This window comes from Bos grunniens, chromosome 13 (genome assembly GCF_055505025.1).
Source record: "Bos grunniens cultivar Pamir isolate PY7600 chromosome 13, Bosgru_T2T1.0, whole genome shotgun sequence".
NCBI lineage: Eukaryota > Metazoa > Chordata > Mammalia > Artiodactyla > Bovidae > Bos > Bos grunniens.
The window spans coordinates 14,429,613-14,501,701 of record NC_141177.1 but is presented as its reverse complement, the minus strand read 5'-3'; the positions used below and the strand labels follow the sequence as shown (position 1 = coordinate 14,501,701).

General features: G+C 41.7%; 1 non-coding gene across 1 annotated transcript; it reads left to right on the top strand.

Moving 5' to 3' along the window:
* The first annotated feature begins 55,107 nt into the window (after nt 1-55,107).
* Nucleotides 55,108-55,214, top strand: LOC147360238 (U6 spliceosomal RNA). Its single transcript, XR_015140093.1, has one exon. It is a non-coding gene; the product is annotated as a U6 spliceosomal RNA (small nuclear RNA).
* The last annotated feature ends 16,875 nt before the right edge of the window (nt 55,215-72,089 follow it).

Here is a 72,089-nt window from a genome sequence, read left to right as displayed (position 1 = left end):
CACTGAGTAGAACAGTCTCTAGAAAAAAATATATTGGAAACCAGCCAGGAAAACCAAAGGCAAGATTTGAGATTTTGTGTAAAGGGGTTGCAAAGGGTAAAGTGGAAAGTTGGTCCTGGGGTCTGCTGAGATATAAGCTAAGTTCTCATGAGACCAATTCTTTCCTAAAGAGCCCATGTGTCCTCCATTCCTTGCACTATCAGACAAGTCCCCATAAAAGCTCCCACAAAAGATGGCTTGGTCTATTTAAAAGCAGGAACTATTCTTTCCTTTAATTTTCACATATCCAGATCCCAAAAACAGAGACCTAAAGACCTTCCAGTGAGTCCAGGACTTACCCCTCAGAGCAGGAGCTTTCACCACTACCCTGAATCTCCTGCAAGCTCCCCATCCTGGTGTGCACCTGGAGAGCCTAAAGTCACGTGTACTTGAGTCCTTGAGTCATGGGTTTGGACAGCTTCCAAGTGGATCCCAGATGCTGGGTTCAGAACAGGGAATTTTGAAGTCTGATGGAAGTAAGGTCTGAGATACAGTTCAGGGACCTTTGCAAAGGAACTCTTTGGAAGAAGATGCAAATCATGGCAACCGGATCTGAGGCCTCCACTCTGTCTTCTCACCCATCTTCAGTAGGCTTTGAGACCAGACATATTAACTGACTGTAAATATCAAGTGATCTTCAAAGAGCATTTTTTTAAAATGACTATTGACTTTAATTTCTTTTGACAATATAAGATTATCGCAATTTTTTTCATGTAATACATAAAAGTAATTTTTAAAGTTACCAAAAATCCCCCCCAAAAAACTCCACAATTGAAAAATGAACATTGAACAATCATTTTCCTACATCTGTATTTATATATAAAAGTAGATGAAGGAAGGGACTGAGAGAGACTAGAGGAGTGGAAGACGAAAGGAAAAGACTCCTGGTGGCTCAGTCCGCAAAGAATGTGCCTGCAATGCAGGAGACCTCTGTTTGATCCCTGGGTCCGGAAGACTTCTTGGACAAGGCAATGGCAACCCACTCCAGTATTCTTGCCTGGGAAATCCCATGGGGAGAGGACAGAGGACAGAAGAGCCTGGCAGGCTACAGTCCATGGGTTCACAAGACTTGGACACAATTTAGCAACCAAACCAGCACCACCACAATAGACTGTATTTCTTCCCGGTGTGGTACTTTCATACTTAAAACATACATTTATTGACTAGTCAAAAAATGCTAATTCAACCTCAAAGAAACCGTCCTCCTTGTGTTAATAAGAACTCCTTCACTTAAGAATTCTTATATCTGCCACTGGAGCCAGTATGCCACTCATCAATCTTCAGTCCTTCTTAATATATTCATTGAGCAAATAGTTCTTGAGGACTTACTATGAGGCAGGCATTAGGCTAGTGCAGGGAATAAATAGTAAGCAAGAACAACACAGTCCACATTCTCAAAGAACTTATGGGCAGAAGAGTATTTCCTGGAGAAAAGTTCAAGGGAGAAAGTACCTTTGCAGGTAATGGACTTTGACGGATGTTTACAGCAAGTTTCATCCTTAGGGAAATCTGGTGGATAAACTTCCAAGAGTTTTGATGCAGAAATGTAACCCCAATTTTTATGACTATCTGCCAGCAGGGACTTCTTTGTGCCCTGACAAGTGTCATGAGGACTTAGATTCTTTAGCACAAAGATTCTCAGACGAATAAACAGTGAAGTGCTAAGGATTAGAGTCAACACTCCACTAGAAGCTAAGTGTTCTCCTTGCAATATGTAGTTTTAAAAAAATGTATTTTTCCTTTTCCATTGGTCAAAACGTTGAAATCTAAAATAAATGTGCAGGATAGGTTAAGATCCAGTGTTTATCCTGGGACATCCAAAGAAAGATCTAGGTGAGAAGGGAATGGTGCTTTCACATTTAAACAACACTGCTTAACATGGGAGGCTTCCCTGGTGACTCAGATGGTAAAGAATCCGCCTGCAATGCAGGAGACCAGATTTGATCCTTGGGTTGGGAAGATGCCCTGGAGGGAACATGAGACCAGGTGGGAATTCACCTACAGGACCCATGCAATTGCGTAAATTGAATGAATACACCATTTGGAGACGACATAATATTCAGATGGAAACACTCAACTTAAAATCACCCTCGAACCATTTAAAGATGCATGTTTCTAAAGATTAATTCTAAATGTTATGTCTTAAATGTTGAAGCTTAGAGGTCTATATAAACCTCTTTTCGATAATAATATTTGTTATTGTAATAAGTGAGTGAACACATGTTTGGGAAAAGTAAAATTAAAAGGCCAGAAATTCGTTTCTTAAAATCTCTGAAATGTTAAATATTTATCATGAGCTCAATAACCTTTTCATGCATGCTCAGTCGCTTAGGTTGTGCCCAACTCTTTGTGACCTCATGGACTGGAGCCTGCCAGGCTCCTCTGTCCATGGAATTCTCCAGGCGAGAATACTGGAGTAGGTTGCCATTTCCTCCTCTAGAGAATCTTCCCGGCCCAGTGATCAAATCTGGATCTCCTGCATCTCCTGCACTGGCAGGTGAATTCTTTACCAGTGAGCCACTTGGGAAGCCCTGTACCTTTTCATACTAGACCTTAATTCTTGTTTACACACACTGCTAGCAAGAATTAGTGCTATCTCATTTTTTACTGACATCAGGCTAGGCAGAAGAAAAGTTAAGTGTTTCTAGACTCTGCGAAAATAATTTTTGATGGACACAGGGGATTTAATTGATAATTTAATAATGATGGGGGTGGAGAAAAAGTGATTAAAAAAGCATTTAAAATTCTAAAGTCACAGATGTCTGGTAGCATTCAATATAAAGACAAGCAGCCTGAATATCCTCTAGTAAATTTGACTACATCACACACTGCAATAATTAATATTCACACCAATGACATTAGGTCATCAAGAAAGTTTTGTGATGTATCCATATATTCTAATTCAAAAGACTGGGAGATATATAAGGCAATTAACATTTCCCTCATGATTATTTTTGAAAGTTTTCATATTTTATGGGTTTGGCTTCCTTCATGGGTAAAATTCACTTGGCCAGAAAGCCTCTTTCTCCAATGACTAGGGCTGCCAGGTTTAGCAATAAAAGTACGGGACATGTCATTAAATTTGAATTTCAACTAAATGAATTACTTTTTTGTATAAATAAATAGCAACTAATATTTGGGATATAATACTTATGTAACATGCAATATTTGGGACACACTTATATTTTTTAAAATTGTTGTTTATTTGAAATTTATTGTCATTGAGTGTCCTGTATTTTATCTGGCAACCTCATCAATGACTCAAAAGGAACCAAGCGTTGCATCTCCGGGTTAGTACATTCTGGAATTGTTATACTGGAGAAAGCCTGGCTGATTCTATGAGTCAGCTCCACAGAGCTTTTCAAAAGAAGTCTGTAAACTCTAAGACAGAATAAACTCCTGAAACTTTAACCTCCCTCCGAAAGGCTCAAGTCAAGTTAGATCAAAACTTGAAATAGACCTGCAAGTAAGCTAATAGATATGATAAGCTCTAGGCGGGGGATGTTTATAAGCAGGAAATTAACTCAATAAAGCCCCTTGCAAGATCACTTTTTTTGAACTGATTTCTATGGTGAAGACTTCAGTCTTTTTTTTTTAAGATTTCTTTTTTGGTGTGGACCAGTTTTAAAGTCTTTATTGAATTTGTTACAATGTTGTTTCTGCTTTATGTTTTGGTTTTTTGGTCTAGAGCCACCCGGGATCATAGCTCCCAGACCAGGGATCGAACCTGCAACCCCTGCAACAGAAGGCAAAGTCTTAACCACTGGACCACCATGGAAGTCCCAAGACTGGTTTTTACTGAAGGAAGCCATAGGAAAGAGCACCATGGCTGCCATTACTACAGTTATTTATGTATCTAACCTCTGGGAAGTCTTGTCTAAATTTCCTGAGCTATTCTCTTTTCTAGAAGCCTCCCTCCCTTTCAGCCCTAATCCAATGTTTCTGTAATTGTTTGTGTTGTTCTCTCACTAGATTCTTTAAAGGACCTGGAATGTATTTTTTAACTTTATTTTCCCAGTGGTAGAAAAATACATTACCTGGCCTGCAGTACGTACACTCTGTGTTTGAAAGAATGGCAAGAAGGAGAGCTGGTGTAGGGTGGGGAGGGACAAATCGGAAGCTTGGAATGAACACACACTAGTGTATATAAAACAGGTAACTAGCAAGGTCCTACTGTGTAGCACAGGAAACTCTACTCAATTTTCTGTGATAACCTATCTGAGAAGAGCATCTGAGAAAGAATGACTATATGTAAAACGGAATCACTTTGCTGTACATCTGAAACTAACGCAACATTGCAAATCAACTATACTCCAATAAAATTAAAACTTTTTTTAAAAAAGAGAAAAGATAGCTGGATGGATAGATGGATGGATGGATGATTGAATGAATGGTTGGATGAGTGGATGGATGGATTATACAGCTGGAAATATTGCATGGTATATATATGGAGAGGAAAATCTTAAGTCTTCCACTTGTACAAGAACATTTATATTGACTTTATTCATATTCGGTAAAACTGAAAAGTCCAATGTGTCCAAATAAGAGAATAGGTAAACATTCAATGTGTCCAAATAGGAGACTAGATAAGCAAACTGTGTTATCTTTTACCCAGTGGAATTCTACTTAGCGTTAAAAAAGGAAGAACTGCTAATACACAACAGGGATAAATTTCAAAACTGTCATGCTAAGTAGCAGAAGACATACAAAAGAATATGTACTATATGACTCCTTTTTTGTGAAGCTCTAAACAGGCAAAACTAATTTAGGGTGGAAAAACATACAAAAAGGGGATTGCCTGGGAAGGGACATGAGGAAACTTTCTAAGTGATGATCTTGTTCAGTATTTTGATATTTGGGTTATTTGGGTTGCCTAGGCATATGTATTTGCCAAATTGCAGCAAACATACACTTGAGATTACTGTGTTTCACTGCAGCAGGTTTTACCTCGTAAGAAGAAAATCTGTAAACAAATACTGAACTCTGGTTACATTCAGAAGTATTTAGGAGAAGTATTGAGATATTTCCAATTTACTTTGAAATGTACCAAAAAAGAGAGAGAGAAAGAAAATGGATTGATGACTAGAAAGAATATTTCAGTTTTTTAAGGAATCTCCACACTGTTCTCCATAGTGGCTGTACTAGTTTGCAACCCTGTGTACGAGACAGCAAAAGAGACACTGATGTATGAAACAGTCTTATGGACTCTGTGGGAGAGGGAGAGGGTGGGAAGATTTGGGAGAATGGCATTGAAACATGTAAAATATCATGTATGAAACGAGATGCCAGTCCAGGTTCAATGCATGATACTGGATGCTTGGGGCTGGTGTACTGGGACGACCCAGAGGGATGGTATGGGGAGGGAGGAGGGAGGAGGGTTCAGGTTGGGGAGCACATGTATACCTGTGGCAGATTCATTTTGATATTTGGCAAAACTAATACAATTATGTAAAGTTTAAAAATAAAATAAAATTTAAAAAAAAAGAATATTTCAATATAAACTATGGCAAGTACAACACAATGTTAATGGTGGAATGTAGGTAATGAGTATACAGGTGACCATTGTAAAATGCTTTCAGTTTTTTAAAAACTAATATTTATTTTCATTATATATATTAAAGTTTTGTTTTGTTTTTACTTTTTGGGCATGTGGGATCTTATTTCCTCCACCAGGGATCGAATCCACAACCTCCACAGTGCAAGTGCAGAGTTTTAACCACTGGACTGCCAGGGAAGTCCCCATGCTTTCAGTTTTGCTATGTTTGAAATTTTTCATAATAAAATGCTGGGATAAAAAGAAATTTCTGGTTCACCTGTCAGGAGGCTTCACTTAGAAAGAACCCTGATGCCCTCTGAAGATGTTTGAGAACATTTCTCAGGGTGAGCAAATTATATCTGAGACTTTCTGGGGTATGGTCCCTGTCTCATAAGAATCCCAAATACCATTTGACCAAATAGATTACAATTGGTGAAAATTCTAATTATTTTTTTTTATCAACCTCAACAGTTCCAGCACATTCCTCCCCTGAAAACACAGCCCATCAACTTAGAAGTAGGAAGAACCCCGGACTTTCCTAGTGACTCAGACAATAAAGAGTCTGCCTGCAATATAGGACACCTGGCTTGATCCCTGGGTTGAGAAGATCAGCTGGAGAAAGGATACTCACTCCAGTATTCCATGGACAGAGGAGCCTGGTGGGCTACAGTCCATGGGGTCGCAAAGAGTCAGACACGACTGAGCAACTAACACATGCACATACAGCAAGAACCCCATCCCCAGGGCTCCATCTCTCCTCCTACGTCCATAGGTTTGCATCCTTTAGTGTCAGCTAAGGAAGGCTGTGTCAGCACTGATTAGAGATGACTGATCCCTGGGGTTGGTGCCAGTCAGAGCTGCTCCCTCCTGCAGAGGTGGTGCATCTGAAAATCACTCTCGCTGACACGTTCCTGCAGCTGCTGAAGGAGAGGATTTACTTGGGGGAAATTTCAGCCCCAGGGGAATTTGAACACCATGCCCACAATTAGAAGTGACATGTGACCCAGGATGAAAAGCTGGCTACTGGAGAAAGGAGTAAGCTGATTCTTTTGAACTGGTCCATTTCAGGAAAACTGTCTTTGTAATCCCATCTGTGAAAGGTCCGGAAAGTTTTCAGGGTGATCAGTTTAAAAAAAGAGAGAGAGAGAGAATTGAAGGTAAGGAATCCCTTCTAAAAACAAAACAAACAAAATGTCACAGGCTCTCTGTAAAGGGAAGAAAGAAGGGTAAAGAGCTCAACCACATGGAAATTACCCATGCCTCTGTGTCCTGCCATGGCTGCAGGATGCAGAAGGTAAGTCACAGTTGGACACTTCGCTCTCCGATTGCAGAGTCAAGGGAGTTGCAGAATCAAGATGCCAAGTATTCCAACACTCTCCTCAGGAAGTCTGGGTCCTCTGACCTTCTCTCTAGGGACAGATTTAAACTCTATCCCCTGATGACCTTGGGGAGTATGGCTGTCTCCTTGGAGATATTCAAACTGACCCTGCACAGGATATAAGGCATCACAAAAGACAATTAAAGGACAGAGTAGTGTTATGAGCTGAGGTGTGTTTTTATGAGCTTAGAAACGAATCGCCAGTCTAGGTTCAATGCAGGATACAGGAAGCTTGGGGCTGGTGCACTGGGATGACCCAGAGGGATGGTATGGGGAGGGAGGTGGGAGGGGGGTTCAGGATGGAGAACACGTGTACACCCATGGCGGATGCATGTTGATGTATGGCAAAACCAATACAATATTGTAAAGTAAAATAAATAAATAAATAAATTTCTTTTTTTTTAAAGAAGAGTTTTGGCATGTTGAAGACTCAAACCCAAATATCTCAAAATATAACCATATTTGGAGATGAGGTCTTTAAAAAGGTGATTTAGTTAAAATGGTGTCAGGGGCATGGAACTCTGGTCTGATATGACCGGTGTCCTTACAAGAAGAGTGAGAGATGGGGGCACTGGGCACAGAGAGCTGATCAGTGTGAAGAACCAGCAGGAGGTCCGCCATCTGCAAGCCACGGAGAGAATCCTCAGAGAAAACCAGCACTGGCGGCACCTTGATCTTGGACTTCCAGCCTCCAGAACTGTGAGAAAATAAATATCAGTTTTCTAAGCCACGTGCCCAGTGTGTGGTATTTTTTGTGGAAGCCCTAGCAAAATAATCCAAATGGGACGTGCAATTCATGGTTTTCCAAATTTCATCTTTGAGTATAAGCTGCAGAGATTCAAGATCTTTGGCTTGTTTCCAAAACATCTCCAGTACTCCTTGACTGATTTGTTGTTCAGTTCTTCAGTCCTGTCCAACTCTTCACAACCTCATGGACTGCAGCACACCGGGTTTCCCTGTCCTTCACCATCTCCCAGAGTTTGCTCAAACTCATATGCATTCTGTTGATGATGCCATCCAACCATCTTATCCTCTGTCACCCCCTTCTCCTCCTGCCCTCAATCTTTCCCAGCATCAGGGTCTTTTCCAATGAGTTGGCTCTTCATATCAGGTGGCCAAAGTATTGGAGCTTCAGCTATAAATAATGAGTAAACTGTATTAGATTTTCCAGGGAACTTTATATTATTGAAAGTTCACTACCAAGCACAGAATCTTTTAAAGTTACAGACTGGTCCTTGATGTAGTTCTGTTACATTTATTACAGCACGCATCTTAGTTCTGGTTTGATTTTAGAAAATATAAAAATATTGGCCTTAAGAAAGAAAACAAAGTCTTCTAAAATTCCAATCCTAAGATATAGCTATTATGAATATTTTTGGTTCGTTTTCTTAATTCTTAAAAATATATAATTGGTAAGTTTAAGACACACTGTAAATGCAGTATTTTTTCTTCTTTTTTTCACAGATTACAGTATATTACATATTTTCTCAAGGACCTTTAATATATGCATATTATTCCTTCATAAGGATGAAATATTATTCAATCATCTAAATGTTGATGTATACATAAGAGAAAAAAGAAATGAATCTATGCCCAAAATAACTTCAAATTTTGAAATTTCATTTCAGAGACTAAATATTTTCCTGTGTTTTAATTGGCTATTTGACTATTTCTTTTTTCTTTTATGTTGTCCTAATGTTTTATGTTTGGGAAAAATTTCCTCATACCCAGCTTTCCCTATAACAGCTAATTAATCCCTTCTATATTCTTTGAAGTATTTCCATTATCAAAACAATATATGTTCATGATACAAATTTTGGAAATATTTGAAAGCTGAAAGAATAAAAAAGGTCATCTTTAGTATTTCGATGTTTTACTGTTTTCCTTCCCATCAATTTGCAGCTTATATTTTTACAATATTTGCTATCATATAGTATCTATAAAATTTTATATTCTAATTTAAATTTTATCTATATGATTATAAAATGAACAACTAATCACTGTATAAAATCTGGAGACTGCTCAGTGCTACTTGGAAAAAGTAAAAACAACTAAATCCAACCCCCCAGGCAGAGCCTCTGTTAACATTTATTGTATAAGATTTCCTTCCAGGTTTTTGTTGTATAGATTTTTACATAATTGCAGATGGGCAATATGTACAAAATTGTGTTGGTTTTAATCACTTTTCACCTAATATTAATGCATACTCATGGTAGAAAATTGTGTATCTGAACCTATAAAATGAACAATAAAATCACTAACAAGAATACCAGTTCAAAGAAAATCACTATTAATAACTTGGCATAATATCTTATAGAGTAATAGTCACATGTCTTCTTTGAAAGGTAACAAGAGAATGTACAAATAAATCATGTGAAAAGAAAGTATTAGTCACTCAGTTGTATCCAACTCTTTGTGACCCCATTGACTATAGCCATCCAGGCTCCTCTGTCCATGGGATTTTCCAGGCAAGAATACTGGAGTGGGTTGCCATTTCCTTCTCCAGGGGATCTTCCCGACCCAGGGATCAAACCTGGGTCTGCTGCATTGCAGGCAGATTCTTCACCATCTGAGCCACCAGGGAAGCCCATATTTATATGCATAAAATACATATAAAGCAATATTCACAGGTTTTCTATGTAAGGAAATATAAACAGAAGTTTCATGATTGATTTAAACTAATAAAGTCATTTAATGTTTGTTCTTTTCTTCTGTATTTGAGTTTATCAACTTTGCCCTCCAAGTTAGTGACTTGATTTACTGAAGAGCAGTTCTACCCTCTACACCCTCCAATGATGAGTTTAGCTGTCTTTTTAGGCCAACAGCTTTTTGCATCTTTGCAATGTTTCTCTCCATTTATTTTTGTTGTATGGTTTTATGCTCACCATGCAGGGCTCACACTGGGCTTTCTGTTTTTTTTTTTTTTTCTCTGCTTTATTTGTTGTAGTTTATTAATTAAACCTTTCATTTTTGATAATTGTGGTTCATTGAAGTTTTAAGAAATAATACAGAGAAACACCATGCACTATGGCCAGTTTCCCCTCAATGTTAACATCTTGCAAAACCATATGTAATATCTTAACCGAGATTTTGACATTGACAGTCACAACACAGAACAGTTCTGTACCATTCCTGTTCCTTTTATACGCACACCAACCTTTACTGCTTTCTCTCTGCCTTCCTTTACTGCTGAACCCTGGCCACCATTAACTTATTCTTCATTTCTATAATTCTGTCACTATAAGAATATTTTATAAGTGGCAGCAGAAGATGAGATGGTTAGATAGCATTACCAACTCAATGGGCATGAATCTGAGCAAACTCCAGGAGACAGTGAAGGACAGGGAAGCCTGCCAGGCTGCAGTCCGTGGAGCCTCGGAGTCAGACACGACTTAGCAACTGAGAAACAACAGCAAATAAATTATGCAATCTTTGAAGGATGGCTCTTTTCACGCATCATAATTTCCTGGAGATTCAAGAAAGTTGCTGTGTGCGCTTTGAAATATTTACATAAATGATACAAAATTGTGGGAAACAAAGTTTAAGGTGGTTCCCATAATCAGCACTTTCCACTATTCAGATGTTTGTATTATTCCCTCCCCTTGAGCGTGAATAGGACCTGCAACTTGCTTCTAACCCATGAAATGCGGCAAAGGTGATGCGAAGTATGTGATTTTGTTACTGCCATTACACGGGACGGGGGAGCCTGGTGGGCTGCCGTCTATGGGGTCACACAGAGTTGGACATGACTGAAGTGACTTAGCAGCAGCAGCAGCAGCAGCAACACCATCTTGCTACAGTCTTTTTATCCCTTGCTGGCTTTAAAGAAGCATCTGCCATGAAGAAGTGGCTGTATTTAAGAAGCACACATGACAAAGAAATTTGTTGTAAAACCAATACAATAATCTATCACAACTCCTTTTCTCCTCAACGTTGTTTTGAGATTTGAAAAGTCAGATTATTTAATGGCTTTGCAGAATTTCAGGTGGTACTAGTGGTATAGAATCTGCCTGCCAACGTAGGAGATGCAAGAGATGCAGGTTTGACCCCTGGATCAGGAAGATCCCCTGGAGCAGGAAACGGCAATCCGCTCCAGTATTACTTGGAAAATTCCAAGGACAGTAGAGCCTTTTGGGTTACAGCCCATGGGTCCACAAAGAGTTGGACACAACTGAGAATACACAAACACACACAGAATTTCAGTATGTATACAAACCACAACTTCTGCATTACACCCTTCCAAAAGGGTATATTTTCACATTAAAACAAATGCTATAGAGACTATACTTCCTCAGTACATATATAATAGCTCTTCTAGAAAATGTATCTTGAAATAACATTGCTGGGTCATAATATATGTGCAACTTCAAAATTACTACCTATCGTCAACTTGCTCTCAAAAGTGGTTTGGTTGCAAATATTTTTTGTAGGTGACAGATCTTGATTCCCTATATCTTCACTGGTAATCAGACTAAGTACTTTTTACTGCTGTAATCCTTACAAAATGACAGTGCCTTGTTCCATATCTTTGATTACAATGCGGCTGAGCTTTTCATGTGTTGTTTGAGTTTCCTTTTATTTGTAAATTAACTATTCACATCTTTGGCCCATTTTTCTACTTACAAGATTTGTTTATCTTATTGACTTGTAGGAAGCTCTGTCGTGTTCTACATTTTTATCCTTTGCTGATTTTGAGTTAATAGTTTGTGAATGATCTTTATATGTTGGCTTATGACAGTATGTCAATGTATTTTTTTTTTATTTTGAGATAAAATATATCCATATTTTTCTCTATACTCTGTACATTTTGAATCCTGTTAAGAAAATTTTCCTTCTTCAAAATCATAAAGATATTCTAAATATTTTGCTTTCATAATTGGGTCATTATGCATTTAGAATTTATAGTTTCATAGGAAAGGAAGAATTTTATTTTGCCTCACGGTTAGCCAATTGTTCGAACTTTATGGATTCTTTATCACTGACATAAATGCTATCTCTGTCAAAGTCCAATTTCATTTTTATATACGTGAACCTATTTTGATATTCTTTGTTACATCTGTCCAATATGTCTATCTGTAAGGTAATATGACACTATTTTCATTACTAATATCTTAAGTCTTGAATCCTGGTCAGTTTAGTTCCAAGCTTTGGTTTGCTATGTTGTTTTCGACTCTTTACTCACCTATATAAACTTAAAGATCAATTTATCAAGTTCAATAACTAGTAAACAAACAAAATTCCCATTGGAATTGTCACTGAAATTGCATTTAACCAAAAAAATTAATTTGTGGAGGATCTCCAGCATTATGTTGAGTTTCCTCTCATTTATACATGGGGTTAGTTGTAGAAAGAATAGTGACCCTCCAAAGATGCCGACTTCCTCTGAATATGTTAGGTTGCATGGCAAAAGGGGATTAAATTTATAGTGACAATAAGGTTGCAAATCAGCTGACCCAGAGATGGGAAGATAATTCTATATTATCTGGGTGGGTCCAAAGCAAACACAAAGGTTCTTAAACATGAAGGAAAGAAGTAGAAGAGTCAGTGTAGAAATGATGCAAAGTCAGAAAGACTCTATCAGCTGTTGCTGCTTTGAAGATGTAAGAGGCCATGAGCCAAGAAATGCAGGCAGTACCTAGTAACTGGAAAAAGCAAGAAAATGAATTCCAAGAGCTTCCAGAAGGGAAGGCTCTGACATCTTGATTTAGCCCAGTAAGGTCCATTTTTAGCCTTCTGATCTGAAGAAGATAAATGACAAATTTTGTCATTTCAAGCCCCTATATTTGTGAAAATTTGCTAAAGCAGCAATGAAAAGTCAATATAGTGAGATATGTAGGTAGGTAGATCTGTAGATAGATTAAAGATCAGCAATAGGAGATGAATTGAATGTATGTATTTAAATTTATGGTAATAGTTGACTATTTGTATTTTGATTGAAAACTATTCTCTTTATGAAAGTGAAAGTGAAAGTAAAAGTCATTCACTCATGTCCAACTCTTTGCTACCCCATGGACTGTATAGTCCAGGGAATTCTCCAGGCCAGAACACCAGGGTAGGTAGCCTTTCCCTTCTCCAGCAGATCTTCCCAAGCCAGGGATCAAACCAGGGTCTCCTGCATTGCAGGCGGATTCTTTACCAACTGAGCTATGATATTCTCTTTATAATATAACTTTATTCAAGACTAGTTTTCAGGTCAAATGCATGGCCGTGATTTTTGTCATGGTAATCTGCCATTTGGGTTTAAGGAGGGTCCACCACTACGTGATGTGATGCGTGCGTAAATTTGCTTGACTGTGGTAATCATTTCACAATATATACGTGTATCAAATCATCACTTTGTACACCTTGCTGCTGCTTCTGCTGCTAAGTTGCTTCAGTCATGTCCTACTCTGTGTGACCCCATAGACGGCAGCCCACCAGGCTCCCCCATCCCTGGGATTCTCCAGGCAAGAACACTGGACTGGGTTGCCATGTCCTTCTCCAATGCAGGAAAGTGAAAAGTGAAAGTGGGGCTGCTCAGAGAAGTGAAGTCACTTAGTCGTGTCCGACTCTTAGCGACCCCATGGACAGAAGCCTACCAGGCTGCTCCGTCCGTGGGATTTTCCAGGCAAGAGTACAGGAGTAGGGTGCCATTGCCTTCTCCATTGTACACCTTAAATATATACAACTCTTATTTGTCACTCTTACATCCATAAAGCTGGAAAATAATGCCATTTATACCAGACACATTCCTTCGATATCTGGCATAAGGCCATGTTGTTTGTGCATGAAAATAAGATTTACTAAAAATATGTTGACAAATCTGGAGAATCCAGTGGAGTATTATACTCAGTGAACTGTTTTATATACCACACCATTGACTACTCAACTTATTCTAAAAAACAGAATACAAAGTTTCGTCACCATTGTATAGATGGTAAAACAAACGAGGCATGTCTATATAAGTGAAAGATATTTCAAAGGCCATTTCCTTTACTCCTTGACCATACTGGTTCATTCGGCTTGATTTTTTTCAAGTCTATTTTTCCCATGAACATGCTGAATTTTCTGATGACAGGGTAAAGCTGCCAAGTTGGCAACATGAGGAAATTTTAAAACATGCATTCTAATAATGGGAGCCATTTGCCTTTGAAACTATAACTAATTCAAAAACAGTTGCAATCTGCCAAAGAAAGCATGTTTTAGTGGGAAGCAATCCCTCAGGTCCCCATAGTGAGGCAATGAGTCAGGCTGAGTCCGTCAGGTGGGCAGGCAGGCAGAAAGACTCCTGAAAGAGAGAGAGACCAAAATAGAATGGGGATAGAGTTGATCATCCCATAGTCAGGCTTCGTGACTGATTCCCTGAAAAGTCCTTGTTCCCACAAAACAAGCCAACCTTGAGGCATGGCACTGCTTGTGAAAGGGGCTCATTCATTGGTGCATACTTTCGTCAATAAACAAATACTGTTTAAGTGCAGGGCATCCATTATGTACTGGAGAACACTGGAGACTGTATATATATATATATATATATATATATATATAAAACTGTTCTATGTAGTTTCAAGCAGCCCACATGGTTTCTTTAAAGATTTGCTGAGTGACTTCAATGTCTTTGCTACACTGCTATGTAGGTTTCTCCTACCAATCTTGAAACTTCATGAAGATATGGAAAATAATAATTACGTAAGTGTCCTTAACAAAATATACAGAAAAGAATGGGGAAAAAATTACTCCACCAGAGTAAATGTGTGACAACTTACAGAAACAAATAAAGATCCTATCTGAATGAGATAATTCCCTAAGCTATGAAACATAGTTAAATATCAACTGATTTAGAGATTTAGTTTCTTTGCAGCCCTTCAGATTATCCATATGGCTGGCTTACTGCTACCAAGAAAGGGAAAACAGTGTTCATTGCTCAGCCTCAAATTTTAATCCAGACATATAAGTCCATAGCAAATAGTCTTAACACATTATTGACTGGGGGATTTTTGCAGAAACTAACACCTGTGGCTGACGATTTTTATTTTGACTGGCCAGGAATTAATTCTATTATTTCACTAACACTTTTCTGGGTTATTATATCCAATAGCTACCTCTAACACACCTGTAAAATCTTCTAATTTTCATGAAATGTTGTCTTCAATCCACTCTTCTGCAGAAGCAAAGTAACGTTTGCCAGCCTCATGATTTTCATTTTCAGTTTCCATTTCAGAATCAATCATCAAAGTTTTTTGTCTTTTTGCTAGTCTAATACTCACATCATCTTAATCAGAAGGATATTGTGAAAAGTTATCATTTTTCTGATAGACTACATATATGTTGCTGGGACAATCAAACAAACGATCAGCCTGTGTGTTAGTCTCGGTTGGGCCTGACTCTTTGTGACCCCAGGGACTATGGCCCTCCAGGCTCTGCTGTCCATGGGATTCTCCAGGCAAGAATACTGGAGTGGGTTGCCATTCCCTTCTCAAAAATATCGGCATAAAATTCATCAAAAAATTCTTCTTCATTCAAAATTTCATGAGGTGTCTTTTTTTTTTAATTTTACAGTAACAAATGTGCTTATAACATACACAAGTTGGAACAAAAACCTGAGTAAAATGTGAAAGATGCCAACAATCATAAGTGCACCCTTGATCAATTTTAAGCTCTAGCAACATTTGATGGTGATGTTAATTGTATTGCTCTCTAAAAACATTTTGGTATATTTCTCAGACCACCTTACCTGCCACCTGAGAAACATGTATGCAGGTCAAGAAGCAACAGTTAGAACCAGACACAGAACAATGCAAAATGCCAGGCTGAATGAATCACAAGCTGCAATCAAGACTGCGGTTTGAAAACAAGAGAGATCATTGATAGAAAATAAAAAATAGTTGCATTCACTCACAGATAAGAAATAAACAATTTGGGGATTCCCTGGTTTCCCAGTGGTTAGGACTTGGTGCTCTCACTGCTGAGGGCCAGATTTCAATCCTGATTGGGGAACTGAGATCCCACAAGCCTCAAGGCTCAGCCTTCCCTATTTAAATTATATTAAGTAATTTAATATACTTAAATTAGTATATTAAAAATATTAGTGAAATGGGGAGCTTATTACTGGTATGACAAGGGAATCTCAAAGTATCTAGAGACTTTACCAATCAAGATTTCTCTTCCTTTGGGTTTCCTAAAGAACAGCAGTGCTCCAGAGCACAAAAGCAGGTGGGAAACGCATTTCTTTGCCCCTAATCACAAGGCAGAGAATCACATTAACTTGTAGTGCAGCAGGTGGAGAATACTTTTTTAAAGATGGTTAGTTCCAATTGGTTTCACACTAAACCACGTCTCTGGGATACAAGAAAAGCTGACCAATACACTAGAGAATTCCCAAGTGAGTATGAATCAGCTTCCAGTGCCCGGCACTGAGTTAATCCAGAGTAGAGAGAGACAGAGAGATGCTTTCTGGTTGCCATGTAGAAGCAGAAAGATAAAAGGGTGTGATGGTGAGAACACTGATGATATCAGATGAGCCCTAAATGAAATTCCTGCTGCATGGAAGAATGAGAAAACCGGTCACATTCACTTTTCACTTTTCACTTTCATGCACTGGAGAAGGAAATGGCAACCCACTCCAGTATTCTTGCCTGGAGAATTCCAGGGACAGAGGAGCCTAGTGGGCTGCTGTCTATGGGGTCACCCGGAGTCGGACACGACTGAAGTGACTTAGCAGCAGCAGCACCAGTTTCTCAAATTCATTTAATGCACAATAATTCCATGCACTATTGTTTCCAAAGATGGCCCCCACAATTCATTCTCTTCCCCTTTGCAATATGAATGTGGATTTCCTGCCATCGAGTGTGTGCACATTCTCAGTCACTCTCAGCATTGTGACCCACGGACTGTAGCCCTCCAGGCTCCTCTGTCCATCAGACTTCCCAGGCAAGAATACTGGAGTGGGTTGCAATTTCCTTCTCCAGGGGATCTTGCTGACCCAGGGATTGAACCCACCTTTCTTGTGTCTCCTACATTGACAGGTAGATTCTTTACCACTGAGCCACCAAGAGGTGAAGTTTATTTCTCTTACCCTTCAGCTGGAGTCAGGCTGGGCTTGTGACAGCTTTGACCAATAGAATGTCAGTGGAAGTGATGCTATGCAGGATCCCAGTCCTAGCCTCAATAGACCTTGCATTCTCTGGCTTTGTGCTCTTGGATTACTGCCCTGAGACCACCAGGTAGACCACCAGTCTAGCCTGTGAAAGGTAAGAGTCTCCATGCAGGTAAACCAGAGAGTACCAGATGACATTCATCTAAAACACCAATTGCCAGACTGAAGAATGAAGCCATCAAGTTTCTTCCAGCTCAACTAAACCCCGCCCCAGCCGAAGACAGTCACTCGTGTGAGCCCAGTTGAAGCCAGTAGAGAATCTTGCCAACCAACCCACAGAATTGTAAGAAAAAATAAATTCTTGTTGTTTTAAGTCTTTAAGTTTTAAGGTGACTTGTTTTATGTGTGGCTGCTAAGTCACTTGAGTTGTGCCCAACTCTTTGCCACCCTATGGACTGCCAGGCTCCTCTGTCCATGGGATCCTCCAGGACAGAATACTGGAGTGGGTTGCCATGCCGTCCTCCAGGGAATCTTCCCCACTCAGGGACTGAACCTACAACTCTTAAGACTCCTGCTTTGGCAGGTGCATTTCTTTACCACTAGCGCCACCTGGGAAGCCTGGCTTGTTACATAGAGATAGGCACATAAAGCAATTAGCAAACACGGTCTGTTTCTTATATGCGACCTATGTGATCAGCATCCTGGATTCTGGAGAGGGGTAGTGGATGCACCAGGAGAAAAAGGAAGATGATCAGGGGAGGGTAAAGCAAAGCCGCAGCCACCACCCGAACTATCGAGCAGAGACAAATTCAGGATAAGTAATAGATGCTAACTAGCTGGATTTTGCACTGAAACAAATTAAAGTTTCCTTTTTACTTTGCTTCTTGGCAAGTGCAGAGAGAGGGGCCCTAGCCTGGGAGTCAAGATCTGTGAGTTCTAATTACTCACTGTGACCTTTAGACATATCACACGAGCCACCTGTGCCTCAGTGTCATCACCAGCAGAATGTCCTCAACCGCCCTGCTTATTTCACAGCAAGGGCTGCTGGGAGCTTCCAATGGGAGAAACTCTGAAGCATGATGCAAACATGAGACATGGCTATAAATTAGATCCAGTGCTATTAATTATATCCACAGCTATTTATTGAATCCACAGCTTCTTCCAATTATTTGATTGGATAAAAGGAAACATTTTATAGCTGACAGTCATCAGTACCATCATCTCACAAACACTTGCCTTTACAAAAAAAAAAAAAAAGGTGTGCCCAGCATTGGAACCCAGAACACAAAGATCATGGTGTCCCAGAAGCATCTCTCAGCCACAGAAAAGAAGACACTTCACAGAAACATGAATCATCTGAGCCTCCTGGCCTCATTGCCAAATTTAGAAAATTGGAAGACATAGACCACTATTTACAGAGCTCTTGACATACTCCAAGGATGGAAAATAAATAGAATAAGCCCTCACTCATCATCTGCCATGTGCCAGGTACTCTGTGTGGATACTTTCTATGTATGCATTTTATTATTCCTTCCAACCACCCTTAGAGTTTATAAAGTGATTTTCAAGGAGATAGATAATATTATAAGGTGCAAAGGAGGAAGATAGTAGGATTAGGAAGGTTTCCATGGATGACAAATAATATGAGGTAGCTTCAAAGGTTAGGTAAAATTTTAATTTTTTAAAAATTTTTTTGAAGGATAATTGCTTACAGAATTTTGTTGTTTTCTGTCAAACCTCAGCATGAATCAGCCATAAATATACATATATTCTCTCCCTTTTGAACCTTCCTCCCATGTCCTGCCCCTTCCCACCCGTCTAGATAGTTTTAAGTAGAAAATACAGAGTTAGGCAAAGTATGCTGGAGAAGAAGCAAGCATGAAGTACAAAGTAATAAAATAGAATATTCATGAAGATGCAGTTAGGCTGGAGCATAAAACACGACAAATCCCGTGTAGTTATCTGGAACACAGTCTGATATCTATGCTGCTACCATGTAGAGATAGCAGAGACAGATGAGATGAGAACATGGGGCCTGGACTCTCTGTCAGGGTTCAACCAGAAAGAACCAACAAACAATGGGTCACAGAAGAAATCAAAAAGTACCTGAAGACAAATGAAAACAGAAACACATGATCCAAAATGTGTAAGACACAGCAAAAGCAAGTCTAAGAGGGAAGTTCATAGCAATATAAGCTAACCTCAGCAGACAAGAAAACTTTCAAATAGACAATCTAAATCTATACCTAAAGAAACTAGAAAAGGAAGAACAAAGCCCAAAGTGAGTAGAAAGAAGTATCAAACAAGAAATAGAGACTTTTAAAAGTATAGAAAAAAATCAACGAAACTAAGAACTAGTTCTTTGAAGAGATAAATAGAATTGATAATTGACTCACTGCGAAAAAAAAAAAAGAGAGGGCACAAATAAATAAAATCAGAAATGAAAGATCAGAAATTAAAACCAACACCACAGAAATACAAAAGATCATAAGAAATTACTATGACCAATTATATACCAACAAAAAGGACAGCCTACAAGAAATGGATAGATTCCGAGAAATGCACAATCTCTCAAGACTGAACAAGAAAGAAAGAGAAAATAAGAACAGACCAATTAAATCAATAATTAAAAAAAACTCCCCCCAAACAAAAGTCCAGGACCTAACAGTTGAATTATACCAAACATTTAAGGAAGAGTTATCCTATCCTTCTCAAACTATTCCAAAAATTGAAGAAAATGCTTCCAAACTCATTTTTAGAAGCCAGAATCACTCTGATACCAAAACCAGACAAAGACACCACAGTAAAAGAGAAAACTGCAGACCAATATCATTGCAATGTGTGGAATCTAAATTTAAAAAAAAAATACTCATGGAAAAATATATATCTGACTTGTAGTTACCAGAGGCAGGGAATAAGGAAGGGAGGAAGAAATGGAAGAAGGTGGCCAAAAGTACAATCCCCCAGTCGCAAGACAAATAAGTCGTAGAGGTGTAATATACAACATGACTAAAGCTACCACTGCTGTGCAGTATCGAGGAAACTTAAGAGAATAAGTCCTGAGTTCATATCACAAGGAGAATTCTTTCGTTTACTTTTTATCTTTTCTTATTATTAAAATTTTAATAAGGAAAAAATGAATGTCAGCTGAACTTATTTTGGTAATCATTTCACAATACATGTAAATCAAACCATCATGCTATATACCTTAAGCTTATGTAGTGGTGTATGTCAATTGTTGGGCTTCTCAGGTGACACTAATAGTAAAGAACCCACATGCCAACGCAGGAGATGCAAGTTCCATCCCTGGGTTGGGAGGATCCTTTGGAGGAGGGCAGGGCAACCCACTCAAGTATTCTTGCCTGGAGAATCCTATGGACAGAGGAGCCTGGCAGGCTACGGTCCATAGTGTCGCAAAGAGTCAGACATGACTGAGGCAATTTGGCAGGCACACATGTCAATTCTTACTCAATAAAACTAGAAAAGGAAGACAGAGATAGAGGGAGAGGAGGTAGACCAGTCTTATTCTTCATTATATTAGGAAGACTGTATTACTGTATTATAGATCAAGGATAAGGTAAAGAAAGAAATGAGAGATAACTCAAGTTTTTAAAGCCCAAAGACCAAGAAGGTAGGATGACTATTAACAAATGCAACAATTTAGGAAAATGATCAAGTTTAAACAAGAGATAATGAATTTGGTAGGGTTTCCCTGATGGCTCAGCAGTAAAGAATCTGCCTGCCAATGCAGGAGACACAGGTTTTATCCCTAGATCAGGAAGATCCCCTGGAGAAGGAAAGGGCAACCCACTCCAGTATTCTTGTCTGGGAAATCCCATGGACAGAAGAGCCTGGTGGGCTACAGTCCAGGGGGTCACAAAGAGTCAGACACAACTTAGCAATTAAACAACAACAATGAATTTGAAAGGTACTTTGGAGCTTGTGGGTGATGGTGTGACCTACCTGGGAGTCAAAAACTTGGGAGAAAAGTCAGAGGTTTGAGATATACTCTCTAAATCAGCCTTCATGATGGTCATAGACCAAGGTTTCAGACCATCAAGAGGAAAAGGACCCAGAAAAAATGGAGAAGGATTACTGACAGCCTGAGAGGAACACTCAGAAAAACAGTGAGATGTCCAGGAATGCTAGACATCACAGAAATCTGAAGGCGATTGTGATGGTTAATTTTATGTGCCAACTTCACTGGATCATGGAAAGTCCAGACATTTGGAAACACTATTTTTGGGTGTGTCTGTGAAGGTGTTTCTGGATGAGATTAACTCTTGAATCAGTGGACTCTGTAAAGCAGATGGCCCCCCTCAACACAGAAGAGCATCATTTAATCCATTAATGCTTGAATAGAACAACATGGAAAAAGGAAGAATCAAACCTTTTGCTTCTGCCTCACTGCTTAAGTTGGGACATGCCTTAAGCGGGTCCAGTGGCTAAGAATATGTGCTCCCAATGCAGGGGGCCCAGATTCAGTCCCTGGTCAGGGAATTAGATCCCACATGCCAAAACTAAAGATCCTGCATGCTGCAACTAAGACGTGACAAAATCAAATGAATAAATTTTTTTTAAAAATTGTTTTAAGAGGCACAGTTGTTTAAGATTCTTAAAGAGCTACAGGGTAATTTTATAGGATGGTGGAAGGTTGAGGATATTGCAAGGAATCAGAATGGACAGAACTCAGCCCAAAGCCAGGATGATATGGTCTTCTTCTGGAAATTTTGTGGATATGTTGGAAAATCTGATAAGATTGCAAAGGTGAGAAACCCTCAGGAAGACACCAGGGTCCATGGGATTTCTGCATGTTCTTTGTCATCCGCCCAGAAGGGACAGCTCACCCACTGGGCAGGAAAGCTCCAAGTCAGATTTTCCTCAAGAGGAAGCCACACTGCGGAGGAAATTATTCCTCCCTGGAAATTCCTGATCCTGATTCCCTCCTCTTCTATAGTAATGATATCTTAATGGACGTGTAATTATTGTCATTTCTCAAAGTTAATTCCCCTCTGAAGTTTCCATCATGGCTGAATCACTCTGCCTGCCTCTGTGTATATGTATATAGGTGTATGTGAGTATGCAGTTTGTACAAATAAATGTGTACATGCAGTTATAATGACCTGTGATTCTCCTTCTTGGCCAAAGATAATTGTCACGGTCTTAACACTACGCAAGTGAAGAGAGCTGGGAACGCTTTGGTACAGGAAGAAAAAAGGAGAAAATACTGGAATCTTCATGCTTGTGTCTAGGGTAGAATTTTCCACATTTTCTCAGTTGACGATACACTTGGTGTCTCAGTAATATTTTTTTAACTTGTATTTCTGTATTCATTTTTGACTACACTGGGTCTTCATTGCTGCTGGAGGGCTTTCTCTAGCTGTGGAGAGTGGGGGGCGACTCTCTAGTTGCGGTGCATAGACTTCTCACTGCGGTGGCTCCTTGTTGTGGAGCGCAGGCTCTAGAGCACACATCGTTCAGCAGTCATGGTTCATAGGCTTAGTTGCCTCATGGCATGTGAAATCTTCTGGAACCAGCTATTGAACCCACGTACCCTGCATTGGCAGGCCGAGTCTTAACCACTGGACCACCAGGGAAGTCCCTCAGTAATAATTTCACCACAACCCTAGGCCACAGGAAAAACCTGCTCCCTTCACTAAATAGTTAGATCCAAACAGCTTAATAAGTAGTTATGTTCTAACAACGTAGCAGCCACTGGGGAAAAAAATAATTTACATAAATTAAAGGGAGTCCCAAATCACCTCCATTATCTGCAGTCCCAATCACCCCACCTTTGTTCGGCCACTCCTCCCTGCCTCAGGCGCCCCTTGCCCCTGCCCAGTCTGCTCCTGACACACAGCTCCTATCTCCACGACACAGCTCGAGCGCCACCCTACCAGCCCCTCTCGCCCCTCTCGCCCCTCCTCCACTCTGCTGGGACACTTGGTGGCATCTTCCTCCCTGCTTCCGAAGGACTCTGCCTTTAACACACAGCCTCGCAGTTACTCACTGGTGATAGACTGCGTACCTTCAAGTGAGGGAACATGTTTAATTCATGGCCCTCTCCTCAGCTCCTAACAGGGTCTGCCACCTTAAAGGTGCTTGGCACATGTTTATTCATTCAGTGAATGACTGATGCTACTAAACTCACCACACAACTTTGAAGTGACAGTGTTGTGAGCACTCTAGGTGCTAGCAGACATTTAAATGCACAGCTATCTATATGCACGCACATCTACATGTATACTTGCATTTGTAATAGACATATGCACATTGACATAAACATCTGCCCATATCCCAGCCACCTGACTTGATTGTGAGTCCTCTTCCTGGGCAAAATCCAGAGAGGCTAAATGACATGCTCAAAGTCACATAGCTAGTAGGTGGCAGAATGAGAATTCAAACTCAGGCAAATTAGCTCTGGGTTCTTAACTGATAGATTCTCCTGCTTCTCATTTCTCCTGGCTGAAGGTCTTTCTTAGGAGTGTGTCTACAACCAAGAAGTCCTTCCCAAAGCAAGTGAAATGAACCACTGGAACCTTGTCCTCTGCCCTCTGATCTACTGCCCAATTCTCCCTGAGAAACTTGCCAGCATAAAATCTATAAATTCAATACAGTCAGCAAATGGGCAAGTAGAGCCCTAATCTGTACCAGGCATGGGTTTCTGATCTCAGCAAAGCACAGCCCCTACTGTCGCTGAGAAGTGAAAACAGAGCCATTGCAGGCATCAGAAGGACGATACACAGGGTGTTCTAGGAGGATGGAATAAGACAGAGCAATTCATGCTGCTAATTCGTATCCAGCTGGTTAAGAATCTGCCTGCTGATGCAGGGATCATGGTTTGATCCCAGGTCCAGGAAGATTCCACACGTCACGGAGCAGCTAAGCTCGTGCCACAAAGCTATAGAGCCCGTGGAGCCTGCGCTCTGTAACAGGAAAAGCTACTGCAATGAGAAGCCCACACACCACATCTAGAGATTAGTCCCAGCTCACCACAACTACAGAAAGCCTGAGCGCAGCACGGAAAACCCAGCCTCGCCAAAAATGAAAAGAAAGAAAATCACGGAAGGCCGCAGAGGAGGACATCTGTTGAGGTCCTTTAATGGACCGGAACCTGGTGGTCCAGAGTCAACTGATAAGAAAGTAAAGGAGAGAAAGAGGCTGATATTCCTTGGTTTACACAGAAAGCCAATAAAGCCCCTGGCATGGGGCTTGCTCTGTTCACGGAGGCCTCAGGCACCCTCTCGATGGGGTGAAGGCCCAGAGCGCCTTCTCAAGAGGGTCTTAGAAGCCGGGCAGGAAAGTGAACTCAGAGAGCCTCTGCTCTCCAGGGGATCAGCCTGAAAAAGAGAGAAAGAGAGAGAGAGAGAGAGAGAGAAAGAGAAAGAAAGAGAGCTCACGGGGACCCGAGCTCTGATGGAGAAAAGGTGTTTTAATCAACATGGTGTGGGCATATATACTGTCTTACAAGGTAGTTATTTTCAGCAAAGATAAAGATGAAAATTCCAGACTTACAAAACATAGGTGATACATATTAAAGAGAGAGAGAGAGTTGTAAGCAATCACTTTTACTGTATGGTTCACAAGAAGGAAGAGGGTACTTATCACTGTATAGAAAAACTAATGAAAGAAATGCCTGGATTCCTCAGCCCCCGGGAGAGGCTTGCCTCTCCTCTTAATTCCTGAGTATTCAGGAATTAATAAGGAATAGAGAATTCCTGACAAATCCAAAACAGCACACAGGAAGCCTCCTGTTAAATGTTTTCTGACAGACATCAAGCTTCCAGAAAGCAGGGTTCCTATTCCAACCAGTCAGACTGAATTCATTCCAAAATGATTAGTCGAATTCTGAATCAGGCTGGTACATCTGAGGCAGGGCCACCCTGCCCCACAACAAGGAGACAGGGGAGCCCACCCATCCCTGCCAAAGCCTTGAGTTAGCTGTTTCCCAACACAGCGCCTTGGTTCCCTCCTCTGCAGATGCTCCATGGAGCAGGCTGGACCACTTATACCATCTCTGGCTCTAAAACCTCAGCCCACCCTTTATGAGCATCCAAATACATGATAAAATATTTATTGTGGTTCTCCAAAAATTAGGGGAAAGAGTAGAATTTAAAGTAGTTGCATTTGTTAATATTTTAATTCATGGCAAAAGAACCTGGAAGCCCAGGGAAGAGGCCAATGGCCACAGAACCCACAGGGATGTAGTCTCTCACCTCTGACCCACCACTCTTCTTGAGTAGCAGAGCAAGAAGGCTCAGGTTCCCTGCTGCCCCCATACTCTGACACTTACCCCTCTAGTGAGCAGTGCTTAATATCACTGAGCATCTTCTCATAAGGCCAGAATTGTGCTCGACCCTTTATATGCACATTACCTTGTTTACCTTAACAACACTATAAAGAAAGGGTTATCATCCTACTATCACAGGTGAGAAAATAGACTCAGAGAAGTGAAGTCATTTTCCTAAATTCACACAGCAAAAGCCAGCTGAGAATCCAGATCCATGTTATTCCACATTTAGTGTTCCTTCCACTATATACACAGATGGCTTTTATAGTAGGTAGTAGAACAGAGACTGCAAAGAGAAATGAGTCAATAATAAGGGATGTGTTGTTCTAAAGACAAAGCCCAGGGAATCCCAAGATTGTGTTACCTCAAAGCTTTCACAGCCTTTGTCAATGATCTCATCATTTCCATCTCTCTTCTGCTTCCCGTGGGGTCTGTTTCAGCCTAAGCCAGGTTTCTCTCCATGGCTACAAGATGGCTGCCTGTTGTTACTACCAAAGATCCACACTTTCTTGAATTTTACAAAAAGCAATGGAGACAAATTGCTACTAGAAGCTCTCTGACAAGAATGAGGAAGTACAATTCCAGAAACTCCTAGAAAACATCTCCTCTCATTTCATGAATCCAAATGGGACCATGAGCCCAGCCCTGAACCAATCACCATGGCCAGGAAATGTGGCTTTGCTAATTAAATATCCCTGAACCATATATAGCATTCAATCTTTTCCCCACAAAGCCTATGGATTTGAATGGAAGAGGTGTTGCTATCTGGATAAAAATTGGAATTTTTATAAAAATGCATGTCAGGGGGATAAACACAACTTCCAATACAATAATGATAACAATAACACCAGCAAACATTTACTGACCCCTTCTATGCATGCAGGTTCTCTAGGAGCTGGTGACCACTAGCATGGAAACATCAACAATCACTTTGTGACACACCAGAATATAGCCAGAGAAGACTGAGTCTAGTCCTGCTGCATGACTGCAGCTGAAACGAAATCCCAGCCAGGTTCAGCTGAATCTCCTCCACCTTGTCCCCCTTCTCTGAGCACCCTTCTTTCACTGCTTTGTTTGCTTAAAGAGTGAGTCAGACATAACTACTAAATTTAGGCAAGATCCTAAAAGGACCTCAAAGGTCTTTTTACTCAAAGAAATTATTTTTTTTCTAGTGAGCCTCACTCACCACGTCCTGACCTTAGAGATCAATCAAATTTTAAGAAAAGTTGCCAGAGCCTCTGACCTCTGCTGTTGAAGACAGTCCCATTAAAGTCATGGCCTCCTTCAGCAAAAATGGGACTGGGTGTAAGGACTCTATACTCTGACACTGAAGGCAGGAAAGCTGGGAGGGAGGGAATGGAAATCAACTCTCCCACCTGAGCCAGAGTGCCCTCCTTGGTTCAGAAGCATCCTTCCATCACTAGAATTTTCAATGGTGCACCATCCGGTAACAAGGATCTTCCTGGGGCTTCCTCTCCATCTCTGCCTCCCTTCCCTTGGCTGACTCTTCTCCATCCTTCAGTACTCACCCTGGGTTTCTCTTCCTTTGAGAAGTCTTCCTGGCTTTTCCCTCAACCTTACAGATTGTGTTGTTGCTCAGTCACTCAGTCATGGCGGATTCTTTGCGACCCCATGGGCTGCAGCATACGAGGCTTCTCTGTCCTTCACTATCTCCCCGAGTTTGCTCAAACTCATGTCCATTGAGTCAGTGATACCACCCAGCCATCTTATTCTTTGTCACCCCCTTCTCCTCCTGACCTCATTGTGTAGGTTCCACTTTTGACCTCTGACCACCCATAACTCTCTTCTCTCCACCATACTTTTAATATGTGTTAGCAAAATAGCTTGATTCCTTGTCTATGACCCCCACCCTCTGCTTGACTGTGGGTGCCTTAAGAGTAGGAATGTGCTGTGCTCAGTCACTCAGTCGTGTCTGACTCTGCCACCCTATGGAGTGTAACCCACCAGGCTCCTCTGTCCATGGAATTTTCCAGGCAAGAATACTGGAGTGGTCTTCTATTTCCTACTCCAAGAAATCTTCCCCATTCAGATGTTTAACCCGTGTCTCTTGCATTTCCTGCATTGGCGGGTAGATTCTTTACCACTAGAACCACCTGGGAAGCCCAAGAGTATAAATGCAGTCTATTTTATTTTCAACTACATCCTTAACCTCTTAGCACAGTGCCTGGCATACATTCAAGGCTCAATAATTATTGTAAAAGGAACACAAAGAAGGAGAGGAGTAGATAGACAAAAATCCAGAGGAAAAATTACTTGATTTGCAGAGACTTCCTGGTGGTCCAGTGGTGAAGCCTACACCTTCCAATGCAGGGAGTACGGGTCAGAGCTAAGATTGTAGCTCATGCCTCGAAGCCAAACAAACAAACAAAAAAATGAAAAAAAAAAAAAAACCATAAACAACAGGATATTGTGACAAATTCAGTAAAATCTTTAGAAATGGTCCACATCAAAAAAAAAAATCTGAAAATAAAATGATTTTCTTTTCAGAGTTCCACATCATAGAGTCTCAGCATCATAAAATCTTCTTGACTTGAGTTTAGAACTGTCTCTTTTCCAACCCTGCAAACCTTGACAGTGATGAGATATTATCTCTTCCTGCCTTCTCCAGCCCCAGAATCTGGGGGCTCAAGGGCATGTCTGGCAGACGAAGCTTGCAGGGAATGGTTTAACTAGGAAAACCAGATGTTCCACTTTTCTAGGTGTGGAGTGCAGGTGAGGAGTTGCCTGACATCCTTCACTTTTAGGGAGTTTCTTTCTCTACCTTTCCCACAGGGTGAGGCATTCAGTGGAGAAAATTATTTCATGCCAAACTCAACTGGAGAAACACCAGCTTAAGCGGAAGTAGAGAAGTTTCTTGAATGGTGAATTTCTTACAAGTTGAATGTGCTGTGAGATATAAATCTATCAGTGAGATAGGAATAGACAATTTCATTTTTTCCCCCCAAATCAGTGACCAACTGAGCTTTTTTCAGCAGTTTATTTAATCATTGTCCTATAGAATAGTGCTTCTTAAGCCATTTAATTTCCAGTTTTCCATGGACTGATGTATGGCCTTGCTCTTCATGACTAGTTCACAGCCCAATCTGCATGCCATTCACCACATGTGTCTGACAACATTTGTACTCATGTACTCATTATGCCCCGCTCAAGGAGATGCATTCATCAAACTCCTTTCTTTCATTGTCAGATGTCCATTAGCGCCTCTCTCTCTATCAGTTTGCCAACAAAGTATAGTCAAAGTATAGTAAGTATAGGCAAAGCTATGTTTTTTTTCAATAGTCATGTATGGATGTGAGAGTTAGACCATAAAGAATGCTGAATGCCAAAGAATTGATGCTTTTGAACTATAGGGCTGGAGGAGACTGTTGAGAGTCCCTTGGACAGCAAGGAGATCAAACCAGTCAATCCTAAAGGAAATCAATCCTGGATATTCTTTGTATAGACTGATGCTGAAGCTGAAGATCCAATACTTTGGCCACTTGATGTGAACAACCAGCTTATTGGAAAAGACCCTGATGCTGGGAAAGACTGAGGGCAGGAGGAGAAGGAGGCAACAGAGGATGAGATGGTTGGATGGTGTCAGCGACTCAATGGACATGAGTTTGAGCAAACTCCAGGAGATAGTAAAGGACAGGAAAGCCTGATGTGCTGCAGTCTATGAGGTCGCTAAGAGTCAGCCGCAACTTAGCAACTGAACAAAAACAACTCTCTCTCTCTTTCCGTGCCTCAGTAAAATAGAATCGGATGGTGAGCTGATAAGCCACTACTTCTCCATTCCCCATATGAAGAGCTCTATCCAACAGCAGAAGTGTCCTGAGAAGGAAGCAAATTTCTCTTAGCTCACCATTTGGGGAGTGAATGCCAGGACTGGGGCTTTGACTTTCCAAATGTCCAGGGCAGTCTAGGTCAGTGGGAATTGAGAGCATATATATATATATATATATATATTTTTTTTTTTTTCCCAGGCTCTACCTTTGGAAGCTTAAGAAGGGAAGCCATCAAACCAAAGAGACTCTAAAGTAGGAATCAGCTTATTCTTCATGCCCAATACAGCATCTGATGCTTAGGAGACGTTTGCCTGAGAAGGAGAGAAAAGGGATTACAAATTAGGTAGAAAATATTTCAGAGTCAAGAAAGGACTAACAGGACACAGAAATGCTCATACATTACAAGAGGAAAGTTGGACAGGAGGAGATTTTGTGTGGACTAAATAATGCAGATTATTAGATTATTAATAATAGAGACAGTGCTTAATGGTGAAAATGCCACCTGTTCTCTTGCCTATATTCAAGAGCTAACTGTTGAGCCAGCCCTGCTTATGGTGAAGAAAATTCATCAGCATCTCAGTCCCTCCTGTTAATTTCCAGGCCTCCAATTAATTGATTTTTCCTCATTGAAACCCCATAGTAATAAGTAGCTTGTATATAAATATGACAGGTATGCTGGGTGGATAAGAGTATGCCGTGGACATACAGTGGCATTATTCATAATCTTGTCATCAGTAAAACTGCAATATTTAAAAAAAATTAAGCCTTAAGCATAGCTTGGGTGTGTGTCTGAGACCATCTTGCATGCCTTTTAAAAGTTGCTGATCCTAAAGAATTTTTTTCTCCTTTGTGTTGCAACTTGGGCTTCTTTTGATGTTTGGATATTACTTAAATAATTAAAGCAGGTATCTTTTGCCTACTTTACATACAGAAAATTTAGTTTCTATTATTAAATTAGAAAATTATTTAATGGCCCCTAATTAAATAGAAATAGATGATAGATAGATAGATAGACAAATACTGGATTCTTTTATCAGAAATGTAGATGTCATGAAACCCCACTGAGCACAAAGTCCCACTATGATTTTCTGAAGCCTCCAGGTACTGACTTCCCACTAACATCAAAGGGAATTGAGGAGGAAGAAAGCCCAGTGCCTTGAGAATGTACCTGGTGAGAAGCAGGTTGCAAGGTACATGTGGCTTATTGCTACCAAAGGACCTGATGGAAAAATCTGTCTGCCTTCATGGGCAGCCCCCAGAGCCAGTTCTGTCAATGAAGAAGGAGCACGTCTAAGGCCACGGGCCACGTTTGAGTCTCAGCTCCATCGTTTAGTATCTGTGGAGTCCTGGACAAGGCAGTTAACCTCTTTCAGCCTCTGTTTCCTTACTTATAAGATACAGATTGCATTATTTATAATAAAACTGAAAATCTAAAGGCATTTTGAAGCGTTAAAGCCAAGTTTTAAAGTCCCTAGACGTAGTAGATGTTCGGTTGTTATGTAGTCACTAAGTCGTCTCCTACTTTTTCACAACCTCATGGACGGTAACCCTCCAGGCTGCTCTGCCCATGAAATTTCCCAGGCAAGAATAGTGTAGTGGGTTGTCATTTCCTTCTCCAAGGCATCATCCTAATCCATGTGTCCTGCTTTGGTAGGTGGGCTCTTTACCGCTGAACCACCGGGGAAGCCCAGGTGTTTAGTAAGTGGTATTTATTATCACCACTATGATTACAAATAACTAAATATTCTCCTCTCTCCATATGGGGTCCACAAAGGTCTTTCCCTTAACCTACTTGTTCATGAAATTCTGGCCTTTACACAATCTGTCAGTCCAGCTTCCCTTGACCACGGCAGCCTAGAAGGGACCCACCTGACGGAAACTCCACTGTCACTGGCAAAGCTGTCCTTGAAGTGGCGGTGGTGTCTCCTCACTGATTTTACGCTTCTTTCACTAGGTTTTTAAAACGTGACATCACTAACTCAACTATAGCTTCTTACTTACAGCCCCGTTGGTGACAACTTGAGAGCACTACAATTTCACCACTTAGGATATTAATGGAAAAAGTTTAGAAGATTCGTCTTCTAAACATGCACAGAATACTTTTCTTCTCATCACGCAGAACAGAAACCAGGGAACTCAGCCCTAAATTTTATGACTGGAGGAAGCAGTGATGCCCATTCAGGCCGGAGTGGTCTTTAGTCTCACTATTTATTCTCAAGTCCTGCTTCCTGCGTCCAGTGGACAGACACTCATCTGATGTCCTCTTCAGTTTCACTCCCCAAGTGGGCCCCAGGGGTAGCCTGTCCTCTTAGGTTCTGTGGTCCTAAATGATAACATTAAACCCTCATTGCTATTCATACATATTCAAGAACCAGTTACTGAGGGTCTATACAATGCTAGGCACAGTTACAGGCTCTAAAGGAATCAATGATAAAAGAGAAATAAAAGACACCATCCTTACCCTCATAGGAGAGGCAGACGTTAATCAAATAAATGACAGTGCAATTGTGTGAATGTGCTATGGAAAAGATGCACACAAAGCTGTCAAAGAAAATAAGAAGGGGAAGTGGAGCAGTCCAAAATATCAAGGAAGGTTTGTCCAAGCCAGGGATCCTTGAGCTTCAATCTAAAAGATGAGGAACATGAACTCCATGAGGTAAATGCAAAGGTGGAGGTGAGAGATTATTCCAGGTAAAGGAAATCGATATTCAAAATCCTAAGGCAAGCGGTTTTATGGTGTGTGCCTGATAGCTCAGTTGGTAAAGAATCCACCTGCAATGCGGGAGACCTGAGTTCAGTCACTGGGTTGGGAAGATCCCCTGGAGAAGGGAAAGGCTACCCACTCCAGTATTCTGGCCTGGAGAATCCCATGGATACAGTCCATGAGAGTCGGACACAGCTGAGCGACTTTCACTTAGCAATACTTATTGAAGCACCCAGGAAATGAGGAGGAGACTCTTGAGACAAGCAGGCAACATTCATATTGTGTGAGACTTTGTAGGACTTCTTCAGGATTCTGGTCTTCTGCCCAACAGCAATGAGAAGCCACTGAAATGATGTAAGTGGTTAGAGAATGACATAATCAAGTTTGCACTTTCAAAAAGATATTTTCAAAAAGATCTTTCAAAAGGTCTTTTGCTAGCTGGACATCAACCATCCTTACAGGTGGACTTCCAAGACCAGCCTCCCAGCTTCCTCCCACGAAACCAGGAGGAAGCCCGAGTCAGGGGCTCCTGTAACTGGATGCCTCTAATATCTGCCGTCCTCTTTCTGATGACTGGAGGGCACCGTGATTTCAGCATCTTCCGTATCTAGTCTTCTGGTACCTAAGAGCTTTCAGTGTCACCAGCCTTTCTCTGCCTGGAAGGCAAGAAAATCATCGTACTTGATACCAACATCTTCCTCTCCTCAGAAAGGAAAAAGAAAAAAATACTGCATTTTAGCCTCATTAAAGGTTAAACCCATTGATAAGTTAGATCAGATCAGATCAGATCAGTCGCTCAGTCATGTCCGACTCTTTGCGACCCCATGAATCGCAGCACGCCAGGCCTCCCTGTCCATCACCGACTCCCGGAGTTCACTGAGACTCACGTCCATCGAGTCAGTGATGCCATCCAGCCATCTCATCCTCTGTCGTCCCCTTCTCCTCCTGCCCCCAATCCCTCCCAGCATCAGGGTCTTTTCCAATGAGTCAACTCTTCGCATGAGGTGGCCAAAGTTAATCCCCTGTAAAAAACCTTTATCATTTTGGATTACAGTCTCCTTTTTATTTATTGGCAATAAAACAACTAAACCATAATGCCCATGAAAAAGAGACCACTTTTTGCACAGTGCTAGTTCCAACCTCTTGACCAGTAGTTGCTCAGTAAGTATGTGTTATATAAATAAACCTTTTAAAAAACTTAGAAGAAGAAGTAAAAGGAAAAAACAACACTCATCATGCAACCACTCTAAAATAACTCTCTATTTGTTATAGAATGCCTTTGTTTTTATGAAGATAGACATGTATATTTAATTATATTTTGGCATGCAATCCTAGTTTATATATGATGTATGCATTGTTTACAATATTTTCTTATCATAAATACAAGAGTCAAACTGTTAAGAATCTTCCTGGTGTGTATGCTGACAGACACAAGTTATACACACAGCAGTATGTTAGAACACATGTTTATGCATTTAAAGCTATAACCCCACAACTTCACTGGAGCTTTTTCTCCACACAAAGATAAAGAAATTGAAACATACTTTCAAGGGAAGAAAGAAGAAAGGAACAAACTGAGTTTTAGGAATAATAACTGAGAGTTTCAGTTCAGTCCAGTTCAGTCACTCAGTTGTGTCCGACTCATTGTGACACCATGGACTGAAGCACACCAGGCCTCGCTGTCCATCACCAACTCCCAGAGTTTACTGAAACTCACGTCCATTGAGTCAGTGATGCCATCCAACCATCTCATCCTCTGTCGTCCCCTTCTCCTCCTGCCTTCAATCTTTCCCAGCATCAGGGTCTTTTCAAATGAGTCAGCTTTTCGCCAAATAAGAAAAGTGGCCAAAGCGTTGGAGTTTCAGCTTCAGCATCAGTCCTTCCAGTGAATATTCAGGACTGATTTCTTTTAGGATGGACTGGTGTAATCTCCTTGCAGCCTAAGGGACTCTCAAGAGTCTTCTCCAACACCACAGTTAAAAAGCATCAATTCTTTGGCGTTCAGCTTTCTTTATAGTCCAACTCTCACATCCATACATGACTACTGGAAAAACTATAGCCTTGACTTAAATTTTATCTTATTAAAAGCTTTGAGCTGACTTGAAAGTACAGGTACTAATCCTGGAAAGTATTTTGGGGAAGGTATCTATAAATACAGTCTTTCCCAGGGGGTCAATGGTAAAAAGTCCACTCTAGTATTCTTGCCTGAAAAATCCCATAGACAGAGGAGCCTGATGGGCTACAGTCCATAGGATTGCAAAGAGTCAAACGTGACTAAAGCAACTGTGCACACATACACACACATAAATACAATCTTAGAGAAAGAAGGAAAGAGCTCTAAAGAGCAGGGCTTGGATTCGTGGAATCAGAGAGTTACTAAACTGGTAGGGACTCCCCACTGGCCGCTGTGCCCCCAAAATGTGTGCCCATCTCTCCCAAAGACCCCAACCCTCCCTGGGGCTCTCATTCCTTCGCAAATGGCCCCCATCCTCTCAGATCCTCAGTACATTTGCCGCATTAAAGAAGGTTCTCAAGACTTAACTCTTCCACCCAGAAAACAGATCTTTTCCTCACCCTTCTACTTATACAAGCATACAACTGACCTCGTGGTTTGTGAGGGAGGCAAGCTCAAGTTTACAGTCTAGTGATGACTGAAGCAGAGCCAAGGTGGAGGTGTTGCGGCCCTCAGCAGTGTGGGGAATTGAGCCTCACTTAGGAGTCCTCAAAGGTCATGTAAGCGGGCTTTTCAGGATTGGAGACAGGAACCAAGATTGCCCCAATTCCATGTCTTTGTAGCTTCAGGGCTTTGAGTGTCTTAGCTTTCCCAGAAGCACAATGTGAAAAGTTCTCAGTAAGTATTAAATGAATGAATTTCATTGTTTCCCTGACCTCTTGATGTTGTTTAGTCACTAAATCATGTCAGACCTTTGCAACCCCATGGAGTCCACCAGGCTCCTCTGTTCATGGGATTTCCCAGGCAAGAATACTGGAGTGGGTTGCCATTTCCTTCTCCAGGGATCTTCCTGACCCAGGGATCCAACCCACCTCTCCTGCATCGGCAGGTGGATTTTGTACTGCTGAGCCACCAGAGAAGTTCTCTCTGATCTCTATAAACACAGATTATCTCTTCCTTGGAGGTAACCAGATGTCAGGCAATGCTATGAATCCCAGTTTGGGTGGATTTAGTCTCTCTGAAACTTCTTCCTCATTTGAATAAAAAGGATTATAATCCATCTCAAAGCTCACTGTGAATATGGGAAGGGCTAGTTTATAAAACAGAGAAGGCAATGGCACCCCACTCCAGTACTCTTGCCTGGAAAATCCCATGGACGGAGGAGCCTGGTGGGCTGCCGTCCATGGGGTCGCACAGAGTCGGACATGACTGAAGCGACTTAGCAGCATTTTATAAAAATTACCTAGCACACGGGGGGGTCTGGGGAGGGGACTTGGTGATACTTATTCCCTTATCTGAATGTCCCCCTGATACTTGGTATCACTGAGCCAAGGTCAGTGCTGACCAGAAGGAGCCATGTAAGAGGGCCCTTAAGATCCCAGGCTCTGAAAATCAACTGTTTTTCCAGGTGAATACTAGCTCTGTTCCTTATAGCTGTGAGACTTTGGGTAAGCTATTTTGCCTCTCTGAGCATCTGTTTCTACATCTAAAAGATGGAGATAATAATAGTACTTACCTTGAAGGGATTTTGTGAACACAGAGTTTAGAATAATGTCTGGACTTATAACTGTTCAATTAGTGTAACTCTTATGTCATGTGTATAAATCTCTACTTGAAATCTAAACTCATGCCAAGAACTAACATTTTTCTCTCTCTAGCCTGCCATCAGTGCTTTCTCATTTTGCTTGACTCCCTAAGGCATACTCTTGGATTTGGGCTGAGGAGGTTTGCTCTCCTTTGCTTCATGCCACCCACCACCCCATCCTCCTAGACCTCAGAGAGCTTGGAGCAAGCCCAGCGGGGTGTAGTGTGGTGGCCCTGGGGCAAGCCCCGTAGCTTCTCTGCAGCACAGGAAGGCTTGCATGTCTTTGGAAGTCACTTCCAGCCACATACTCTGCTCCCTATTCAAAGAACTGCACGGCTCAGGTTGAGGGTCATGTGGATGGAGTTCAAGAGATTTTTAACTCAATGATCCTAAAACAAAAAAACCCTCCTTCCATTTTTTTCTATGTGTGAGTGTGTATATGTGTGTTCTTTTTTTTTTTTTTTTTAAGGTGAATGGGTGCACAAGGAGACATAAAGATTTATTAAGTAAGAGGCAGAAATGCTTGCAAACTTTATTGCTCCTTCCAGGCCTGCAAACAATTCCCCTCAATCCTTCTTTCCAAAGCAATAAAACATAGAAGGCGGTGAGCCCTGGGACCTCAAGGTGAGGGTGGGTCTATTCCCAGCCTCAGGCTGAAACCCAGCTTGAAGTTATGGCAGGCCCCTCTCTGGTTCATCCTGCACAGGAGGGGAGTTTAGGGGAAACCCACAGAGCTAAAACTGCTGGGAGCCCAGAAACCCTGAACCCCAACTTGTATGTGAAAACTAGAGAAGGGGCGATCTCAGGGGGGCCGGGGGCAGTGCAGGGACCTAGGAGGAGCCAACAGAGACTCTGCAGCCAGTCTTCTGTCATCAAGAAGGTAAATAACTCCAGGGGTGACATTAAGGGTCATGACTCAGAATGCTGGGTTCTGCTATAGGATCTGTCACTTACCATGCCAGTGCCTCTGAGCAAGTGCCATAACCTCCTTCAGCCTCAGTCTCCTCATCTGTTATGAGGATTATGAAATATTTAATATCTGGATGAAGGCATAAGACAGTCAATGCAAAGCAACTTATCACCATGATAAGACTATGCGTGCATGTGTGCTAAGTCCTTTCAGTTGTGTCCGACTCTTTGCAACCCTGTGGACCATAGCCAGCCAGGCTCCTCTGTCCATCGGATTCTCCAGGCAAGAATCCTGGAGTGCATTGCCATGCCCTCTTCCAGGGGATCTTCCAGACCCAGAGATCGAACACAGGTCTCTGACATCTCCTGCATTAGCAAGCGGGTTTTTTACCACTAGCGAGCACCATCTGGGAAGCCCATGATGAGACTATAAACATCATGTTAAATCATTACTTAAAAGGTGGGTTGAACACATGCATCCTGAAGGATTTAGAGGATGAAGCTATATGTGGTTAATAATAATCTGAGAGCCCAGAGGAAGCCCCCATGGATATGGGCAGACATAAGCAGTGCCAGGATGATAGGCTAGCAGGGTCTCCAGGAGTTTGTATCTGAAGGGTCCACCTACCATGGCGCTGGTTTTCTTCTCTGGCTGCTTCCAGAACCACGATGTCATGACATTGCCCAGTGGACCCTGGAAGTCCAGGGTCCAGGTCTAGAAGAGACCAAGGTTGACTTGTAGCCCAGTGGCAGGCCAAGCAGTACATGATGCACTTTAGCAAGGAGGAATGTCAAGACCCACATCTGGGTCCGAAAGCATACCTGAGCAAAGAGCAACCAGGACCTGCGGCTGAAGTGCAATTCCAGAGTCAGAGTCAGGGTTCCTGGCTGGCAGTGGTTTCTTGTGTGATCCTTGACTGGACTGTGTTTCTTATCTCCCATCAGCTAACTTTTCATCTGTGAGGCAGGTTAATAAAACCACATTTCCTTTCACATATTCAGTTCAGTTCAATTCAGTCGCTCATTCGTGTCCGACTCTTTGCGACCCCATGAATCACAGCACGCCAGGCCTCCCTGTCCATCACCAACTCCTGGAGTTCACTCAGACTCATGTCCATCAAGTCTGTGATGCCATCCAGCCATCTCATTCTCTGTCGTCCCCTTCTCCTCTTGCCCCTAATCCCTCCCAGCATCAGAGTCTTTTCCAATGAGTCAACTCTTGGCATGAGGTGGCCAAAGTACTGGAGTTTCAGCTTTAGCATCATTCCTTCCAAAGAAATCCCAGGGCTGATCTCCTTCAGAATGGACTGGTTGATTCTCCTTGCAGTCCAAGGGACTCTCAGGAGTCTTCTCCAACACCACAGTTCAAAAGCATTAATTCTTTGGCACTCAGCTTTCTTCACAGTCCAACTCTCACATCCATACATATTCAGGGGGTTCTATAATAGATCACTGATGCACTTTTTTTGGGAAACTGACTTGGAATGGGCCCTGCTTAACTGAATGCTAAAGCAAAAACCAGAACTCAAAAATGGTGTAAAATGGCTACTCATGAGCACTAAAATCAGTTAAAAATACAAAAAAGATTAAATCACTGTTTTAAGCTTAAGACCATATAATAAAGTCAGACTTGCATTTGGAAGACTCAATATTTGGAGTAAATGACAATAACAATAATAATTCTATATCAGTACTTTGTAGCTAAAATTTCTGCTAACAAAAACTGTGAAGTGGAAGAGAAAAATAGGAGAATGGTAGGGGGAAAAAAGGCAAAATTATGTTAAAAGTCCTTAGTTCAAACAAGAAGAGCTAAATTTAATACAGAGTACATAAGTGGTTAAAAAGAAAAAGAAAAAAAAATGAGATGCATTAAAAGCACCAAATAAAAAGCAAGAGAAATCAAGATGATTGAACAAAGAGTTTAATAGTTATATTAAGTGTGACTTTAAAATATATAAAAACAGGGATCTAATCAAGCTTATAAGCTTTTGCACAGCAAAGGAAACCATAAACAAAACAAAAACACAACCTACTGAGAGGGAGAAAATATTTGCAGGTGATGTGATCAACAAGGGCTTAATTTCCAAAATGTGCAAATAGTGCATACAATTCAGTAGCCAATAAACAGCCAGTCAATGGGCAGAAGGCTTAAATAAACATTTCCCCAAACAAGATATACAGTTGGCCAATAAGCAAATGAAAAGATATTCAAAGTCACTAATTATTAGAGAAATGCAAATCAAAATTACAATGAGGTGTCACCTCACATCAGTCAGAATGGCCATCATTTTAAAAGTCTATAAAAATTAATGCTAGATGAAATAGATGACCAGTCCAAGCTCAATGCATGAAACAGGGCACTCAAAGCCGGTGCACTGGGACAACCCAGAGGGATGGGATGGGGAGGCAGGTGGGAGGGGGGTTTGGGATAGGGGACACATGTACACCCATGGCTGATTCATGTCAATGTATGGCAAAACCCACCACAGTGTTGTAAAGTAATTAGCCTCCAATTAAAATAAATTAATAAAAATAAAACCTAGGATAAAGTTCTCCACCAAAAAAAAAATGCTACAGAGGATGTGAGGAACCCTCCTCCACCGTTGGTGGGACTATAAATTTGTGTGGCCACTGTGGGAAATAGTATGGAAGTTCCTTAAAAAACTAAAAATAAAGTTGCCATGTGATCCAGCATCCCACTCCTGGGCAGATATCTAGAGATAACTCCAATTGGAAAAGATACATGCACCCCAGTGTTCATAATAGCGCCATTTATAATAGCCAAGACGTGGATGCAACCTACATGTCCATCAACAGACGAATAGATAAAGATGTGTTGTACATATATATATACAATGTATCAACATAAATGTCCTTTGACAGACGGATGGATAAAGAAGATGTGGAATATCACTCAGCCTTAAAAGAGTACAAAATAATGCCACTTGCAGCAACAGGGATGGACATACAGATTATCATTTTAAGTGACGTAAATCAGACAGAGAAAGACAAATATCACTTGTTATTTATACATGAAATCTAAAGAATTTTACAGATGAACTCATTTACAAAACAGAAATAGACTCACAAACACAGAAAACAAACTTATGGTTACCAAAGGGGAAGTGGGGGCTGATAAAACTCCTAGAGGAGAACATAGGCAAAACACTCTCTGACATACATCACAGCAGGATCCTCTATGACCCACCTCCCAGAATATTGGAAATAAAAGCAAAAATAAACAAATGGGATATAATTAAACTTAAAAGCTTCTGCACATCAAAGGAAACTATTAGCAAGGTGAAAAGGCAGCCTTCAGAATGGGAGATAATAATAGCAAATGAAGCAACTGACAAACAACTAATCTCAAAAATCTCAACTCCTACAGCTCAACTCCAGAAAAATAAATGACCCAATCAAAAAATGGGCCAAAGAACTAAATAGACATTTCTCCAAAGAAGATGTACAGATGGCTAACAAACACATGAAAAGATGCTCAACATGACTCATTATCAGAGAAATGCAAATCAAGACCACTATGAGGTACCATTTCACACCAGTCAGAATGGCTGCGATCCAAAAGTCTACAAGAAACAAATGCTGGAGAGGGTGTGGAGAAAAGGGAACCCTCTTACACTATTGGTGGGAATGCAAACTAGTACAGCCACTATGGAGAACAGTGTGGCGATTCCTTAAAAAACTGGAAATAGAACTGCCTTATGATCCAGCAATCCCACTGCTGGGCATACACACTGAGGAAACCAGAAGGGAAAGAGACACGTGTACCCCAGTGTTCATCGCAGCACTGTTTATAATAGCCAGGACATGGAAGCAACCTAGATGTCCATCAGCAGATGAATGGATAAGAAAGCTGTGGTACATATACACAATTGAGTATTACTCAGCCATTAAAAAGAATACATTTGAATCAGTTCTAATGAGGTGGATGAAACTGGAGCCTATTATACAGAGTGAAGTAAGCCAGAAAGAAAAACAGCAATACAGTATACTAATGCATATATATGGAATTTAGAAAGATGGTAACAATAACCCTGTGTACGAGACAGCAAAAGAGACACTGATATATAGAACAGTCTTATGGACTCTGTTGGAGAGGGAGAGGGTGGGAAGATTTGGGAGAATGGCATTGAAACATGTATAATATCATGTACGAAACGAGTTGCCAGTCCAGGTTCGATGCATGATACTGGATGCTTGGGGCTGGTGCACTGGGACGACCCAGAGGGATGGTATGGGGAGGGAGGAGGGAGGAGGGTTCAGGATGGGGAACACATGTATACCTGTGGCGGATTCATTTCGATATTTGGCAAAACTAATACAATTTTGTAAAGTTTAAAAACAAAATAAAATTTAAAAAAATTAAAAACAAAAAATAAAATAAAATATTTTCCAATTTAAAAATATAAAGAGTTTCATATTAGCAGATACAAAACTACTACATGTAAAATAGAAAAATAAACAACAAGGAGTTACTGTATGGCACAGGGAGCTATATTTAATATCTTAGAAAAAATATATGTATATATTAATACCTTAGGAAAAATATATGTATATAAAGAAAGATTCTTAAATTTAATCACAATCTAAATTTAAGCAGACTTTTAAGAAATGAATTATGAGTTTAAAATGAAATTTAAAAAGAAACAATAGTCACAATATCATCACCAGACAAAAGATTAACCGGGGTAGAGAAGCTCACTTACTAATGTAAAAGTTCCACCCACAAAAAGAAGAAAAGGGAAAGACAGGAGAAATAATCATCTCTTTAAAAAGTTAAGAGTAGTCATCTCTCAGTTTGTAAATTACATATGAGTTTTATTTTCTTACCCAAATTTTCTCCGTTTCCTTCAATTGTACAAAGACAAGAGTTATATTGACTTCCCTTTACTGCTCTGCTCATTCCCAAAGAAATTCACACAGCCCAAGTGTCTCCTCTTCTTGGAAGTTTCCCCTGTTGTTACAAATCCCACTCCCGTGTGGACCAGATTAGATGCCCTCCCCAGTGATGTGTTGAGCCAGCTCCTGTGAGCTAAAAAGCAGGGCATGTAAATCTCTGCTTAGATAGAAATCTGCCAAGGTAGAAGTATTTGCACCATGGGAAGCAGGAAAAGCTACAAATCAGATCAAGTCCCCCTCATCTTCCACCCTACCCCCCACCTCGGAGCCAGTTGTGAATCATGTATCAACACACTGTTGTTTCTGCTCCTAGAAGCCTGTGCACTATCCTCTGTATGGTTTTTGTCATTCTGTACTACAATCCTTGGATGCATGCTCGTTAAGTCACTTCAGTCTTATTCGACTCTTTGTGACCCTGTGGACTGTAGCCCGCCAGGTTCCTGTTCCTGGGATTCTCCAGGCAAAAATACTAGAATTGGGTGTGATGCCCTCCTCCAGGGGATCTTCCTGACCCAGGGATCAAACCCACGTCTCCTGCATCTCCTGCATCGCAGGCATATTCTTTACTGCTGAGCCACCAAGGACGCTCATTACAATGTTTAACTTTATTTTTTTCCCATTACTAATTCGTGAGCACCTAGGAGGTAAGACCATTTATCTTGAACCCACACCACAGTACCAAACACACAGTTGATAGAAGGAGGAGAGGAGGAAGAAGGAAAGAAGGACTCATGGAAGGAAGTGGAGGAGGGAAGGAGAGAGGAAGGAAGAGAAGAAGAGGAAGGAAAAATAACTATTTTATTTCCTCCAATAGAATAAAAGTGCCCAATTATCCCTAAATATCAACTGCAGCCAATTCTTAGGAGCATGAAATTCTCCAGGCATCACCAAGAGCTTCCTCAATTCTGGTTCCTAAGAAGAAAAAGCCTTTGCAGAGGAACCACTGGAACTTCAGTCTCTGGAACTTCCAGCCAGACTGGTCAGGAAGGTAGAATGAGGCTATTATTGAAAAGACATCTCAATCCCAATCAAAATGGCAAATCCCAGTTTTGCTTAGAATATTTCCTGAGAATGAACAATGCTGAGTCTATTTCCTCATTCAGCACAGGAAAGCCACTAGAACCATAAGGCCTATCATTTCATTGAGGACCAACTACTAAGGAAGGGCTCCATTCACTAGTGGGAAAAGCAGTGAAATCAAATGAAGTCTGTAGTCAAGGTCATAGTATTGTACCAACATCAATCTCCTAGTTTTGACCAACAGGCCATGGTTCCCTAAGATGGTAACATTACAGGAAGCTGGATGAAGGGTATATAGGAACTGTCTGCACTATTTTTGTGGCTCACAGGTACTTCTAAAATTATTTCAAAATATGGGACTTCCCTGGTGGTCCAGTGGCTAAGACTCCATGCTCCTAATGCAGGGGGCCGAGGTTCGAGCCCTAGTCAGGGAACTAGATCCCACATGCCACAGTTAAGGGTTTGCATGCTGCAGCTAAAGACCTGGTGCAGTCAAAGTAATTAACTTTTAAAAATTAAAATATAATAAAATGATTTCAAAATTAGAAAGCTTAAAAAAGAAAAAGGGGTCCATAAACATAAAGTATTGGAAAGCTTACCTATTTGGTTCCTACCTCCCTTTCAAAATGTATCAGAATCTCTTCAAGAATCATTTTGCTATCATAGCCAATTAGGCACATTTTGGTAGTGATTTATCTAAAGAATCTGCTCTTTATGTTAATATATCCTATTATATCATCATTGACGTGAACGCCACTTCTTCATGAATATGGGGACCCAAGCCAGGAGAAGCTCAGCGGCCAGGGAACGTGTTGAAGTTAAGCAAAACAGAAAACAGTAGCTAGCCCAACTGGTTCAGCCAGTTGTTCAGATACAAAGGAGCTACATCCACTAAGCTGCTATTTCCATTGTCCTATTCAAGTTCTTCCAGGTTGAGTGTGCCAGTCTGTGTGGTGCTGCACAGCTACTGCCGCTTAGAAGAGAGAAGGAAATGAAAACCACTAATTATTGAGTAGCCTCTGGATCCATTCACTGATTCAACAAATATCGGTGGAATGGGGTGCCAGGCACTGGCCCAGCCCCCGAGGTTACAGACGAATGAGACAAATTTTGGCATGTGCAATCCATTGGAGAACTGGACCTAAGAGAAGTAATAAAAAGCCAATAAACACTGTAATTATAGATTTTAATAAGTTCTAGTAAGGAAGGAAACAATGTGTAGTAGTTCCTTGTAAAGGAAGGATATTATGTAGGAGGGACAGGAGATCTCTGAGGAGGTGACATTTAATGCAGGATCACAAGGATGAGAAGAAAGTGATCATGCAAAGGACAAAAGCATCCCCAGCAAAGGAAATAGCAGGAGTGGAGGCCTGAAGATGGAAAAGAACTCAACACACTCAAAGAACATAAAGGAAGTCTGTGTGGCTACAGGAGTGTCAAGAATGAAGGTAGGAGACGAAGAGAGAAGCAAAGCATGATAAAGAGTTAAGATTTTAAATGCCAAGGGAAGTCATTGACACATTTGAAGCCACAGAGAGACAGGAGCAGGCTTCAGCAAAAATTTTCCTCTTCTGAGCAGAGAAAAGTTGAGCAGAGAGCAGAAGATAGGGACTGGAAAGGTAGGAGAGAGACCAGACAGTTGAATGGTTGCATGGAATTCCTTTCATCAGAGTTCAGACTCAGATGAAGGAAGCATGTTCACTACCTCCAAGTTTTCAAGTGTGGGTCCATTTGGCCAAAGGAAACTTTGGTGTCCTCACGCCTTTCTCCTACTTTGAGCTGTGAAGTCTTGAACACATTACATCACCTCTCAGAACCTTGGTGTCTTCATTTGTAAAAGCAGTTTAGCCGAATCTCCCAGAGTATCCAGTAAATGTTATACTCCTTGGTTTCTTGGAAAGGAAAATGACTCATATCTGCTGGAAATAAACCAGGTGGCTCCAGGCAGTTCCCTGGGACATGTGACAGCCAAGCTTGGGTGGAGCTTGACAGGGGTAAGGGTGGAGACTCAGAGCAGCCTGGGTGCCTGGTTATGTAGTTCAAAGTCCCACGTCCCAGGCTGCAAACCTTTAGCTCAGGAATGTGGCTTAGGTGGGGCCTGCTAGTGATGAAAACAGCACAGAGAAAACCAGGAAGTCCTAGAAGAGAAAATACAGATGAACATTTAAACAACTGTAGGATAGGGAAACTGATAAATTGAAAAGCAAAGGCAGAACACATAAAAGCAACAATTGACAGAATTTATGAAAAATCCCAAGATTATCCTATAAATCAAAAATAAAATCATGGGTAAATCATTTAAAAATGGGCAAAAGACGTGAACAGGAATCTCACAGAAGAGGCATAAATAGTCTATAGACTTTTGGCAAGACTTCCAACAGTACTGGTGATTAGGAAAATACAAGTCAAGACAACTGTGATCTATAATTTTGTGTGCGTGTGTTAAGTCGCTTCAGTCATGTCCGACTATGTGCAACCCCACGGACTGTAGCCTGCCAGGCCCCTCTGTCCATGGGATTCTCTAGGCAAGAATACTGGAGTGGGTTGCCATGCCCTTCTACAGGGGGATCTATAATTTTAGGCACATTCAATCAGCAAAAAATAAAAAGAAAGCTTATAATATTAAGTTTTAAAATGGATTTAGAGCTACAGGATCTCTCACACACTTCTGGTGGAGTGTAACATGATATTATCTCTTCAGAAGAGGAGTCATAGTGTCTTCTAATAATAGGTGGCGTTAGTGGTAAAGACACTGCCTGCCCATGGAAGAGACATAAGAGATGCAGGTTCAACCCCTGTGTCAAGAAATCCTCTGGACAAAGGGAGTAGCAACCCACTCCGTATTCTCACCTGGAGAACCCCTTGGACAGAGGAGCCTGGCTGGCTACAGTCCTAGGGTCACAAAGAGTCAGACATGACTGAAGCAACTTACACATATGTTCTATGGTCCCATAATTCCACTCATGGATGTAATTATTCATGTATAATCAGGACACAAAGCAAAGAATATTCAGAGCTACATTGTTCTCAATAGCAAAAACTTAGAAACTATTCAAACATCCATCAGTGAGAAAGTGGATTCACAAAAAATGGTATATTTATACAATGGTGAGGGACAGGGAGGCCTGGCATGCTGCAGTCCACGAGGAAGCAACGAGTCAGACACAACTGAGCAACTGAACAGCGACAACAGGTAATGGAATAGGATATAGTAGTCAAAATGAATGAAGCATAATGACATGACATGCAACCATATGAATACATTTTAGTAAAATTATATGAAATGAAAAAAGTACCAAAAGACTACAAAAAAGTTCTTTAGATGACCGGAAAAGTTTTCTATGTTGGAATGGGAAATTGTTACATAATAGTTATACTGTTTTACATAAATAATTTTTTCTCCACCAAGAGTTTATTGAACTATATATGTTCAATATATAGTGAACTTCCAGATGTTCAAGCTGAATTTAGAAAAGGCAGAGGAACCAGAGATGAAATTGCCAGCATCCATTGGATCATCGAAAAAGCAAGGGAGTTCCAGAAAAACATCTACTCCTGCTTTATTGACTATGCCAAAGCCTTTGACTGTGTGGATCACAGCAAACTGTGGAAAATTCTTCAAGAGATGGGACTACCAGCCCACCTTACCTGCGTCCTGAGAAATCTGTATGCAGGTCAAGAAGCAACAGTTAGAACCAGACATGGAACAACAGACTGGTTCAAAATTGGGAAAGGAGTATGTCAAGGCTGTATATTATATGTCACCCTGCTTATTAAACTATATACTTATTACTTTGTAAGTTTTTCATTTTTAAAATTTTTTATTGAAATATAGTTGGTTTACAATATGTTAGTTTTAGGTATACAGCAAATTGATTCAGTTATACACATATATATTCTTTCTTATAGTACTTTGTGTATTTTAATATATATAATGATTTTAATTGGGCTTCCCCAGTGGCTCTTCAGTAAATAATCTGCCTGCCAATGCAAGAGATATAGGTTCAATCCCTGAGTCAGGCAGATCCACTGGAGAAGGAAATGGTAACCCGCTCGATTATTCTTGCCTGAGAAATCTCATGGACAGATGACCCTGGTGGGCTACAGTCCATGGGTTGCAAAAGAGTCAGACATGACTTAGCGACTAACCAAAAACAAGAACTATTTAATACACTACAACGATATAATAATTTATATTATAATATATAGCAATTATAATTATATTATTATAATATAACAGCTTATATTATAATAATATAACAATTATACTTATATTATAATAATATAATAATTTATATAATTATAAATTAATAATAATTGTCTTTAAAAGGATTGCGTACACTTCCTATGAAATTTAAAATCACAACATTTAAAAATCTACCTTTAAAAATTACAACTCTAGCTTTATTTAATAAAACAGTAAAAAGATTCAGGACAATGGAGCCTTCAGAATACAGGAGGCATGGAGTGGATTAGGAGAGGGGAGACAGCCTTAATCATGCGTAGATTTTTTGCAAAGGATAAACTGAATTTGGGGAAGCAATTCATGGATGTTTATTGTACAACAAAAAACAACAAAGAAAGCAAGTAAATGAAATCTGGCTGAGATGGTTAGTTTTATATGTCCACTTGACTAGGCAACAGGGTGTCCAGATATTCAGTTAAACGTTATTTCTGGTGAAGGTGTTTCAGAGTAAGATTAATATTTGAATCCACAGATTGAGTAGAGCAGACGGCCCTCCGCCCTGAGGGTGAGCCTGATCCAATCCACTGAAGGCCTGCATAGAACAAAAGGCTGGAAAGGGGGCCTTCCCTGGCGGTCCACTGGTTCAGAATCCACCTGCCAATGCAGGGGACACGGGTTTGATTCCTGGTCCGGGGAGATTCCACGTGCTGCAGGGCAGCTACACTCATAGCCCAGAAGTACTGAGCCCAAGGTCTAGAGCTGCAACTGCTGAGCTTGTGTGCTGCAGCGATAGAAGCCCATGAACATAGAACCCCTGCTCCATGACAAGAGAAGCCACCACAAAGAGACGCCTGTGCACCGCAACCAGAGAGCCGCGCCCACTGAGTGTAACTAAAGAAAATCCATACACAGCAGCAAAGATCCAGCACAGCCAAGAACAAATAAATAAAATTCATTCTTGCTTTCTTTAAAAAAAGGCTGAAGGAAAAAGTTTCTCTCTGCTTTACTGTCTTTGATCTCAGATATCAGTCTCTTCAGCCTTGAGACTCAGCTCTCCTGGGTCTCCAACTTGCCAGCTGCAAATCCTGGGACTTCTCAGCTTCCAAGACAGGGTGAACCAATTCCTTATAATAAATCTCTTTACATAGAGGAGATATAGATACACAGATAGTAATATATCCTCTACTGGTTCTGTTTCTCTGGAGAATCCAGTCTAATACAGAGGCCATATCAGATCAGATCAGATCAGTCCCTCAGTTGTGTCTGACTCTGCAACCCCATGAATCGCATCATGCCGGGCCTCCCTGTCCATCACCAACTCCAGGAGTTCACTCAGACTCATGTCCACCGAGTCAGTGATGCCATCCAGCCATCTCATCCTCTGTCGTCCCCTTCTCCTCTTGCCCCCAATCCCTCCCAGCATCAGAGTCTTTTCCAATGAGTCAACTCTTCACATGAGGTGGCCAAAGTACTGGAGTTTCACTTTAGCATCAGTCTTTCCAAAGAAATCCCAGGGCTGATCTCCTTCAGAATGGACTGGTTGGATCTCCTTGCAGTCCAAGGGACTCTCAAGAGTCTTCTCCAACACCACAGTTCAAAAGCATCAATTCTTCAGCCATATAGGAACAATAAAACAATGTGTCAGAACCAAGGATTATAATTAATTTATTCTGTGCAGCTGAGTGAAATCTGAAAGGTAAAAAAGAAAAAAGTTATGCTTTTCTATGAGAAACAAAGCAGAATGAAAATTTTAAAACAAATGACAAACTTGAACAAAAGATTTTCATGTTTGTATAACAAGAAAGCAATTATTGATAATACTCTGAACATCTATTGAAGAACTCCAAACAGAAGAAGGAAAACAAACTCTTCAACGGACGGAATGTGTAAGCCATCTGATCAGGTGTTTTTAAAATAAAATGTAAAAGGTGAAGACAAATGTTAAACCTTACATGGAAACAAAAGTGGCTTTTCCACCTATGTCTGAATACTGGGAGCCAGTTCTCCTACTATCATGAAAGTTTTCAAATATAAAAATGCAGAGAGTAGTATGTTTACACTGAGAGGGCAAGAAGTAATGACACACTCATAGCATTCAGATCTTGGCTTCTAAACACCAGGTTCCCCTAAAAAGAGTGAGGGCTCCTTGAGGGGAAAAAAAAAAAAAGACAAGTTCTAAAGATGGTGCAGGGAAAAGAGAAGAAAGCCTCAAAGAATGATAGGGACACATAAGCTAGCTAGAAGTAGCTCTCACTAGTGATGTTTGCAACAATTTCAGCAGCAAAATTGGATTGTAACCCAGCAAATAAAATAAGAATCTATGATAGAACCACCATATGACCCAGCAATCCCACTCCTGGGCATATATCTGGAGAAAACCACAATTCCAAAAGAGATATGCACTCCACTGTTGATCGCAGCACTATTTACAGTAGCCACAACATGTAAGCAGCCTAATGTTCATCAACAGAGGAATGGATAAAGAAGATGTGGCACATACATACAATGGAATACTACTCAACCATAACAAAGAATGAAGTTTTGCCATTTGCAGAGACATGGATGGACCTAGAGACTGTCATGTAGACTGAAGTAAGTCAGAAAGAGAAAAACAAATACCATGCATTACCATATATATGTAGAATCTAGAAAAATGGTACAGATAAATCTATCTGCAAAGCAGAAATAGAGACACATTCTTAGACAGCAAATGCATGGGCACCAAGGAGAGGGAAAAGGGATGGAATGAATTGGGAGACTGGGATTGAGATATATACAATAGTATTTATACAATAGATGACTAAATGAGAATCTACTAGATAGCACAGGGAACTCTACTCAATGCTCTGTGGTTACCTAACTAGAGAAGAAATCAAAAAAAAGAGGGGATATATGTATATGTAGTCTATGGGGTCGCACAGAGTCGGACACGACTGAAGCAACTTAGCAGCAGCAGCAGAGCTGATTCATTTTGCTGTACAGCAGTAAATAACACGACATCATAAAACAAGTATATGCCAATAAAAAATGTTTAAAAAGAATCCGTCTGTAACAATATAAATATATGAATGCGTATATATATATACATTCATACATATATATACATTCATACATATCTAGGAGAGATAAGAAAGCTATTCCTTACAGAAGATCACCAACTAGTAATGTAAACCTAATGATGAAAGTGAAAATCGCTCAATCGTGTCCGACTCTTTGCAACCCATGAACTATACAGTCCATGCAATTCTCCAGGCCAGAATACTGGAGTGGGTAACCTTTCTCTTCACCAGGGGATCTTCCCAATCCAGGGATCAAATCCAGGTCTCCAACATTGCAGGTGGATTCTTTACCAGCTGAGCCACAAGGGAAGCCCAAGAATACTGGAGTGGGTAGCCTATCCCTCCTCTAGGGAATCTTTCCTACCCAGGAATCAAACCCGGGTCTCCTGCATTGCAGGTGGATTCTTTACCAACTGACCTATCAGGGAAGCCCAAACCTAATAATAGAAAGTAGAAATCATCAAAGGATGCCAGGTGGTGGTGGTGGTTTAGTCGCTAAGCCATGTCTGACTCTTGCGACCACATAGACTGAAGCCTGCCAGGTTCCTCTGTCCACAGGACTTTCCGGGCAAAAATACTGGAGAGGGTTGCCATTTCATTCTCCATCTTCCTGACCCAGGGATCAAACCCAGGTCTCTTGAACTGCAGGTGAATTCTTTACTGACTGAGCCATCAGAGAAGCCCCAGTGTATGCTAGAGCTAGAGGCTGAATGTTTGCTATGAAACAGTATTTGCATAGTCTCAAAATATGTACCTACAAAGAGAGTATAAATGGAAAACCAGGAGCTTTATTGTGGAGAAACCTGGCAGACATTCCTTGAACTAAATGATCAAAGTTAATATCTCTAAAAATCAACAAATGAACATCACGTGCAGCCTGATATGCTGTCCCAAGGAGGACACAATATTAATTCTTTAGTTTTTTTTCTGCTAAAAATGCATAACCTGAGTCAAATCATGAAGAAATATCAGAGAAACTCAACTTGACAGGCATTCTGCAAAATAACTGACTTGGGCTCTTCATAAATATCAAGATCAAAAGCCATCAAGAAAAGCAAAGAAATTGTTCCAGATTAAACACAACTAAAGAAACATGACAACTAATACAGTTCTGTGTTGCAGGATTAAATCCTGGACTGGGAAAAACTAAAAAGCATATTATTAGACTATGGATTAAATATGAATGGAGGTTATGGATTAGCTTATAGCATTGTATCGATATTAAATTTCTGATTTTGATAGTTACACAATGGTTTTCTATGAGAATGTCTTTTTCTTATGAAATACACAGTGAAATATTTAGTAAATAGTGTCTCCAAACTAACCCTTATCTGAATTAGGGAGGGGGAAGGAAATTCATATACAGAAATACAAGTATGTGTATGTGTGTAGAAAGAGAGAGATACATGGATAATGCTCACATGCACACATTTATGAAACAAATGTGAAGAATGGCAGCAATTGATGAATCTGTATAAAATGTAAACAGGGGTTTTTTATACTAGTATCACAAAATTTAAAAATTACTTTATACTATGTACATGTTCATACATACAAATTCCCAAAGTAAGCGAAAATTCAAGAAAGTATGTACTCACATACACCGCTCGTGGGGACATGTAAGTTGGTATTACTTTTCTGAATGTTGACAGTTTGGCAATATATATCTGAACCCTGTATTTTTGCATAAAATTTTGACCCCACAATATAAAAGTATGAACACAGGTGCAATCAATTCAGAGCTACAGTTACCATTACACAGGAAATGGCTAAAACCTAAATGGCTAATAATAGAAAAAAAACTGAACAAAATATAAAGCATCCACCCAATGAAATAAAGATACTGGTGCAGAAGACTATGGAAGTTTTCCTGTACTATATTAAGTGAAAAAAAGCTAGGACTACACTAACAACAACAAAGAACATGCAATTTAGCCAATTTTTTCAAAACAAAATTATATGTTATGATAGATGACGTTCTTGGCCCCACTTCTTGACTATTTTCTGATTCTACACCCATGGCCCCCAGACCTTGGATTCAGTCATGCGAGTTGCTGGGACCCATAAAAGGGGTGAAAACAATGTGTGTGAGCCAATTTTATCCTAAGTCATCAGAGCCCTTGTACAGTCCCACTTGTTCTATCAGGTTTCTGCCCACCTCCACGAGAAGACTGTAACTGAGCTGACATTTGTTCTCAGGAGGAGAATGAGAGCCACGTGGGGCAGAGCAGAGCCACCCAACCAAATTCAGCCTAGGTCAGCTGACACCCGCTGCTCAGATTCATCAGTAATTGCTGTGTTAAGGTCTGAGATTTGAGGTGGCACATTTTTCTGCCAATAATTAGTTGACATGTATCTGAAGCAATACCTAAAAATTAGGATTGCATTGTTAAAGATATTCATTATTTTCTTCTAATTTATTTTCTGGATAAAGTGTACGTGTATTAGTCTGATAATAAGTCAAAAATGAGTTACAATAAATAGAGAAGCAGGGGCTTCCCTGGTGGTCCAGTGGTTAAGAATCTGCCTGCCAATGAAGGGGACACAGGTTCAATCCCCTGGTCCAGGAAGATCCCACGTGCTACAGGGGACTGAGCCGGTGTACCACAAGTCCTGAGCCTGTGCTCCACAGCAAGAGAGTACCCTGCTCACCACAACCAGAAAAGGCCCATGCACTGCAATGAAGACCCAGCACAGCCAAAAATATATAAATGAATTGAAAATAAAAATAAATAATCTAAAACAATAGAAAAACAGAAAAACCAAGAGAAGATAATGAACTCAAATTCAGGATCTCAAAGGATTCCTGGGAAAATGTTCTACTACTCAAATTAATACATAGCTTGCACTCACTGAATGCCCACTGTAACCCAGATATTTTAATGTGTCCCCCTACCCCTCTCCTTTCTTTGGCTACCATCTTTACTATTTTCAAAGTAATAAAGTGAGACAGGATTCTTTTCATTTTACAGTTGAGGAAACTGAAGTCTGAGTAAGTTATGTAGCACACCTAAACTTACTGAGCTACAAATGATCAGAGCTGAGAAGTCAGCCTGATATGAAGTCACCACCCTTAATTAATGCTAGGGACCTCCCAGATCCCTGGTTCTGCCAGAATTCTGCTGCTAACCTTAGGAATTTTATTTTGAGTTCCATGGAGTCCTGAAGGTCTGCCATTGCTCTTTCACTGTGAAGTTACTCACACTACAGGCCCACCTCCAATGAGGTGGGGATGATGAATTAAAGAAAGCCACAAACTTCCTAGGCCAAATAAATGCTGTAGCAATGAGATTCTGGGGTTCCGGGATGTCCTGAGCTCCCCCCTGGATCTTTTGGAACATTCTTGGAATCCTCCCAGCCTGTTCTTAAAAAGCCCAAGGAGTCTCTTGGAGAGGTCCACAAGGGAACTGAGTTCCCCAGCTGACAGCGCCTGGGAAGCCCCAGTATAACAACACCTCGTCCCAAGTGCGCCATCTAGAAAGAGAATCCTCAGGCTCCAGCTGAAACCATGTGGAGAAGGCTCCAGGTAACCATGTGGTGCAAAGAAGAGCTGACCCACCAAGCCTTGCTGCTGCATGAGCAAAATAAATGATTGCTGTTGTTTTAAACCACAAAGTGTGGTTTCATTTGCTATGTAGCAATAGATAACTGGAATAGTGGATACTTTTTTTCTCAAGTGATGAAGAAAGGAAAGAAGGGATAGATGGAGCAAGGGAGAGAACAAGGAAGAAGTATTTGCCACTTTATTCTCTGGAGAAAAATTCATGAATGAATAAAATTCTCCTAGTGAGAAAAGCACCCTGACTCCTGGACCTCTACGGTCCTCCAGGGAAAGAAGGGTATAGTTTTGGCTCTGCGTTAGGCTCCCTCTGGTTTGCTTTCCTTGTCTTCAGCAAACTCAGAATGGCAAAAGAACTGAATTCCCAGTGTGATCCTACCCTTATCCAGGCAGAGAGGCAGAAGTTTTATTTCTACACTTTTTCGTGTATTTATTTATTTATCCTGTCAAAAGAATTTTCAGACTTGTCATTTTAACCGCAGGGAAGTTTTCATCCATTTTGGAATTTCAGTCACCATGTACTGAATGATGATGGTGATGTAGGGGCCGCCAAGCTCCTCTGAGTAGCATAAATCCCATGGCCTCTGCCTCCAGGTAAGCCAGTGCCCAGTGACCTGCTGCCACAAGCAGTCGACCAAAGGAAGCTGGACTTTGGTTACAAAGTGACATTCTTGTATAAGATGCTCATGTGAATGGTAGATTCCTTCTTCTCCTTGAATTGTGATAAAATTCTGACAAAGTAGATTCTCTTTTCAAGGTCTCTAACTTCTGGAGTGGCAAAGCGAACCTAAGAGTCCATCTGGATCAGACATCTGACTCTAGTCTGGGAAATAAATAAATATTCCAGGATATACCTAGAATATCCGTCATTAGCCCATCAGATGAATTTTCCAGCCTTCTACTTCTATTTTCAGCTCTTTACTATACAGAGCCATGTCCTAAAAACTGCCCTTCATAAATCTCACAAAGTTGGCTTCCTATTAGAGTTGACAGACCATAATCAGAGGTACTAGGGGGAGGTTAGAGAAGAGAAGGAAGGGAGAAACCACGGTATTTCTCTCTATGACTCTCTCTTTCAGACCAGAGACTGGAATTCTTCCATGACTCCCATTGGTGCAGGATGGCCTTAGCTCCCAGGCTCTGTTAACTCCATCTCCTGCCTTTAGACTTGTATCCCATTTCTAAGCTGTCGATGTCTTGTTCCAGATACTTAGCACCAACACTCCTGTGTCTTCCTCCATGCCCTTAACTTCTTCTACTCCAGATTGGACTCTTAAAGTTCATTACCTTAAATGCTGAGATATAAGACTCTCATCATTCTACTCTTCTTAATCTCGGTGCAATCAGGCTTTCTTTCTATCCGTGAGCACACGTATCCCATGGACATCCCTTAGGTCACCAGGGCTTGGACCTGAACTCCAAGAGCAAGCACTCACTTGAAATGTCACATTTTGGTGCTTGCTTCTACTATGATCTTTCCAGTAGTCATGTCTGATGTGAAAGTTGGGCCATAAAGAAAATGATACTTTTGACCTTTGGTATTGGAGAAGACTCTTGAGAGTCCCTTGGGCTGAAAGGAGATCCAAACAGTCCATCCTAAAGGAAATCAGTCCTGAATATTCATTGGAAGGACTGATGCTGAAGTTGAAACTCCAATACTTTGGCCACCTGATGCAAAGAACTGACTCACTGGAAAAGACCCTAATGCTGGGAAAGATTGAAGGCAGGAGAAGGGGACGACAGATGAAGAGATGTTTGGAAGGCATCACCGACTCTGTGGACATGAGTTTGAGCAAGCCCCTGGGAGTTGGTGATGGACAGGGAAGCCTGGTGTGCTGCAGTCCATGGGGTAGCAAAAAGTCAGATACGACTGAGTGACTGAACTGAACTGAATGCTTGCTTCAGCAGCCCGTATACTAAAATTGGAACTATACAGAGAAAGTTAGTATGAGCCCTGCACAAGGATGACACATAAATTCATGAAGTGTTCCATATTTTTAGAGTCTAAAAAAGAGTGGCTATATGTATGTGCACAACTGATTTATTTTCTTGTATATCTGAAATTAACACAACATTGTAAATCAATTATATTCCAATAACAAATGTTTTTAAGTGTCCCACTTTAGAGTGAAACTCTCTCATGGGTAAGCAACTCCAGGACAATTTACACAAGTCCTTGAAGGTTGCAGACTGTGCTGCATATGTGTCTTTATCATCATTACCCTGTTTTCTCCAAGAATTTAGCATCTGAGACAGAAAGGCATGGGAGGAGAATCCTGGTCCCATCTACTTCTCTCACTTCCATCCGTGCACCAGCCCACCCTTCACTGATTCCAATGAGCTTATGGATTAAGTGTAAAGATTCAGGAATCTGGAAAACCAAGAATTAATTATTTATTAATTAATACAATATAACCTCATTTTTTAACTGTGTGAACTTTGCAAATTATTTACCTTTATGAGCCTTCGTTCATTTTCTGTAAAATAGGACCTACCTCATCAGATTGCTATAAGGATTGAAAATTATGATGTATAATATACCTATACTTAATCAATGACAGTTATTCTTTTATTCTGATGAGCATCTATTCACTGGGCGTTTTATGCATGCCAGACACTGTGCTGGGTGGTAATACCACAGAGTTTCTCAAGTTGATCTGGGAAAGTTTAGACTGTCAACAATCAGAATGGAATTTATCCAGTCTGAGCCTCAGTTTTCTGTTCCGTCAAATGGGATTGGCAATGATAGCTATCAATCAATATTTCCTGTGAGGAATATGTCAAGCAATTCCTGTAAAGTGCTCGGCTTGGGACTTGACATAAAACTAGCTCCAAATAAGTGTGTGTTGAAGAATAAGGAAGAGGAGGAGAAGAAGAGGAAGAAGAAGGATGAGGAGGAAAACAAGAAAAGAGTGCAGACAGTGAAAAAGAACATAGAGGAGGAAGGAGAGGAGGAGAAGACAACCTTGATGCAGATCCCAGGAGCGATTCAAAGATGCCTCTGCCTGAAAGTGAGTCCAGACAAACCCTGTGCACAACCTTAGAAATTCTCTTGAAGCTGTCTGTCCAGCTCCTGTGGTCTGAGCAATGCCAGAGGCCCACAGAAGGCAGAAATCATGATAACAGACCTGGTCTAATTTCCATGGAGAACGAAGTACTATGAGGTCAAAAAAGGCACTTATGGGCCACGAGTAGGGGATGCCAGCCTTCTGTGTGGTGAGAGCCAAGATCTAAACCCTCTCTGAACATGAGCCCTCTCTGTGAAAAGGCAGAAGTACCACAAGCCCAGACCAGATTTACGGTAACACAGCAGGACTGGATTAGATAATGTCTGCTAAGAATTTTGGACTCCTTGGAGAACGGTCATCTATAAATAGCAGGTGGTGGTATTATTATTAATCAGGCAACCTCTCATTGAAGCTAATTGCTACTGAAGCCAGTGGACACTTACCTGGGTGTAGCCAAGAAATCAGGCTTTACAGTAGCAATCCATTATTTATTTATCATTAGATTAGTGGCCAAGAAAGAAATGCATGAAGAGCATAAACAGCAGTGATATTTGTTGTCTACAGGAAGGCCCCAAAGAGAGAAATATCTGTTTTTCTTGGAATAAAGACTTGGGTTCTGGGGGCTTCCATGGTGGTCCAGTGGCTAAGACTCTGCGCTTCCAATGCAAGGAGCCCGGGTTCCATCCTGGTCAGGGAACTAGATCTCACACGCTGTAACTAAAGACCCTGCATGCCACAACTATAACCCAGTGAAGCCAAATAAATAAGCTTTTAACTTTTTTTTTTTTTTTACAAAAAGACTTGGGTCCTACAGGGAGTCCAATCTGGCACTCTGTGATGACCTAGAGAGAAGGGATGGGGGGAGAAGGGGGAGGCTCAAGAGAGAGGAGATATGTGTGCAGCTGTGGTTGATTTCCATTGCTGTATAGTGGAAGCCAACACAACATTGTTAAAGTTAAAAAAGAAAAAGTGACTTGGGTTCTAATCCTATTTCCTCCTCTGACTGGGCACATGGATAAGGTAATTAACTTCACTTTTCTGAGCCCAGTTTCTTCATCTGTAAAAAAATAAACACAGTTCTTAACTCAGGCAGGGATTTTGAAGACAAAGTGAGATGATGAGTGTTTAGTCCCAAGTCCGCTGCCTGGTATGAGATAACTGTAGCAGCAAGGGACGCAAGCTCAACAACTTTATTCCATGGACTCCCCAGTACCTTCAGGTCTGAGGCTGCCTTCTTGCCTGTTCCTGACCACAGTGAGTGCAAAAATAATAAAGGACTTCTACACTGGCTCTTCACTTGTTATATCATTTAGTCTTTACAATTCTGGAATGTGGACTGACTATATAAATATTCCCATGGGGAAGCGGGGGTTCAGAGAGGTTAACACTTTGCCCATTAACAGCTACTATAAATGGTCTATCTGAGATTCTGCCAAAAAACTGCTCTCCCTTCCTTGGTAGAAGGACAAGCTCTGAGAAGTGCCTAAGCCCTGATGGTTCTCAGTGCTTCACTCTGACCATGATTGCTTAAATCAAAACTAGAGCCTAGACCCGGGTGGCTAGAGAATTCAGGAAGGCAAGATGCTTCGTTGGAACATCTAGATTTGTGTGTGTGTGAAAGTCACTCAGTCCTGTCTGATTCTTTGCAACCATGGACTACACAGTCCATGGAATTCTCCAGGCCAGAATACTAGAGTGGGTAGCCTTTCCCTTCTCCAGGGAATCTTCCCAACCCAGGGATCGAACCCAGGTCTCCCACATTGCAAGTGGATTCTTTACCAGCTGAACCACAAGGGAAGCCTAGGGGGATAGAATTCTTTACTTCCTCTTTGTAACAAAGAACTGGTTTAAATCAGAGAATGGTGTGAAATTCTGCATGCTTACACAACTCTCAACACTTTAGGATGTGTGTGGTCAAGGAATTAGATGGTAAAAATGTAGGTGGTTGACTGTTCATCGATTATGAAAATGTTGAGTATCTATTATTTGCTGGACCCTTTTAGGCAGTATCCTTCACAGAGCTTTAAGTCCAGGGATGAACCATCATCAAATCATTATTCTTTTGAGTCTATGAAATTACCTACACTTGACTATCTCACAGATGCTGCACATAGTTCAACTTATCGTTACATAATCAGTTATATTGAAATTGCTTTTTTATGTTTTTGATTGTGCCACAGGACATGTGGGATCTTAGTTCCCTGACCAGGGATCAACCTGTGCCCCCTGCATTGGAATCTTAGAGTCTTAACCACTGGACTGCTAGGGAAGCCCCAAATACACTGAGATTGTGATTAGAGCTATGGACATTCTATGCTATACTATGCTACGCTAAGTCACTTCAGTCTTGTCCGACTCTTAGCAACCCCATGGACTGCAGCCTACCAGGCTCTTCCGTCATGGGATTTTCCAGGCAAGAGTACTGGAGTGGGGTCTAGAGGCTATTATATTTAAAAAGTGAAAGAGAAGCTATGTCTGGGCTCATGGGGTGATAGACATTGGCATGAGATGCATCCATAGTAGAGGGCAAGGATTTCAGGCAGGGCCTGTGGATCAAGGTAAAACTTTGGATTTAATCCTGATAAGGAATAGAGAGGATTCATTCCTGCTCATCAGACCCTTATTAGATACCAGGAACCAAGCTGAGCACAGAGGGCAAAAAGGTGCATTTAGCACAAACTTTATATTGTCGAAGAGACAGGAATAGAGGGTCATCAAAGAAGTCACAGTGCAGTGTAGTAAGTGACAGGGTGAAAGTGGGTCAGGGCTGAAAGGCAACAAGTACTGACAAGGTCAGAGACGGAGTTTGGTCAGATGACGCCAGGGCAGGTGTCATGTGCAATGGGTGTGACCAATGACCAGGTAGACCTTAGGTAAAGGGAGGAATAGCATCTTCAAAGGCAAAGGGTTTCCAGCATAGTACATCACCCGGAGTCAGGCCATTCTAGTCCTGTCTCATCACTACCCCATACAAACACAGTACACCCCAGAAAACAGGACCAGAAAGACTTTCCAGAACACATAAAGGGGTTTCAAAATACAAGACACCTTCTGACCCCATCACCTTTATATCTTCTCATTCTCTTTGGGTTGAGTGACAGTAATGTGTAGCAGAAAGGAAGGAAACTATGGGTCCAAATCCCAGCTCCGCCTTTTCATGTCTATGTGATGTGGGGTAAGGGAAGTCTCTCAAAACAGGTTGATAACTGCTACCCTGCGTGGCTTTTAGGTGCTCAAGACAGATTAAAATAATAGCGGATCATTGACTTCCCTGGTGGTCCAGTGGCTAAGAGTCTGCCTGCCAGTGCAAGGAACATGGATTCGATCCCTGGTCAGGGAACTAAGAGCCCACACGCTGCAGGGCAACTAAGCCTGAGTGCTGCAACTCCTCAGCCCAAGCTGTAGAACCCCCGAGTCACAACATGAGAAGACACCAGAATAAGAATCCTGTGTACTACAGCTAGAGAGTAGCCCCTGCTCACTGCAACTAGAGAAAGCCCGCAGGCAGCAATGGAGATCCAGTGCAGCCAAAAATTAATTAATTAATTTAAAAATATTCACAGAGCGTCTACACTGAGTTCTTCCTGGGGAGGTGCCAAGAACTTGCTGTGACTTTTTCACTTATTCCATATCACCTCCAGACATGATCAAGGCTCTCATTTAGCTCATTTTACATGAGAGGAAACTGGGCCATGGGGATGAACCAACTTGATAGAAACAGTATCACAGCCCAGCGGACTGATGCCAGAGACTAAATACCTGATAATTAGGCTACAGCCCCTTCAGAGAGTCTTAATTATCTGTGGGTCTTGGATCCATCTGCAAATCTATTTCTTCCCTGGGAAAATGTGCAGACATTTTGCACACAAGTTCAGGGGTTTCTAGAGTCCCCAGAGTCCATCCATGGACTCCCAAGTCTATAACCCCTAGGGCACCAAACCAGCAGACCACATGATAGAACTCACGGCCAGCTTCCATGTGGGTGAGGAGGGAGGAGAGAAAGAACCAGAAGAGTGGCCCAGGGAAGGTGCCTGCAACTTGCCCAGGCTAGTAGAAGCCGGAGTCTGCTGGGGGAGGAAGGCAGGCACGAAGCACGCTGTCGCAGGAGGAAGGGGAGGAGGAACATGCGTCGGGTGACAACCAGAGTCACGGCAGGGTGGGCCGGGCCCCAGCTGGAGGAACACCTCCGAGGAGCCCAGAGCTTCTGACTCAGGACAGGGTCATTGAGGCCGCAGTGCCTCCAGGGAAACATGAGGGAGAGGCCCACAGGAGCCAGAGCTGTGTGCAAGTGGAAGCAACAGCAGGGCGCAACCTGGGCTTCAGGGTGAGGTGGTGCCAGGACAACCCAGCCATGTGTCTGTAAACCTGACCAGCCCTGGCCTGGGGAGGCTTGGGGAGGGCCTGGCAGGACCGCCTTCCCAGGGAGGAGGTCGAACAGGCTGCCAGGAGGCCTGGGGTGGGGATGGGTCTAGGCCAGGGTGAGGCTGCTTCCCAGTGGCCTGGGAGGATGAGAATCCCAGGCCACCCTAGGAGTAGTAATTCAGCCCATGTCAGGCTAGGGCTTGAGGGGGGCACCCTTCTACCATCCAATCCAGAAAGGCCCATAAAGGTTATTTTTTCTGGTAAGAGTTTTGAATATTATCAAGTTGTTTGATTTTTTTTCAACTTTTTATTTTAAAATGATTACAAACTCACCAGAAGTTATAATAATAATTGTAATAACAGCAATAATAATATAATAATAGTATATGGAGTCCCTTGGACTTTTGTCTAGCTGCCCCCAAATGGCAGCCTCTTACCACTGTTATACAATATCAAAACCAGAAAAATAATGTTGATAAAATCTTGTTACCTAGACTACAGTCCTTCATCAGTTTCAAATGTCCATGAAGCTTTAAATCAATGGTTGGCATTTACAAAATAGTGCTGGGCCACCTCCCTCACCCGTAACTGAGGTTAATGTTGGTTTGATTGGGAGGCAGAGGGCAGGAGAGAAAAACAAATGCAAGCAGCTGTCATGCCTCTGTCACAACTGTAACCAAACCATGTGGCTCAGACACAATGCAACTTGACCTGACACCTTCTGTGAATCAGCCACAACAGGGCACACAGGTGGAGTCAGATCTTGACACATACCTGATGGCTTCTATGGCCACTTGCTTTGCTTATATGGGCTGATGGGTGGCCTCCCCAAAACCTTGCCCAGGTCCTAACCTTCAGATCCTGTGAGTGTAATCTTCTTTGGAAAAGGGAGCCTTTGGAGATGTAATTAAATTAAGAATCTTGAGGTGGAATCATCCTAGATTCTGCATCAGTTCAGTTCAGTTCTGTTCAGTTGCTCAGTCGTGTCCAACTCTGCAACCCCATGAACTGCAGCATGCCAGGCCTCCCTGTCCATCATCAACTCCCTCCCGGAGTCTACCCAAACCCATGTCCATTGAGTCGGTGATGCCATCCAACCATCTCATCCTCTGTCATCCCCTTCTCCTGCCCTCAATCTTGCCCAGCATCAGGGTCTTTTCAAATGAGTCAGCTCTTCGCATCAGGTGGCCAAAGTATTGGAGTTTCAGCTTCAACATCAGTCCTTCCAATGAACACCCAGGACTGATCTCCTTTAGGATGGAATGGTTGGATCTCCTTGCAGTCCAAGGGACTCTCAAGAGTCTTCTCCAACACCACAGTTCAAAAGCATCAATTCTGCGGCTCTCAGCTGTCTTTATTGTCCAACTCTCACATCCTTACACGACTACTGGAAAAACCATAGCTTTGACTAGACGGACATTTGTTGGCAAAGTAATGCTCTGCTTTTTAATATGCTTTCTAGGTTGGTCATAACTTTCCTTCCAAGGAGTAAGCGTCTTTTAATTTCATGGCTGCAATCACCATCTGCAGTGATTTTGGAGCCCAGAAAAATAGAGTCAGCCACTGTTTCCCCATCTATTTGCCATGAAGTGATGGGACCAGATGCCATGATCTTAGTTTTCTAAATGTTGAACTTTAAGCCAAGTTTTTCACTCTCTTCTTTCACTTTCATCAAGAAGCTCTTTAGTTCTTCTTCACTTTCTGCCATAAGGGTGGTGCCATCTGCATATCTGAGGTTATTGATATTTCTCCTGGCAATCTTGAGTCCAGCTTGTGCTTCCTCCAGCCCAGTGTTTCTCATGATGTACTCTGCATATAAGTTAAATAAACAGGGTGACAATATACAGCCTTGACGTACTCCTTTTCCTATTTGGAACCAGTCTGTTGTTTCATGTCCAGTTCTAACTGTTGCTTCCTGACCTGCATATAGGTTTCTCAAGAGGCAGATCAGGTGGTCTGGTATTCCCATCTCTTTCAGAATTTTCCACAGATTATTGTGATCCACACAGTCAAAGGCTTTGGCATAGTCAATAAAGCAGAAATAGATGTTTTTCTGGAACTCTCTTGCTTTTTCCATGATCCAGCAGAGGTTGGAAATTTGATCTCTGCTTTCTCTGCCTTTTCTAAAACCAGCTTGAACCTCTGGAAGTTCACGGTTCACATATTGCTGAAGCCTGGCTTGGAGAATTTTGAGCATTACTTTAGTAGCATGTGAGATGAGTGCAATTGTGCGGTAGTTTGAGCATTCTTTGGCATTGCCTTTCTTCAGGGTTGGAATGAAAACTGACCTTTTCCAGTCCTGTGGCAACTGCTGAGTTTTCCTAATTTGCTGGCATATTGAGTGCAGCACTTTCACAACGTCATCTTTTAGGATTTGGAATAGTTCAACTGGAATTCCATCACCTCCACTAGCTTTGTTCGTAGTGATGCTTCCTAAGGCCACTTGACTTCACATTCCAGGATGTCTGGCTCTAGGTGAGTGATCACACCATCGTGATTATCTTGGTCATGAAGAGCATTTTTGTACAGTTCTTCTATGTATTCTTGCCACCTCTTCTTAATATCTTCTGTTTCTGTTAGGTCCATACAATTTCTGTCCTTTATTGTGCCCATCTTTGCATGAAATTTTCCCTTGGTATCTCTAATTTTCTTGAAGAGATCTCTAGTCTTTCCCATTCTGTTGTTTTCCTCTATTTCTTTGCATTGATCGCTGAGGAAGGCTTTCTTATCTCTTCTTGCTATTCTTTGTACTCTGCATTCAGATGCTTATATCTTTCCTTTTCTCCTTTGCTTTTTGCTTCTCTTCTTTTCACAGCTATTTGTAAGGCCTCCTCAGACATCCATTTTGCTTTTTTGCATCTCTTTTCCTTGGGGATGGTCTTGCTTCCTGTCTCCTGTACAATGTCATGAACCTCCGTCCATAGTTCATTGGGCACTCTATCAGATCTAGTCCCTTAAATCTATTTCTCACTTCCACTGTATAGTCATAAGGGATTTGATTTAGGTCATACCTGAATGGTCTAGTGGTTTTCTCCATTTTCTTCAATTTCAGTTTGAATTTGGCAATAAGGAGTTGCCTAATGATCTGAGCCACATTCAGCTCCTGATCTTGTTTTTGCTGACTGTATAGAGCTTCTCCATCTTTGATTATCTACATAGTCCTTAAATCCCATATTGTTGTTGTTGTCCAGTTGCTAAGTCACTTCTGACTCTTTGTGACCCTATGGACTGTAGCCCATCAGGGTCCTCTGACCATGGGATTTCCCAGGAAAGAATAATGAAGTGGGTTCCCATTTTCTTCTCCAGGAGATCTTATTAACCCAGGGGTAGAACCCACATCTCCTACACTGTAGGTGGATTCTTTAATGCTGAGCTACCCGGAAAGCCCTAAACCCAAGGATAAGAGAGGAAAGCACAGAGAGAAAAAGAGAAGGCCTCCAAGACAGAGGAGGGATTGGAGCGAGGCAATCACAAGGAATATTGTGGCCGCTGGAAAGACAATGGTGGACTTTTTTCTAGAGCTTCCAAAGATAGCATAGCTCTCTGACACCTCGATTTCAGGTTTCCAGCCTCCAGGACTATGAGAGAATACATTTCTGTTGTTCTAAGCTATCCTGCTTGTGGTAATTTGATATGTCAGTCCCAAGAAAACAATGCATTCTAGAATAAATATTTCCCATCCGCAGAGCCCTGGCTTTTCACCACAGAAGCATGCAGATGTCATCTGATCTGTTCCTTACCTGGGCAAGAATTCTGATCCCAGGCTACGAACCAGGAAACTGAGGCACAGAGCTGTGCTTTGCCCGAGGATGCACAGCTGCTCGTGGCTGCTCTGTGACTCAAACTCATCTCTGGCTCCCTCCCAAGCCCCTGATCTTCACTCTGGTCATTGATGGCTGAGCAGAAGGACAGCTGGTTGCCTGTTGGAGCAAATGTTTGTTCTGAAGCTTTGGCCTCTTTCTATGTAAAAAGAAAAATGCCCACCAATGGATCTAGGAACTGGGAAAGGACAATTCCTGGGTCATTCTCAGTGACCATGCCTCCATCTGAGACAAGGATGACATACACTGTTGAGGGGAATGGTGTGGGCTCCCCATATAACATGCCCCAGGGAGCATCCTTCACTCGGTTCCCCAACAGACCCTCTACTGGCTTCCACTGCAGCTTTGGGCAGCTGCTCTCCCCCAGAGGGCCCCTCCAGGGTGCCCTGAAAACCAGGTTGTCAGCCAGCCTATCCTCCATGCCCTGGAGACCAAGTCAGCCCAAGTCATCCTTGCCATCCTGGCCTGGTCTATTCAGAGTTTGGTCCTGCTGCACTCTCTCCCTCAGAGCCCAGAGACTTTTATTTTTTTATGTTTTTCAAAAGGTGTTGCACATATATAGGAAGAAGAAAGTCCCACAATTCAAAAAGATAAAATAGGAAACATCTCCCTCCCACCCAAGTCACCAGTTCCTGAATTCTCTTCCCTAAAGAATAACTCTAACTAGATTCTGGGGTTAACGGGTCTCTACCCGGGTATGGACAGCTGAGCATGTCCTCCTTTTATGCAAATGCCCTACCCATCTGCATGCCCTAACCACCTGCACCTCTCCCCATTTGACCCAGCATGAGGATTTTCCCTTGGTATCATATATTCTTGCTAACAGCTTCTGTTGTATTCCATGGCATAACCACACTGCAATTTCTTTAACCTACCCCCTGTGCAGCAACTTAGGGTGTTACCAACATTTTCTCACTCTGAAGCGGTGTGATACATACCTGGTACATTCACCCTCACACATAGATAAGCATGTATCTGTAGGATTAATTTCTGAAAGAGGAATTGTTGCCTCGATAAGTATGTGTGTTTTAACATCTAATAGATAGAGCGAAAATGCCCCCTGAAGGGGTTGTAAAAATGTATACACTCAGCCAGTGGTCAGTATCTGTTTCTCCACAATAGTGCCATAACGGTATATTATCAGATCTTTTCTCTTTGCAAATCAAATAAATAATAGTAAGTATGTGGGTGCTGATGAAGGAGCTGGTGGTGTGGACAGGAAGGTAGACACATGTCGAACTCATGGAACTGTACACTTAAATTTCATAGGCTTAAGATACTTCATTGTGTACATGTTATACTTTAATGAAAGGGAAAATGGCACAATACAAAGGAAAAAACAGGATTCTGAGATTAAAGAGTGATCGATTCTCCTCCTTCAGTAGGGTGGTCTTGAAATGCCTCCCTGAAACCCTAAAGAAGATGGGGCTCCCATGCAGGAGTCAAGCATATGAAAGAGGGTTTCAGAGACAAGGAAGAGCAGTCAAAGGACAGGGAAGGGGCTGACTTCTTTGAGGAAGTGAAAACAGCAAGCTAGGGAGACTGGCCCCAGATGAAGTCCAAGAGGTTATCAGGGGCCAGAGCAAATAGTCTCTTAAGCAAGAAGTTAAGGTTATTTTTCTCACAGCAATACGAAGCCATTAAAGGGATTAAAGCACATGAGTCGCATGAACCATCCATGTTTTAATCGTCTGGTTGCTATAGGAGTAGATTTTAGGCAGGCAGAAATGGAAGGACAGGGTCAGTCTACTGTGTTCTCCAAGCTGAGCCATGCGGGTGGCTTGGATCAGAGTGGTGATAAAAATGGGAAAAGGTGGGAGGATTGTGGCTGTTTTAGGAGGAAGGATCTATGGGATATCTATACAGATGACCTATAGGATGAAGTATTAAAGGGAATGAAAGAGAGGGTGGGGTCCAGAGACCCTGCGAGCATTCTGGTTGGGCCAAGTGGATGGGTCACAGCACCACTGTCCAAAACTGGGGACGGCTTGGTAGGTGTTGGTTGAGGCCATGGGAAAAAATAACCAAATATCTGGTCTTTATCCTATTAAGTTGTAGATGTCTAAGATTCAGGAGGTGTCAAACTGGAATCGGTCGGGTGGGAGGCCTTGAGATTTGTGAAAAGCCTGCACGTGCATTTGCATAAAGACACAAACCACCATCACTCCTGCTTTAGTCTGAAATCCCAAGGATTTAAGGGCATTGTCTTTTGTAGCTATGGAATCTCCATTTCATGGACATAGGCCTTATCTTCACAATTTGTTCCTCAAGGGCTGGAACTGACTGTAAACCTCCTAAACCCCCAGGACTACAGCTCATGCCTCCCAAAAGGGTATGTATGCAGCCAAACCCATGGCTTCGCAGGTTTAACTCAGAACATTTCAGAAAAGAAGCAGTCAGCTGAGCTCAGATCGTCATCCAATAGGGGCACATAGAGCTTGTCGTTGCCAGGAGGAGAGAAGAAAGCCCTCTCAAGCCCCTCACCTTGTTGGAATTAGAAGACCCTAGTAGCATTGCTTCCAGCATCCAGATGATTAGACCAAGAGAGGCCGTGGCCAATGGTGATGGGCCTGGTGTCACCTTCACTAAGTGGAAACTGTAAAAAGTTGAAATAATCCCTCAGAAAACCGACCTTCTTCTGGGCCAAGTCCCACCACCACCCCCACCTAACCCAAGTCAAATATGCCATTAAGAAAGTCAGTAAGCTTCTTGAACATGACATCTTTTGCCCATTCCCACAAATAGCCATTATCTCATCCCCTCACCTTTCAATCTAATCCCTGCAGGGATGCTAACACACAAATCTGATCATCCCACCACCCTTCTGAAAAGCCTTACTGGTTCCCATTGCTTTTAAGGTAAAGTCCATCTCCTTACCCAGGCACACATGGCCTTTTATGATCTATGTGTTCGTTTATGGGTATACTCAGTCACTCAGTTGTGCCCAACTCTTTGTGACCCCATGGACTGTAGCCTGCCAGGCTACTCTATCCATGAGATTTCCCAGGCAAGAATACCGGAGCAGGTTGCCATTTCTCACTCCAGGGATCTTCCTGACCCAGGGATCGAACCCACATCTCTTGGGTCTCCTGCACTGGCAGATGGATTCTTTGCCACTGCACCACTTGGGAAGCTCCCTGTAATGATCTGGCCTTTGCCAACTTTTCCACCATCTTCTCCACCCATGCACCTTGAGTTTCAGACTCAGACTTTCTCCCAGTTCCCCAAACCTTCCAGGTCCTCACAACTTCATCCCTTGGCTCTTTTCTTGAAAAAGCTGGTTTATATTTAAAAGAAAAAATTTGGAAAGATGCTATCAGCACCCAGAGGAACAAAAATTAGAACAAGATAATCTTTTCCACCTAAAAGTTGCTAAACATTTTAAAAGACTTAGAATATCCAGAGGTTAAAGAGAGACAAGAGGCTGTGCATTACTCTGTTGATAAGAGCATAAGTCCCTGCAACACAACATTTAAAAAGCAGATGTGCTTTGCCTTCAGCCAAAAAACTTCCAGATTCTTTCCCATTGAAGTCCTCAGACATGGATATATATAAAACATGTTAACGGCACCCTTATTTGTTGTAACAAAAGTAGGGACCACTCAAATGCCAAAAAGAAGAGCTAAGTCATTTGTGGCACATCCAATCTGTTGACCTCTATGAAGTTGTTAAAAAGAAGGAAATAAATTTGTATGGACAAAGAGATGAAGCAGATTTATTTGGAAGAATGTGTATGGATCATTGTTAATGCCAGAGAAGCAAAAGAAGTTGTAAAATTGGACAGTATGATCCCACTCTTGGTGAAAACTGAGAAAGACATATAGAGACAGATCTAGTATACACATCAGTTCTGCTCAGGGTAGTTTCCCGGAGAAATGGGAAGGGAGAACTGTGAGCAAATAAGAAAGAGTTAGCCTTTGTACACTGCCTTATAATCAGCATGTTTTCCCTCAAGTATGTACTCCTTAAAAATGAGAAAAAGACATATATAATGAAATACAATTAAAGAAAATCTTTAGAGGGCTCCAGGGCCCAGAGTTCACTGTGACAATTCAAGAAGTTCAAGAAGAAACAAGCTTCAAAGAACATAAGAGATGGTTCCCCAAGATCTGAAAGGGGCTGGTGCAGGGAGTGGAGGAAGGGAGAGAAGGGCCATTTGTGCTGGAACTCAACACAAAGGAGCCTTTTGGGTACTTCCAGTGGCATGTTTGTGCAAAGAAGCAGCAAGATGGCACAGGAACTGACTGAGAGCCACATGTCAGCAGTGTCTGAGCTGCTCTGAGGATCACTCCAGACTGCCTTGTCTCCTGTCTCTTAGGACCCATCTTCTGGACTTTGCTTAGAGCCATCAGCTCTGTATCTGCCCCTGCTGGGGCCAAGCCTTTTTTGTGTGACCTTTGGGAGCATCCTTCAAAGACAGAAGTTCAAAGTGAACATCTTGGAGGAGAAGTCATGCAAAAGGAAAATGGGATGGCCTGGTATATAGTACTATATCTGGATCTCAAATCCATCCCTCATCCCGCCCCAAATTCTCCTGAGTCCCAGTGTGAGTGGGGCACAATGAGTGGGAATGGATGGGTCACTGCTCACATTCTTTGTCATGATTAGGATCTGGTCACATGAATGTAGTCAGTTTCAGAAAATTGAGTAGCTATATACTTAGGATATGTGGGCTTCCCTGTTGGCCCAGATGATAAAGAATCCACCTGCAGTGCAGGAGACCTGGATTTGATCCCTGGGTCAGGAAGATCCCTTGGAGAAGGGAGTGGCAACCCACTCCAGTATTCTTCCCTGGAGGATCCCATGGACAGAGGAGCCTGGCGGGCTACAGTCCATGGGGTCGCAAAGAGTCGGGCACAACTGAGAAACTGAGCATGCACGCACACACACTTAGGATACGGACACATATATATTATACTTCAGTGAAAGTTATTTACAAAATAAACTAAATAAAATAGAAAAAGCTGTATTTTTTTTTTTTAAGCACAGAAGATAGGGAGGACCTAAGAAGAAGAATCCTTTAAACCCTAGGAGAACAGAAAAAGAGGAACCTGCTGTGTGCTAGAGCATTTGAGGGTGTAAGTATACGTCCCAGCATTAGTGGGGGCGAAGCTGACAGTGGTACCCTCTCCCTGAGCCATATTTGTAAATGCACAAAAAGAGTAACTGATGTAGCTATAAGGATACGTGGGGGTTATACTCAAATTTTTTACGTTAATAGAAAAATATCTCATAGGATGCTTATTAACCTAAGGATATTGGTTACCCTGAGTGCGTCATTTTTATTTTTTACTTCATTTATTTCTTCATAATTTGATTATTTTTACAACATATACTTTTAAAATTACTTTATAGCACTGTAAGTTCTTTTCTGCTCTTGCTTGTTGACAAGTCTTAATCCCCTTTAAAGTACAGTATTGTCCCCTTGAAATTTTCTCTGATTTCTTGGTACAGATTTTCTCAGTGTGTGGTCCTTCCATCCCAGACCACTTGTCCCAGAATCGCCTGGAGAGATGGATAAGTATGTAGATTCTTGGACCTCTTCCCAGACTTTCCAAGGTGGAATATCAGGGGCCCCTGAATCTATAGTTTAAGGTGATTCTATTGCTCACTGTAGTTTGAGAATTTGAGGTTAGATAGACATTTTTTCTCTTTAATGTCCCCCAGCTTCCTATTGCATTCATCTAGTGTCCCAGGATTTATTCAGTCCTGTGCATGTTCCGTCCACTAGACTCACTTCTAGAGAAAAACGGCTACTTCTGCTGCAACTCTGTCTCCTAGGAATCTCACTTGAGACCCATGACACGGGAAATATGCGTTGAATGAATGAATCAGTCAGTCAATGAATCAATCTGCATCATCACACAGCCATTGAGTTCCCAAGGATGAGACCTTCCTGATGGGCCCAGAGTAGACCCTCAACTGGGCTTGGTTTGAGTATGTTTTTGTCTCTGAGAAACAGGAACCTGTGATTCCAGGAAGCTCTGGGTGGAGACTAAGCCAGACTTGGACAGACAAGGAATAGGAAAACCCCAAAAGCCGGTGGAACTAGTCAGAGGAGTGACCCAATAACCCTGATTATGGGGTTCAGCTTCCATAAGTCAGGCTCTCCATTAACCTTAAAGGGACTGTGGCATAAATCAGAAGTTACACAGTTCCCAAGATTAAGGGCCCCTCAGATCAGCAAGTCCAAACTCTCCTGACCTCACAGAACAGTGGTTGTGAGCTTGCACTGCGGGGCCAGCTACCTGGGTTCAATTTCATGTTCACCTCGTAAATATAGGTTTGAGGTTGACACCACTGTAAGCCTCAGTTCCTCCATCTGTAAAATGAGAAAACACAATAGAACTTTTGGGACTTGCCTGGTGGTCCAGTGGTTATTAAGACTTTGCCTTTTAATGCAGGGGATGCTGGTACAATCCCTGGTTGGGGAAGTAAGGTCCAACATGCCCCACTGCCAAAAAAAACCAAAACAGAAAACAGAAACGATAATGTAACAAATTCAATAAAGACTTGAAAAAAAAAACAATAGCACCTCCAAATATTCATTAAGTTCCTCCTGTGTGCCTGGCACTGCTCCTGATAAGAAGACAACGGAAAACAAACCAGCAAACAATCCTGACTTAAAGAGGGTTAATTCATGGAAAGGAGCTTCTCTAGCACAAAGTGACTGCTCCAGGTGGCCAAGGAGAACACTTTTCATGGAGACTTGGCATAAAGAGGAGGCTTGAAGCAAGCTATCAGCTCCCAGAGCTTAGAATTAAGACCTCCAAAAAAGAGGGTAGCAAAAGTCACCCCCTTATCCTTGGCAATGACCAGAGGGCTATTGCAAACAGCCAACAAACAGAAGCTGTAAAGACTGCAGCTGTCTTCTGTGTGGCACCCGGAGGTGGTGCTTCTTAGGGCCCTGGGGAAACAGGAGCTGTGTAAACAGAGCATCGTGGGAGGACGGGACACCAAAATGTGCCACAGCCGCAGCGCGGGTTCCGAAAGCTCCCTGGCTCCACTTCTTGGAAATAAGTTGCTCCCTTTTGCCAGAAGAAAATAAACTTCAACAGGAAAGCGCTTCATGATTCAGTGGGTAGCCCAGGCCCTTGAGGAGTGAGTGGGTCTGACTGTGTCAGTTGTGGCTTTCCACGCACCCAGCAAGTGAGAGAGGAAGCGAGGTTTCCTGGAAGTGAACACCGCCTGCATCTGTGTGTGTTTACGCCCGAGTCTAGTTACATACGTGTTTGTTTATATGTGCCTCTGTGTGTCTGTCCATGGGTGTGTGGATGGGTCCCTGTGTGTGTGTGTTCCCGTGTGGGTTTCTGAGTATACGTACCTTTCTGTACTTCTGCTTTGACTTCTGAGAATCTGTGTAAATATTTTTAATTGAAGTATATAGTTGATTTATAATGTTGTGTTAATTTCAGGTGCATAGCAGAGCAATTTAGTTTTATATATATATATATATATGTATCCTTTTTCAGATTCTTTTCCATTAGAGGTTATTATCTGAGAAAACTCAGGAAACGGTGAAGGACAGGGAAGTCTGGTGTGCTGCAGTCCATGTGGTCGCCAAGAGTTTGACACAACTTAGCAAACAAGCAGCAACAACAACATCACAAATTAATGAGTATAGCTCCCTGTGCTATACGGTAAATCCTTATTGTTTGTCTATTTTATATATAGTAGTGTGTA